This window comes from Sphaeramia orbicularis, chromosome 15, assembly GCF_902148855.1.
Source record: "Sphaeramia orbicularis chromosome 15, fSphaOr1.1, whole genome shotgun sequence".
Classification (NCBI taxonomy): Eukaryota; Metazoa; Chordata; class Actinopteri; order Kurtiformes; family Apogonidae; genus Sphaeramia; species Sphaeramia orbicularis.
Window position 1 is genome coordinate 25357806 of NC_043971.1, and position 72089 is coordinate 25429894.

General features: G+C 37.0%; 2 protein-coding genes across 9 annotated transcripts in view; both read left to right on the plus strand.

The window, feature by feature from the left end:
- The first annotated feature begins 16870 nt into the window (after positions 1-16870).
- On the plus strand, positions 16871-39502 carry b3gnt2b (UDP-GlcNAc:betaGal beta-1,3-N-acetylglucosaminyltransferase 2b). Its single transcript, XM_030156298.1, has 3 exons — positions 16871-17023; positions 29308-29463; positions 35429-39502. Exon 3 carries the CDS (start codon positions 35454-35456, stop codon positions 36645-36647), a length of 1194 nt encoding a protein of 397 aa, XP_030012158.1. The 5' UTR covers positions 16871-17023; positions 29308-29463; positions 35429-35453; the 3' UTR covers positions 36648-39502.
- A 28296-nt stretch (positions 39503-67798) lies between these two features.
- ehbp1 (EH domain binding protein 1) overlaps positions 67799-72089 on the plus strand; it is a 150873-nt gene continuing 146582 nt past the window's right edge. For 4 of the 8 annotated variants that reach the window (XM_030155379.1, XM_030155385.1, XM_030155382.1 and 1 more), the window contains exons 1-2: positions 67799-68203; positions 68799-69268. In XM_030155379.1, the coding sequence (XP_030011239.1) occupies positions 69165-69268 (104 nt within the window). In that variant the 5' untranslated portion in view covers positions 67799-68203; positions 68799-69164. The remainder of the gene's footprint in view (positions 68204-68798; positions 69269-72089) is intronic. The other 4 variants (XM_030155386.1, XM_030155384.1, XM_030155387.1 and 1 more) reach the window with 2 other exon arrangements.

The window sequence follows — 72089 nt, forward strand, 5'->3', positions numbered from 1 at the left end:
GAGTAATCAGTTATGAAAGTACCCTTCAACCTCAGACCGTATAGATATAGATCAGGCTCATGGTCCAAAACCAGCCCTCCAAAGGCTCAAAATCTGGCCCCATGGGATGAATTTGCAATGTGCAAAAATTACGCAGAAGACACTGACAGTCAAGGGCGTCACTGAGTCCTGACAAGTTGTTTTGATCATTAAGTTAAATACTACATTTATCAGTTCCAGATGCCTGTCATTAAATGTTTTATGCCTCTGTAGATGCACTGTAAGTTGGAAATCACTTGTGTAAATGAGAAGCTGAGGCATAATACTGTCAAAAGTGTGCCTATTCTTTTTTTTATTTTTATTTATTTATTTATTTATTTTTAGAAATTTCATGTTGTTCATGGTTATTCAGGTTATTCCCATTTTTTGTGAAAAGATAGTTTAGAAATGTAAACATTTTAATTGTGTAATTTCACTTTTCTGCAGTAAAACAGATATATTTGGAGTTGCCATTTTGCATTGGTTATAATGCTATTATTTTATTGGTCTAGCCCACTTGAGACCAATTGTGAATTAAGTGAAAGTGGTTCTACGCGCCACTTCATGTTTTAAAATTCTCTAGTATCTTTCAACCTAAAAGGTGAAACATTTACTAGGTTCCAACATCATGAAATTTATATAAAAAAAACAAATATATGTAAGTGTTTCAGTTCATTTGTCTATTCAGAACCACTGGACTCACACAGGGGCATCTATTTAACCCCATAAAACCACTGCCTTGGCTGGTCAATCTGTCTGTCCAAAAACATAACATACAACACAGGCTGCAGAATTGTTCTTTTAGTCAGGGGAACTCTAAATATAGTGTATACAGATATTAAAGTTTTAGCTGGGCTTTACTTTGGTGGCATAAAAACTATAAATGATTGATGATGATATATTAATAGGTGCCACATGATTATCTGTTATACAGACATCCATCACTAGTCACACCATTCTCAGCCTCTTTTTGACTTTACAGCAATTGAAAAGGTTATGGTGATGTCAGATAATATATATTGTATCTAATCTATAGCAGATATTCTTTTTCTTTCGAGTCATTTTTAGTGTTTTCTTCACAAAAAAAGAACCTCATATGCATTGTTTTGGGGTAGAGGCAGAAATTTGATACAGTAATCCAATCCAAAACAAATAAAATATTGACTGACAGCGATTTCTATAAAAATTTCTAAAATTAAAGTAAGCTTCCACCTACAGAGAAGAGAAATGTACAGAAAAACTGATGTGAAAGCGTTTTGATATGTGATTCATCTTCTCTAAATCCAACAGAGCATGAAATCCAAATTATGAGTATTTTGAGACTCACTCTTTATTTTCACAAAAACACGGAAAGAAAAGAACAACTGAAGAAAAACTGACGCACAGATGCATGAGTGTGTAATCTATCCATTCAGTTATATTTCCGGGGGTAACACTTTGTGAACTGAACAGGTTGTGTTTAACTGACTCCCTTCCTGTGGTGAGTCCTTTCCATGATGGCGGGGACTGATCACAGAGGCGTCTGCTCCACTTTGCCTGAGAAACAGAGGCCTCATAGTTTCAGTAAACCTTCAGAAGAGCATTGTTCTTCCTCTGTGCACAGAGTGTGAAGAGGAACTGAATTAGTCAAATACACACACCCTGACTTACCAGTAATTATTTTAAATTCCAATAACCAAACCCCCCATATGCAAAAGTTACTTCAACGTTTTGATTTTTTTTTTTTTTTTTTTTTGCTTTGCTGATTTTATAGAATCATTTATAGTCTATATAAAGAAGTTGATGAGATTAGCTGCTTCATTTAGACATTATATACATGTAGTAAATATTAATGTTCCGTCACTTAACCATAATATGACACATGATTAATGTCGTTTACACTCTTCAGAATAACTCTAAGATCAACAAACTGACACTGTTGGAGAGAATGTGGGGGAACCATGGTGGATCACGCCCATGTTTTCTGGTCCTGCCCCTCTATCCAGACTTACTGGAAGGAAGTATATAAAATCATCTCAAAAATTTTGGGTTTCAAAATCAGTACATCATTCACTTCCTTCTTTCTTGGTCATGAACCTGATGGTCTCAGTAAGGATGAAGCTTACCTCCTCAATGTCTTACTGCCAGCGAGTAAAAAGACCATTAATAAATAGTGGTTTAAGAGAGAATGTCCACGGATGACTGTGATAGATAGATAGATAGATAGATAGATAGATAGATAGATAGATAGATAGATAGATAGATAGATAGATAGATAGATAGATAGATAGATAGATAGATAGATAGATAGATAGATAGATAGATAGATAGATAGATAGATAGATAGATAGATAGATAGATAGATAGATAGATTGATTGATTGATTGATTGATTGATTGATTGATTGATTGATTGATTGATTTACTTTATTAATCCCCTAGGGGAAATTCAACAGTCTTTACCAATATTGTAAAGTATCTCCATTTACTAGAACAGATGACTTACACAATACGACTGCAGAAAGAATTGGGTTGAGAACGTTGGGAAAATGACATGTTTACATAACCTGTGAGCTTTGTTTTTTGTTTCTGTATCTCTTTCAAAAAAAACTTTCAAAAATAAAGAGTTTAAAAAAAAAAAAAAGAAAACAATAACTCTAAGATCTGTTTTTATGATGTCAGTCCAAAACCAGAGGAGTTGCAGCAGTCTTGTCTCGGCTTCTGGGACTCCATTTCTGACATACCAGACTAAATGCGGAGATTCAAGGACGAGCATGTCACCAGCAGGATACATGAGCAGCATGCAACTTCTACTGCACAGCATTATGGTAGGCAATGAAGAAGATAGTCTCTTTAGCATTAGTCAACTTCCACAGAGTCAGCATTTTGTTGAAAGGTATGCAGGACCTGTCTGCACTGTTATGCAGGTAGGTTTCACATTTCTGATTTGGTGTTGTGCAGATAAAATTTCAAAAGGTCACTATTAGGGCATGTGGAGCTTTGGGCTTCACCTCCTCCTCTCTTTTAATACAAGGCTGTATTTCTACATGATTGCTATGATTGTTGTCCTGACCTTTTTTTTTTTTTTTTTTTTGAGTAGGATTCCCATTTTAGAATGAAAGTTTCCTCCCTTTTCTGTTGTTCACCCAAGCCATTGTTTCAAGCATTGTTGTCTTTCCTGTGAGTTTTTTTCCTCTTCTGGTTTCTATTGTCAACTTACTTTTAACATTGAATATTTCATGTGTTTATAATACTCCAACCATTGTTTTGTGTTGTTCCTGTTGGGTTTATCCCTTTTTGAACTGACTTTTAATCACAAGTGAAATCATAAACTCTGCTGTCATACAGAACGGTGAACTGGTAAAATGCACCCATTATTCTACTGAGGATGTCAGTATTGTGGATCAATACACTTTGTCTTCTAATATACTATGTAATCCAAGGTTGAACATTTAGTTTTGATTGAAATGAACGGAAAAATATGTTAATAAGGCACATAAGAAAAGTAACAGTTGAATAAATGGCTGTTGTAGAGATTAAATTAGAACAACTCAGTAGTTCAGTCATGTCAGGAAGGCCCTGTGGTGTTAAATACAGGTCGATCTGGTATGTTATATAAGTATCTGAATGGTTTTACAACACTCTAGTGTCAGATGAGTTCATGTCATATTTCACATACGCAATCTGATGCGATACTGCACATTCAGCAAATATAATGAAATCTTTCTTACCCTAAGCATTTTTCATGGGTCATGATTCATCATCACACTACATCCACTGTGTTTCTGAGCTGTCAACGAAGTCATACGCAAATCTAATGAAACGTTGACTGTGTGATAAAGTAAGCCTGCACTTAGCCTTCAACTGTGAGAGCTTGTGTTGTTCTGTGTCTGTGTTAACCCATAAAGGTAGTAGGTAAGTGGCAGTTCCCAAGTGAATTTTTTTCCTATATTTAACCTTTCTTAAGTGATTTATCACTTTTTATTGTAATATTATCTTCTTTATTTTGTGTTTTCTCAGTGAAAAGCATGTATTTTCCTACATTTAATTTACTGATCATGTAGATATTCTAAAAAAGCTCAGAGTAAATTCGATGGTTATTCAATGGTAACAGAGAAAACTGAAAGCTGACTTTTTCTGCTAAAAATACACCATTAATTGAACACAAATCATCCACTGTCATCGATCAAACTCCATTGGTTTTACTGTTGAATCAGCGTTGTAGAAGATGACGGTGTTTCCATGTTCCCTTTAGAGCCTCTGAATGTCCAAATGGGTCATATCTCATGACCATGTCAAGATGACAAACTGTATTTTACATCATTTAATTAAATGTATCAATAGGATTAGTGGATCAACAGGGATGAAACATTTTAGATCAGTAGATGCTTTTGTCCAGCAGTGGATGTTTGAGTCTTTGTGGGTTAAGACAAAATCATAAATTAGATGCTGTGGGGGATATTAAGGGTGTAAACTACACATTTTCTTCACTAAGAAAAATAAAGATAAGATATTTATCATGGTCAGTTTCACAATAGAGATTTTTATAATTTTGCAGCCAAGTCTAGTTGGTTAGCTGTAAATATAATCTACATAACATCAAATCTCATGCCTCTGCATCTCCTTTTAATCAGATGTTATGCTAAGGTTGATATCTCCGTCTACACACACATAAAGCGGTTTGCTGTGTTTTGCAATGGCTGCATCTCTGTGTGTCACTGTTGGCTGCACCTGAGCTCAGGTGTCTCAGGAGCAGAGGGCGGAACCAGTTTGCCTTGTTGTTCTATTCCCATGTGAGTATGTTTCACAGACAACAGCAGGAACAAAGACACACATGAATATGCTCGACACCAACCTGAGTCTCTGTACCCGCTCATTTGCAAATACTAGTTACCTGTTTTTTCTTTAAATATTGACTTTTCAAGTTCTGCGGACTTTTCATTAGATAAACATATTAAGTCCTGTTTGCTAATTGCAGAAATTTCCACTGTCAAGGATTGTAATACAAAATTATACAGTTTAAAACCATTTTTAAAGGAACATTAAGTGGGTAAATGACACATTACATGGATAACACAGCCTGGAAAATGGGTCAGACTGAAATACAACACTCACAACACATTAGATTTTACACCAATTATTTGTGTCTCCATGTCCTCCCGTCTCTGTCTGAAACATACATTCCAAAAACATTTGCGATAACCATGATGGTAGGCCAATCACGCATAATTGTAGAGCTTTCAGGAAGATGGGAGACCACAGATGCAAACAGTGACGTTCATCAAGGCAGTTACAGTAGGAGGTTTTGTAGGTGGTGTCTGAGGAATTTCCTTCATGTGGAGGTTTTCCAATGACAGCAGACACTGAGATTTACGTGTTTGTTGACTTGTTTCCCTAAAAAACAGACATCTTTCAAAAGTATTGATAACATTTATGAGGGTGATGGATCTGGCACTGAAGCACATGGTAGCTGGAGAAAAACTGACTTCAAAACAAGATTTTTCAGCAGTAGTGATAATGGATTAAAAGCTGTGGTTACAGTTATATTTGAGCCATGTTTTTCAATTTGGCCTTATGGTTCCTCTTATGTTCTATGACAAGCGTGGATTGTAAAATGTTACAGTCAAAGGCATGCACGATATGCACCAACCCTAAACCTAACCCTTGCATATACTTTTGACCTTTTATTGTTAATATTATGTAACCGCAAAATTGACGCAGTTACCCTCTGCTAAACTGCAAGGTCTGACTCCACAGAAACAGTTTCCTCCACACAACAGACATATAGGCATATCTTTAGCAGTAGTAGAAAGCACATTTCACACTCATTTGCCTAAACAAATCAAAGGAAGTTGTGAGGTTGAGTAAACTGGTTTAGGGAGAACATTTGCATCACATTTGCCTCTAATACTATGTTTATCTATCATCTGACCTGGTTCAGAAAGCTTTTGCAAAGATTTTCTGGTCTTTGAAGAACATTTTTCAGTTCTGATGTTAAGTTTAATCATTGGTGTTCATCTATTTTTTTTTTTTAAATAAAGCTTGTCATTTTACCTTTTAAATAAAATTCCTTAATAAAATTCATATTTAATCTAACATGCAGGGTTTTCTTTACTTAGTATGCTGTTCTGTTCCTCATTTTTTCTTCATTTGGTTATAGTTCCTGTGTTTGTTTGACATCAGGAGCTAAACAAATTATAAAAGTATGAGTCATTGCTGCCCATCCAGCTGTGACGCATTGTGTTGTCTCCTCTAATCTCTCTGTCTTTGACCACCCGTGTAATAGGAGCATCAGCGTCTCCACCGGCATCAGATTCAATGAAGGATCTCATTTCAGCATTTTTCACATGTGAGCTTGGATTAAACAGGGTCTGCAATTCAGGAATTTTAAATGATGGCACAAGGATAAACTGCTTTGTTTATGGAAACATGCAGACAGAGTTTTAACACCATCATATTTCTCATTTCACCTCATGGTCAGCATGAATAAGAGTATTTCTGGTGCAGCATATGTATTAATTTATTTTCTACTCTCCTTCCTTGGATTTGTCAGCACAATTTTAGTTCATATACATTTGGACCAAAAAAGACTTCAGTTAAGTAATACTTTTTTTTTTTTTTTACTTTTTGATATATATATATATATATATATATATCATATTGATGAAGGTTACTGTGTTAAAAGACAATCTAATTAATTTAACTGAAATTAAGTATGATTAATTACTTTATTTCAACATTCTGAATCCAGTGATTAATATTATACAATATATAATATAATGTACTACTACTACTACCACACAATCCAAATCTGTTGTTTAGTTTTTAGAATACTGAAAAAATCAAAAGTATTCTATTAGCATTTTATAATATATAAATGAAAGTCATTTTTGACTCATATTAATGTGTTAAAATACGTATATATGTTCTGTTTTGGAATAATCATGTTCCAACTGAATGTCGTGAACACCCAGACATGAGGGACTAAACAGAAGTAAATCTTCTGAATTATTGGGTCAAATGCCTTCTGCCACATGACACTGTCCTGCTTCACTCATCGATTTACTTTCACTGTGTTTCATTTCGTCCTCCACGGTGCAGTGCCTGCATGACTAAATCCTGTGGTTTCAGCAACAGCGTAGAAGAAGGTCAGAAGAAGAAACCCACTCACTCACACAGAATTTCCAACCAAAAGCCATGAGATGTTTCATACATGTTACAGCTTCTTGTGTCCCATGACCCCCTTGTGTGAAAAAGTCAAACTTGGAGAAACTGTCACTTAACTTTCACCAAGAAATCAGAATGTTTTTGAAATATGTAATCCATTCGAAGATAAAAACAAAACAAAAACAAAACAAAAAAAACTACTTGTCATGTTTCTTTTTAAATATGATAATCAGCCTCCGTATCCTTTAAAGCAGAACATCCTGTGCAGACCTGCTGTACTGTAACCAGCAGAGCTACTGTCACAGCTAATGATTAACAGTTTAACCTGCAGCTCTGGGAACATGCTTTGTTCACAGGTTGAGTTTCACATATTGACTCTGGATAATCATCTCCTCACAGTGATGTATATCATGTGAACAGTCCACCTGAACAATATGTTGAGTCTCAAACAGTGAGTCCACAGATGGATACTGACTGAATGTCCTAAAATATTACATTGGAACTCTCTGACACACTCACATTCACATCATTGTAGTTACAGTTTATGACTCGAAACATGCATTCAGCCATAATTCTTTCAGGAAACTCTACCTAAAATAGTTCTTCTGATTTCATGTTTTAGACCTCATTACTGTAAGTCTCACCATTAATTCTGCATTGTACAACATAACACAAAACTAGACCCAACCCATCACTAATATATTTTTAACTGACAAGAATAGGCAGGGCTTAAATTTTTATACTTTTTATAATGGGGTGGCCATGGCTCAGATGGTAGAGTGGGTTATCCAATAACCGAAGGGCTGGCGGTTGAAATCCTGCACTGTCCCAGTCATGTGCTGTTGTGTCCTTGGGCAAGACATTTCACCCTCCTTGCTTCCAGTGCTGCTACTCACACTAGTGTATAAATGTGTATGAACGTTCGGTGGTGGTCGGAGGGGCTGTAGGCACGGATTGGCAGTCACGCTTCATCAGTCTGCCCCAGGGCAGCTGTGGCTACAAATGTAGTTTACCACCACCAGAGGGAGAATGTGAGAGTGAATGAATAATGGATCCACTGTGATCCACGTAGAAAAGCGCAATATAAATCTGATCCATTATTATTACTTTCTATATTTGCTTGTGTTTATTACTGGCTGATTGAATGAAATGCAGGCTGCATGTGAAGAGGAAGTTATGACGCTAAACTTGATATTTAGATGATAATCACAAGGTGGAATGTGGTTGACATGAGTGAAGATACTTTCAGTCTTTACTGAACAGTAAAATGCAATGATTTTTCATGTTTTTCAGTAATGCTCAGCAATATATCATAATGTATGTACTGCTTGTACATAAGTGTAAGTGACCAGAGAGAGATACTACGCCATAATTCACCATCATAACTGAACACCCCCATGAGATTTAAAAATATACAGCCTCTATTAGATATCTGAAAATTGCCCCCATAATAGGTCATGTTTCCAGCTTCTTAGAACTATAAACAATATGCTTTAAGGGTCGTCTGTGGTCATATGGCCTTCTGATCCATCCACACCAATCAAAGCCAAAGAGAGGATGGACTGTGTTAGGGGAACAAGCAGATGGACGCTCGGGACCCAAAGTCACAGGACCCAAGGACATCGCTGCCAGGATCTAGGCAAAGAGCTACAAAGCTGCTATTGTTGCTCCACGAGGAACTTTGAACGGGCAAATGACACAGAATTTCTCCCATTCTATATTCAGCTGGAGATACTGTATGAGAGAAAAAGGAGAGATGTTTAATTTTTAGTTTGTGTCAAATAGTTATACATCTACTGTAGGTTATAGAAAGTATGGGGAAAAACATAAAATAGACTAAAAGACCAGTTTGTTGGCTAAATCGAACACACCATTTGAATTAAACTGATTGTATTCCATTTTTATTTACATTGTGTCCATCCCTCTGTTGTCACAGTAGACATAAAGGCCATCAATTTTCCTCATCAGTGTAAAAATGAATAAAAAATTAAACATTTCTGTCTTTTTCTTAGGGTAATTCTGGTTAATATGTCATGGATGGTTAAACCAAGCATGGCTTTAAATATACAGTACAGGAATAGGTGATACTGTCCTGCATTCCTTATCAAATGAACATTTGTCTCATATCATCATGAAGTTATTCAAAGAATTTTCCCAGGACATGGGATACAACTGAAGTCTCCATACTTTAAGACATCTAAAGTAGATGTTTTTTATGAGCATATCCCGTATCATAAACGTCATAGGGTGACTGAAGAACAATGCCCTGCTGCCCGGAGACATCTCGGGAATTTCCTAAACGTGGCAGCCCCTAAACCTGCCATTTTAAAGCAGTTTGTTGTGGCTTCTTTATGACTTTTGTGCCCCTGTGATGTGGGTTGGCCTCATGTGTATCCAGTTCTAGTTCATGTTAAGAATTAAACCAGTCAAGTAGAACTCCAATTTGATAGCCAAATAGAAATCCAATGTGTGAAACGTTTCAGTGTTAGACTCTGTTTGACCTGTTACTTAGAGTTAGGTTACTTGAAAATATCAGGTCTGCATCTGTCTGTGCAGCACAAATATAGCACCGTGTTTCTCAGAGTTTCATTTCAGAGTAAATGCATTTCAGTTTTTCAGGAAGTGAATAGTCTCTGATGTCAGCTTCATGCAGATGACTCACTTACGCCTATGCTTAGTGTTAGTACAGAATCATTTCCATGACATTTAATATTTTACATTGTTATCATATTGCCACAATGATTAAATCATTTTGTAAACAGCAGTTTTATCCTGCATGAATAGCCACTTACACACATGTGGCTGCCAGAACATGTACAACAGCAACATCAGTAATAACTACTAAAACACAGTAAAGGCCAGATTATTATACAAAAAAAGGTCTGACTTTATTTCATAGCACCAAAAGACCTTTGCACTTTTGAGAAGTCAAAATATGCATGCGGATGAATATGTAAATGTTATAGGTTCAAGTTCATGATTTTTAACAAAAGAAAATATGCACATGGTTTGTCTATTTGAACAGATTTAACCTAAGAGAAGCTGAGACAGAAAGAAGTTTTCAGATAAAACAGGAACACGTTGCAAGACAGTTAAAAGTAGGAAGGACCCATTGTGAAATTTAGGGATTTCATCATACCTTAAGGCTAGTTGAGGATTCAGCCTTTATGTTAATAATTAATGTGGGAATGTATTACATCAGTGGATATCCTCACAAAGAAAATTACATGACTGTGATTCTGACATATAACATCTACATACTAACTACTACTTAATAATTTTTTAATAATTGCATTTGTGGTAAATACTTAAAGTGCATATAAATATTATAGTTTATGTTAAAAAAAGGTTGATTGTTCAAATCTGATGTGTGTGATGTGACTAAAAAAGTGTATGTGAATGGTTTGTACGGATGCTTTGTTATTGTAAAAAATATCTGAGAAAAAAAGTGTGTTAATAAAGCAAAGGAAGCGGAATTAATTTAATTATTAGTTTGTAAACAGAGGGTGGGAGTTTACAGGTTATACTTCTTCTCACTCCTTTTTGAGCACAAAAAACTTTTGTTTGACCATGTTGTGTGGTTCTTTGTTATCTGATGATTCTATGTGCTCAAAATAAAACTAAACTAACTAAAAAAACTTCTTTGGTCAGTGGTTTATTTATTATTTCCTGTTTCATTAGATTTTCTGTTGTACTGGAAGCTCTGCGTGTTTGTGTATCACTGAGCGGTGAAAACTATATTGTATTAAGTCTTATCTCTGTTTGCTGGAGGCTGTAATCACCCACACCATCTACAACCAAGAAATTAATTAAATATGCACACAATGCTTGGAAGAAGTAAAGTAAGGCAGACTGAGCTGTAAAAGTCGAATAAAATGCATTCACACTGAAAAGTCTTGTATAAAATGAGACAAACAATGCTGGCCCACTCACTTGTTGGACTAAGGAAAACTCAAGTTCTACTATTAACATCGATAATGTTCTGTTGTGGAAGGATTTCACAAAGACAGAGACAGGAAGTGAGCACAGTTACATTTTTATCAGGTAAAGAGATATACCGATATTTATTCATTAATGAACTCTAACACACTAAATTTGAGTCAAGATTAGCAAGGGTCAAGTAGTTACTGGTACATGGTTGCTTATTTTCCAGTAAGTCACTACTCTAATGTCAGGAAACTCATCCAACCATTGCAGACTCTTTAATTTGTCATATCACAAATTGTTTGAATCATTTGTTTTATCAGAGCTTCTGTAGTGCAGTGATTCTTTAAGTCTTCACTCTCTTTTCCTACACTCCATTAACACAGCCTTGTGTTAGCCCCAATTTAATTAAACCTGATACACAGGCAGCTGGGTGGCAGCAGCAGCTTCAAGTGCCAATGTATGCTCTGCAGATACCCTTGGGTGATTACGTAGATGCCGAACAACGGTTGAATGACCACCTGAGACTCTGTGAGGCCAACAGAAGGACACCTGAGTCCTGGCTGTCCGTTGGCCCTTTCACACCCACGTCTCCGCGGTCATCCTATCCATTCTTGTTAGCATCATGGGCTGGAACAAACACCTTGTGCTCTGCTCCTGTGATATTAATTATGGCAATGTGATTGGCGCTGACTGTAATGTGTATAAACCAATTACCCTTTGCCTGTAGCAGGGCAGTGAGCATATGCAAATGTATTGTATAATTATGTGAATGACAGTAATGGGAGATGTAAAAAATGAGGTTATTATGATGGGCAACCGGAGACTTTTTCATTTTTTCTTTATAGTGCAAAATGTAATTTAAAACTAATCTATCAAATAAATATTACACTACATGTTCATCATTCTTACAGCAATAATGAACCAGAATGACAGCGTTAAAGAAAAATGCTCTTGTGCTTCTGTGGAGTCTGTTTTGTGTCTGGAGGCGGTCAACTCAATTTCTAAGCTAAAACATATCTCCTCAGTTACATCTATGACAACAGCCTTCATTATGTATTTCATTTGTTTGTTTGTTTGTTTGTTTGTTTGTTTGTTTGTTTTTGGGGGGGTTATGTTAGCAAAAATCTTTTTATTCTTGATGCCTTGCTTCTGCTCTTGTAGAGCAGTAACAATAATTAACTTAGAAAAGGAGTGGGCTCACATCAACAGACAACCACCTCCCAGCACAAAACAGGCTGAATACCAACTCCATGAAGCACAAGCAGGAATAGATGTTTTACATTACAATAATTAACAATTAACTCCAGTTTTATGAATGAACTTTAAACTGAAGCAGTTATATCCTGTGTTCTGTTTACAGAATTTTCATGCTGTGCTATAAAATTGTGTTTAACCTCCTGTTGTTTCCCTATCCATTCTGTTAGTGCTCCCATGTCCATTAAACCCCTGTGAAATATGATTTTCATCGAACGACACTTTGTGCCACGACCTGTAAGTGCACACAGTGTTGCTGAGCCTCTTCTATACTCATTACTGCACCAGAAATATAACAAACAAGTGGTGCCAGACATAACAAACCCCACCCCTCTCACACACATATTGTATTTTATTTTGGCATCGATCAAGCTGATGTCATCAAGTCTATGCATGTGGTGATGTCAGCACATCAGTTCCCTCTATATATGTGCCAAGTCTGAAGTAAATTGAAACAAAACTGATGTTTTTATAGACATTTGACATTTTGCCCATTATAAGTAAATGGGAGAAGAATTTATTTTTTGATTCAGAAAAAGACTTTAAGTTTGACCTACTTTTCCCAAAATGTAACCACATCTATTTTGGGTCCCTGGCAATCTATAAACCCAAATTGGAATGAATTCAACCAATGGTTTTGTCACTACAGACATTTGAAATTTCGCCCATTATAAGTAAATGGGGAAAAAAAAAAAGATTTTAAAAATTCATAAAAAATTTTTATATTTGACCTACTGTTCCCAAAATGTAATCAGATCTATTCTGGGTCACTGGTAATCTATAAACCCAATTTGGTATGAATTCAACCAATAGTTTTGCTGCTACAGTGTTAACAATCAAACAAACCGAACCAAAAACAATACCTCTTGCCTCCCCTTCGGGGGGCAGGGTAATGAGTGTGTCATCACAAACTACAACTGTATTATTCAGATGGAATCTAGAACAGTTATGTCAGTTTCATTTGGATTATTTCTCAGGAACACCTTGCAGGTTTAGCTTCAGTCACAGAACGTAAACAGGCTTAAAGAGTAATGGGAAAATTCAATCATTCACTTATGTATGAGCACAGGCTGGGTGTCCATTGTCTCTGTCGGGTGACCAGCTGTAGGTCTGTGTAACAAAAGGCATAAGAGGATCCAGGCGTCCACAAAGCAGACCCTCTTTATCTTGGCTTGGGTCATTAAATGAAGAGGGAATGGCCCCCTGCTGTCGGTACACCCCACACCCAGTGAACACAACACACAAACGCCTCAAACTTGTTCATCAACAAATCTACCGTCAGGATGAATGAGTCTGAACCTATACCTCTAGAAGATCAGTTTTAATGCTGCAATATTAAAAAATGAATATTATCCACCAAAGTCACATTGCAGCATAAAGAACTTAAGTAATTATCATTTTCAGTTTTGGCTTAATGCAGGTTTTGACAACAGTTTTCAGTATCTCACATGGTTGTGTCATTTTGTAGTAGTAGAAAAGTGTTAAAATCCTATAATGAAGTACAAATTTAAGGTTCTCTACTAATTTCAAGCAACTTTCCACTTCTACTAACTACATTTCAGAGGCAAAACCTATGGTTTTCCCTCCACTGTTTGCCTGCCAATTTGAGTTATTTTTCAGTCACAAACCTCACATAAGTATACCAGTATGCACATATCTTACAGTTAACCTTTAACAAAACAAGCCCAGAATATCTGTTACATAACTCAAAGACGGACCATTCACATTTTTTGACCTTTAATGCATGCAGTAATGTATATCACATTAATTAATCATAAAAACACCATGGACCATGTAACTGTAAAACACTGAGAGGGACCCCTTTAATGGACAATACATTTATACTTAAAGTGGTCGTGTAATTTAATTTTCCAAACTATTGACGGCAAGTTGGATTCATGAATAAATACGCAGTTATAGCTATCAAAACACCCAAAACTTAACACATACTTCTCCCCAGACTGTATCATTCATTGCATAAAGTTTTAAGCTCAATGTTTATACTTATCTGTACCATCAAGTTTTCATCTTCAAGTAAAAACTGAGGCAGTCAGTTAAAATAACACAGGGTCTTTGTGTGCTTCATCAGCTGATGGTTTACATTTGCCTTTCCCAAACTAGGGTGACTGTTTGGCTGAGTTGTTTCAATGGAACTGCCAAGAGTTGAGTAAAATACAAGCAGTGGTATGACATATGATATGTGAATTCATCATCATTCAATCAGAAGAGTGTTTCCTGTAGGATTTATTAAAGTTTACTTCAACAAATAGATTTGAAAAGCCTTTTAACAAGAAGAAAGTGGCATGTGTTTTATATCTGTAATGGAAGAGTCCGATAAAATATAAATATTGTGGTTATTTATAACATATTATTGTAAATCTGAGTCCTGAGGATGCAAGAAAATTTTGGAACCACAGTTTTACATTATTCTTCTACTGGCTTAGCTCTATTTTTATACAGAAAACAACCACAGGAAAATCACTCCTGTTTTCCATCCAGTTTGTATTGTCAATAGAGGCAAAGTCCTACCCTTTCCCCTGTGCCCCATGGGACCTAACTTCAGAAGAAATGTGACTGGAGGTTAATGGTAAGAGACAAATAGATTTTTAATCCCAATGGAATTGTGCCACTACTTATATACATGATATTTGTCCATTAAACGGCATCCCTCATCATGCATATCACCAGCACCAAAATGATCGTACCTTACCATGTATCACCTCATTCTTGGAGAGCGAGGTGAAAAAGTATCAAAAAAGGTGAAAATCATTACAAGTCTGGTCATGTTGAAGCTGCAGAGACTTCTTCAGCAACTATGAGAAGACTGATTATATGCTTATGGAATGGGAGTGTGTGAGTAAATAATTTGTACTTCCTCTCACTCGTTTTTGGGCAAATATATGTTGTACAAATGTAAATGAATGTATACCTATAGATGTACAGTCAAGGAAAAAATTTTTAGACTATCAAAAGTCATCAGAAACAATGGTTATGCAATCAAGTACTAACTCCTGTGTGTATCATGTGACTAAAACAGACAGAAAAGAAAACATGGAATGTCTAAAAGCACTGTTTTTGGCAGTACAATGCCATAGCTATTGATGTAAGAACTGTAGAGATTTTGTGATTTGTCAAGAAAACCGTGGAAAATGGCTGGGTATTAGCTCTTAAATTAAACATCTTTTAGCTATTTTTGTTATTATCATTATATTTGTCCAAACAAATGTACCTTTAGTTGTACCAGACATTAAAATGAAAGTGTTTTGTTTTGTTTTTTTTTAACTCCCTCTAGTGGCCACATACATTCACAGTGACATGCTGGCCCATGGCTTCCGTGCATTTCTTTGCAATACAGCACACTATTGGACGGGTTTCAAATACATGGCCTACTGCCTGAAAACCAGTCCACCAAAGGCTGGCCTGTGGGACAAATTTGAAGAAGTTAATGATCAAGGATGGCAAACTAATTTTAGTTCAGGGGCCACATGCAGACCCAGTTTGATCACAAGTGGGTGAAACCAGTGAAATAACTGCATAACAACCTATAAATAATGGCAACTCCAAATTCTAAACTTGAAAATTTTAAAATCTCATCTCTAATGCAGATGTATAAGTGGTAAATTGAGCCATAATTTCAGGCTGTTCATTATTGTCGGGGTTATTGAAATTTTTTGTCAAAGTGATTCAGTTTTACTTTTTTGCACTAAAATAAATACAAGAGACAAGTTTGGAGTTGTCATTATTTATAAGTTATTATGTTATTATTATGTTATATGTATTATATTTTACTGGTCTGTCTCGTTTGTGATGAAATTAATTTATATGTGGCCCCTGAACTAAAATGAGTTTGACACCCCAGCACTCCTGACATTGTTCACATACATTTGAGCTGTCCTTTTTTTCCCCAAGAGGAGCTGTTCATATAATCCAATCTGTTTATTCATCAGGAGAACCGGTTTGGTCAGGTGAAATGTGGTCTGTATGGAAGACCTACAGAAAACACCTATGGTATATTCACAGTAGACTACGGAAGAGGATTAGGGCCACTGGGGGGAATTTTTTTTTTTTTTTTTTTTTCAATAAAATCCAATATATTTTTGTATTATTATTATACTGAGAAAAGACAGAATTCTGAGGGAAAAAGTTAGAATTCGGAGATTAAGTCAGAATTCCGTGAGAAAAAAGGCCCAATTCTAAGATTAAAGTCAGAATTTTGAGATTAAAGTCAGAATTTTGAGATTACAGCCAGAATTCTGAGGAAAAAAGTCAGAATTCAGAGATTAAAATCAAAATCCCGACTTTTTTCTCAGAATAATGGTAAAAAATATATATATATTAGACGTTTTTTTTTTCCAGTGGCCCTAATCCTCTTCCGTAGTAGTTCCGACGTTCGAGACCTAGAACTGGAGTACTTGGTCGTGGTATTAGTTGGCTCGTGGGAGTCTTGGGTTGAGTTGAAACCCACGTTCAGACGGACACCGCCTCGCCCCGCCCTCTCTATAAACCCTGGAGCAGCGTCGTCAGCGCGAGCACTGCGTTTGGTTCACTTTCAGTCTTGAGTTGTCGGTCAAGTAAGTGACAACACGAAAAAAATACTAGATTTAGCAACCTAACACATGGATTTACTAAACTTCGCGCTGTTTCTGGAGTGAGTCTGGACCGAGGAAGGACGACTTAAAGTAAGCGACTTTTCCTGTGTGTACATTTTATCACGGTTGGTCATCTAACCGTCAGAAGTAAGCTAGTTTATTCACGCTGTTAGGTAGTTAACCTCACTGACATTTCGGTCTAAACAGGAATAACACTACGCTACACATAGACGGGGTGTGTACGAAGCAGAAAATGGGTTTGAAAAAAAAGTAGAAACAACGACGTGAAACTTCAGGAAATAAAATAAACAGATGCTGAACCTGTGCGGACCTGAGTTTACTAACTAACTGAATGCTAACTGCCTAAGCATGAACGTGTAAGAAAACAGACTCGAATCTGGTCAATATTTGTAGAACATAGCAAACATTAACTTGTAATTGTAGCTTCTCTGTCAACTGAATAATACCAGACTCTTAATGCTTTATTCTTTCCGCCTTCCTCTGTTTATCCCCTCACTCACAGTTCCCATATGTGAGCTCTCCGTGATAAAAGTCAATGTCTAAATCACGAGTTACATTTTCCAGAGTTGCCTTACAGATGTGTCAGCACTGAAATCCTGCTATGTTTAGACAGAAAAGTCCAAACCACATTTTACACAAGCAGCGTTCCTGGAAAGCCAGGAGAAGACTGTCAGCCAAAGAATATCATGAAACAAATGAAATGACATGAGGAAAATACGCATTGCATGAGCTGTTTGCAGCAGCTTTGGGTGGCTCGTCTGGTTTCCTGTGTATAAGTTGTATTTGATCACTCCTCCTTGTAACCTAGAATATACGTTTTGTTGCATAGTTAGCCTCTTCGTCATTTCATGGATGTTAATTTAATGGATGGCCCTGTGCTACGTACAAGTATAGCATTGCAAAACAATGAATCTTGTGATTAGTTCATCAGCTATAGGAAGTTGAAATAATTTATCTGTTTGTCACAGAACAGGTTTCATAAAATAACTGGATGTTTGGTGTCTTTTTGGAGATTGCATTTCAGTATCTGAAATCAGATATGTTGTGTCATTAATGGGACCAAGGAAAAATGACGACTTTCTCACATAACATGATGTTGTTCTTCTACAATCCTACTTTGCTTTCATCATTGCACACCTTCACATTTGTTGGGTTGTTCCTTTTTATTATTTCAAACATTCTAGAATGTGAGTGACTAATAATTTGTGCAGGAGATGAGGAACAGTGAGTAATAAGCTCCAAAATCTAAGTTATCTAAATATGGTATAAAGGTTTTGCCCCACAACATCACTGTGTTCATACGTAATGAACATGCATGCATGACTGTGCTGAATAGCTGGAAACAGGCTCTATTTGAGTTCGGGTTCTATGTCTCCAGCTACCCAGCTCATCAAATATTAATTTTGCATTTTACAGCATTAAAATAACTTAAATGTATATCAAAAGGTATCAGATCATGCCTGATTAACTTGATATGTTTGGATCTAGCCTAGTGCTGTCCTATTTCCTGGCCATCCAATGACTCACATTTTCTCTGAGTTTCTTAGTTTCCTGTTTTATATTTTATGTCAACTGATGGGATGTTGCATGATACAGACAGTTTGTGTGGCAGTTGCATCCATTGAATAATTTGCCTCATTTTGGCCTCAACAGTGAAGTGATTCCTTCTCTTCACCAGCTCTGGGCTACTTTTTCTCATTTTAAGGTCAGTATGATGTGAAATGACAGTCTAGGAGACCCAGGGGTGCTGCTAATTATGGAGAAATCCCATCAAGTCTGTCACTGAAATAAGTACTCCATTAAACTGTAAGTTGGTCAACATTCATGTTGACCCAGAAATCTACATTGGCTGTTTAAAAAAAAAAAAAAGCCTAACACACAGTCATTAGTGGCACTGGTTGCGCTGATTGAAATGTTCATGATGGTGAAATTTCAGACCAGAGAGTAGATGTCCTGATCTGGATGTTGGCCTGATCTCCTTATCACATAACTGAAAGAAAGCTTTACCTACCTAATCTGCAAACACAGCAGCCTCTGTCTGTACCATGACAAACTACTGAGACATCAAATCACTGAATGTGCCTTTTGTTAACCGTATCTAGATCTATGGTTGTTAGCTGCGGGGGTGTTCCTGTTGGCAAAGGGGGTGTCTTTGGTAAATCTTTTTAATAACTGCATTCAGTTGTCAGTGAGGGTACAGAATATAAATATTATAGCAGTAGAGTATTCAGTGCAGTGTATGGATCAGAGGCCACTAAGTCTAAGGCATAAATCCATACAGTAACCAGGATTCACTGACATATAGGCTACCTGCTGCACAAAGGTTGTAAGTTTTCAACTATTTTCAGTAGGACTCATTAGCCATAAATCTTGGATTAACATTATTCAGCTTACTTCACTTAACAGAAACTTTTAATTTCAGAAAGAATTTTAATACTTACAGTTTAGTGGGAACTTTGGGAAGCAAAATAACATTGTCCATAAAGATTTTATATCCCTACACACCTAACAATAATAACCCATTCTTATCACTTGTGACCCTCTGTCACTGTGTGGTGATGTGTTTACCTGCAGTGACCCTGCCCACTGCTTATATTTTCTACTTCCCTCTTTTTTTGTTATGATTGGTATGTTTCTAGGCATTGACAATCATGCAGTGAGTTTGGACCTTCAGCTTACCCCAGCTCATTGAAGGTACTCTGCCAAAATAAGGGTGTATATTTCTGTTGTGCACTAGCAGGATTGTCATTGCCCTTCCTTCTGCTATCTGTGCAGTATGGCTTTGAAAGTCTTCCTCGAGATGTGAAAAATCCTCAGAGCTTCAGCTGCACTCTAAAAATGGCAAGTTTTGACAAAGACAGGTGTCTTTTTATGCACCCTTTTAGTGGATACTGAACATCATCCCAGTCTAATCAGTCATGTGAAATATCAGACTGTATCAGAATTTATCAGAAAAAACAGTTTCCATTTCTATTATATGCCTTTTCAGAAAAAAGAAAAAACTATCGTAAGAATCTCTAAAAACATTTTTGTTCAATGCTGGCAGCATCTATACATGCGTGTATATTTCACTGTATCTTTAAAATAGTTTTCTATTCTCATTTCACAGGGTTTCTACCTATTTATTCTTCATTTTTGTCACCTATTGCTACTAGTTTATGAAATTGGCTTCTGCTGTTTTAACATATGTTATGTTTCAATGTTAGCATGGGAGAAGGTCACTTTTAAGTCTGTCTTAACAAAAGAAACATTCTAACCTCCATTTGATCACTCCATTACTTTGCCGAACTAAGACTAGTCTAACTCTATAGACTAATGTGAGACATCGCTGATAAACTGTTCGCCAGTGATTAACAGCAGAACCCCCTTACTAGTAAAAATATGCCTATAAAACTAATTTATTTATCTTGTGTTCTACACATTCCGTGACACTTGACATTGTAGTCAGTAGCCTTCCAGCTCTAACAGCACACGCTGAAGTTTCACTACTGTCATACTGTACAGTGGTAAAATGGTGAGCTCAGCTGATCGTTCTTTAGATTAGATCTACTGTGTGTTGTAACTTCTGAGTGAATCACAGGGTCTCCAGATGTGTGAAGTGCTACATGTCCTCAACAATGTTTAACACATCCTTAATAACCACAGTAGACAGAAGTGTAAGTGATGTTTCTAACCAGAAAGGTAGCACACCAGCATACTCCAATGTCCAAAAATAACCTGTATTAGGCCTGAGTGCTCTGGCAAAGATCATATGATGAATCACAATTTTCTCAACGCTTATGAAATGTAGTTGAGTTATAATCAAACTATAACAAAATTTGTCCAGTGTTCTTAGGTTTGTGGAGGCTCAGGCTGTTTCCTATGGCTTTTCGTTGTTATCTGGCTAAAGACTCTGCATTTTTTCATCATTTTGGACTGACATTATCATATTATCACAGCATTTTGACACTGTCCTCATGAAATAAGCAAAAGCTTCAGTATATCCATTATGTACCTAGATTATGGTATAATTTGTCCCACTTGACTATTTTAACGAATCGGGAAAAGGTTTACACTTTAACATAAGTGTCAAGCATCTGTGTAAATCAGACTCGCTGCACATCAGGGTTTGGAAGCCAGATCCACAGATGATGGATTCAGGGTAGTTTTCCTCTGCACCAGTAAAACAGCACATTACACAGCATCTGCAAGTCATCGCAGACTAAATACAATCACTACAGTGCATCCGGATGTTAAAGTATTTCTTTAAATTGACTGAAATACCCAAGCAACCTGTGCGAGCAACATTTAATGTTACACCCCATAGGTTATTGTATTGTCCATGTGCAATGCTCTCTGTAAAATACTATAATTATACTGGTAAATAGTCCATTAGAAATGAATGTTAGCGGAGTAGCCAACAGTACTTTTTATTTTTAAATTAGACATCCTGAATGATCCCTCTGGAGTGTAGATCACATGACAAATTAAGATCAGTCACACTGTAGGTTTGAAGGATTGTCCATCCCTACCCTCTCTGTATCAAGCATATGTGCAGCTTCCTGACATGACATGATAGATATGATACAGTTTTTATTTTCTGCTGTTTATATGCTTATGAAAACATGATAATAAATATCTATATTAATTTGTGCAAATGGATCCCAGTAAAACTCCCAAAGTGTTACACAAGCAACCTAGAAACTGCTAAGAAAACATTTTGTGCAGACTGAGAAAATGCTTGTTCATGCCAGTTGTCTTGGTCTGTTGCAAGTCTGCGGGATGTTCTTTTGCTTCCTACTTCATTTCCTGTGTTTGTCACCATATTGGGAAATGGGCCTGTTCATAATGGACTTGACTCCCCCTCCCATACCTGCTAACTACTGCTGGCTTAGGTTGGAGTTTTTAGCTCAAGGAGAGCACATAATTTACAGTCTGATATCAGAGATTTGACTTTAGAAACAATAATCTATGCAGATTTTCAGGTTTCTGTTTGTTTTTAGAGGGTTTAAGTGCTTGCCTTTTGGTATTTTCACTAAGTTTGTTAAGTAATTAAAGTGCCTAGTTGTGAAGTCTGGAGGTTCTTCTGCAAGAATTTTTTTTACAGCATAAAATGAAATACTAGGCCTAATCTATTATCATTATTTTGGGGAAATGATCCAGTGAGTGGTCTTTTTTGTCATGCACTGTGTGTGCACAAATCTTTGAAAAACTACCCAAAACAAAACATGGAGACACGCACAAGGGACCAACCATTAGATCTAGGGAAAGTTCATTTAATTTCTATGGTTTTCACATGATTTTCCATGAATTTAGCTTAGATGGTCCCTAAAAAGCCTTATAATTTTTGGGAAAACCCTGATGTTGAGATACAGTCATACAATTACATTGTAAAACTTCACCTTTATATCAAACATAGCTTTTTCTTTTGATGCATAGGATGGGTTTATTTGCTGAAGGCAGTAGCCAACATGTCTCATTGACTTTTGTGGAAGTGCTTGGTTGGCTCATGCTGTAAGAGATCCATTAAAAACAGCTTATGGAGATATACTGCTGTGTTTACACACACATGCACACACACACACCTGATCCATTACTGTACAACCATTTCTTCCCCACAGCAGTAGCTCCCCATTGTGGAAAATACAGTGGATTTAGACTCTTTTAAGTCATTAATGGGGATTGGAAAAAAAAACAAACTAAGCTCTGGTGTTGACCTATTATCTGCATGTCACCGTAGGAGCTTTAATGTAAGTGATACCTTGCATGTTGTGGTCACACTGAGCTATTTCAAGCAAGTATAGTTATTTAGAATCAGAGCAAGAATTAATTTTTGTTTTTCAGGTTCTTTAAAGTTTTGTTACATATTGAGCCAAGTCTGCAACCCATACACATGCTGTGTGATATTTTCAATAGTGATATTCTGCCAGATCAGTGCTGTAACCGTCTTGTTCTACACAGTTGGATTTAACGTGTAGAAACAGAGAGTGAGCTGTCAATCCACATGGACATCAAGTCATTTTAATTCCAGTATGCCAAACAACGAGAATATCCTTAGAACGCTTTCTGCTTAATTTTTCTTATTCTCCAAAGTGAAATGAATGCCAATGGTATGCAGCTATTTTGTCCTCTCTTTTTGATAGACACACCCATGTAATACTTTTCTCCCTGTACTGCGTGCATGCCTGTAACCTCCTCACGCAATGATGAACACACTCTTTCACCTTCACTTACACAGTATTGAAACGTCGTCATGTTCAGCTCATTTTGTTATTGTTTAAAAAGGCACATGTCCAGAGAAGCTGCCTCCAACACACTCTGAATATCTAACAACTAAAAATATTTAAGATTGTAGGATTTAGATTAGCAGTCCTCTTTTCTCTCACTGTGTTTGCAACATGTATAACACAAACAGAAACCATCAGCTTGTGTTCCTCTAAAATGACACACACAGATGACCACTTCCTTGCCCATCCCTCAGGCGACGTATCTCTCGTGGTTTGTGAAAGGATGTGTTCTGTAGAGCCCTGAGACTATGATACTTGTGTGAAGTGCTTTTCCCATGCTTCCTTTAATAACTGCCATTATTATGTTCGCAGTGTTACAGTAAAAAGGCAGAGCAACAACTGCAGTCCATTTTGAATGCACATAGTGAGCATCAAGCAGGATAAAAGCCAGGCATCTTAATTTTATTACTCCACTATTACTGTATCCTTGCTTCTTATGGGATCGTATAACTTGTGCTGTTGTTTAGAAAGTTATGAAAATAATGATTCAACGCTATGCACTGCTGATGCTTTTTCAAACACTCTTCACAATGGAAGGGAGTGTGTGTTTGGGACATTCACAGCATTTAAAGGTTAAGCCAAAAAACAGAAACTTTGGAAATAATCTACAGTGGCTAATCTCACTGTGGCTAGCTTTGTTTTTCATTCAGTCTTTCGTAGAAAACAGTTCCTAACTTCAATGGAAGCACAGCAGTAAAAAGCTACAACTATAGCCTGTCTGTCTTTTGTAAGAATCACTAATCCAAAGTCTATGATAGACACTAAAACCATGATTACATATAGTACATGATAAATTGTGCAGCCTGAGATACAGTGTCGCTGCTGATCAGCTCAGCCATTATGTAAGGATTAAGTTTGGTATGTTTGTGTAATGCATTAAGTGAGCATTGACATGTGCAGCCTGTGTGTGTGTGTCAGTCCTGTAAATAACACACACAAACACATCCCTCAGTGTAGATTACACTGAGTGTGAGGGAACAGGTCACGCAGTAGAGAGAGGTAACCTTTAGCATGTGGAGTTGGAGTGACAAGTATTTGTTGATAATGAGAAATTCCAGTCTATTTTAAGTGTGTGGTGGGGGGGTAGAATTGTTCTATGTTGATGCAAGACTCTCTTTATTCCAGCACCACCTTACAAATAAAAATGTATTTGTGTTAGCATTGTGGGCTCTTTGTTTTAATATTTGGCTAGGCAGTATGACCAAAAATATTCTTCAGGTTTATGTTATATCTAGATATTTTCTTTTTATTTATAGGTAATAAGGCTAAATAGAATATACAAATATTTTAATTTCATCATGCATAACTAATGATAACCTTGTACAAACAGAACTTCAACATAAATGGAAACTTTAACATTGCTTCCTATTCAGAAATAATACTAAGACAATAATAATACAAATAATAATTGACTGAGTAGGGTGTGAGTAATTAATTGTTGGTCAGAACAGTGAAAAAAGCTTGTGTTTCATTGCACTGCACAGCACTCCATAGTACTTTCATCGGCAAATAATATTACTGCCTATCGAGGTCCTTCAGCTGTATGAGCTGTGCCATTCTATTACATGAGATGAAAAATTCGTACAGCACAAGAAATTAAAAGCAGTAGGGCTGCTGGATTATAGAAAAAAAAACAATAGTCATGATTATTTTAGCAATAATTGAAATCACAATTATTAAAAATGATTATTTGTCAACCTTGAAATTATTATTTTTTTCTGTGCAAAACAATGTAAAATATACTCTTTAAACATAACTAAAGCTCTTAAACACTAAAACAAAGTATGTTCACTTTTGTATGAAACAAAAAAATCTTTGAATGCAAATAAGTACACTGTAAATTCAAGTATGCTTCCTTTTGTAAACAAATAGTGCACTGTAATTAAACTGCTATGGACTTGCCATAGAACTGTAGCAATATAAAAAAAAAAAAAACACGTAAAGTGCAAATTATAAATTCAAGTATGTTCAATGTAGTATGAAACATGGTAAACTAGAAAAGCACTCGGAGAGCCCAGACCTCCACCAAGGGAGATCAGTGCCCCCAATCACCACCAAAATTTAATCATTTGTTCCTTGTGCCAATATCAACATTTCCTGAAATTTTCGTCCAAATCCGTCCCTAACTTTTTGAGTTATCTTGCACACGGACAGATAGACAGACAGACAAACCAACGCCGGCAAAAACATTACCTCCTTGGTGGAGGTAATTATATATATATTCAGTGGCATTCTGTGAGGTTTCAGTTAAAACCTTCTGCATACATCAGCCATCTATAGAATATGCACGTTAGGGTTAGGGTTATACAGGTTAGGGTTAGGTTAATACAGGAGTTGCAGCATAAAGAGATTCAGAGATTGAAGATTGCATTGTGGACGAAGTTGTAGACAGAGTTGGGGTTTTTTGTGTTTTGGTTTTTCATAAGATTATCATAAAAGTAACAATGACGATGATGATTAAACTTTAGATGGTTAAAAAGGTTTGTTGTGTTACCGGTCGATGCGGACACAACTACAAAACACTTTTTGCACGTGATGTGTTTTTGCTCTTCGTCGTCTTCATCAAACCCAAAATGATTCCATACAATTGAATTTGACTTGCCTTTTTTGTTTACCAAGTGCTTCTGCTGTGATTCTCCTGCCATTTTTCAAGACCGCTAGGTACAACTTTCCTCGTGGGATGGACCTGCTGGCTAGCTGGCAGCTGTAGCTTAGAGGGGGGTGGGGCGGAGTAGCTCATGGTACGTTGCGTGTGCTTGAATTAAAACAACTCAAAATTAATAATGATTTTTTTTCTCGATTACATAATTTTTGTAATTGTTGAGTGTAATAATCAAAATCGTAATTGAATTTCGATTAATTGCACAGCCTTAAAAAGCAGTGTACTCGATGATCTCTCTTTGGCCTAGCACTGCAAATATATGAAAAGAAAAAGAAACCCGGGGGATTGCTGTTTGGATGAACCTGTTTGGCCTCTTTTTCTTCTGGTTCTGAAATGTGGCTGTTACAACTTGGAAATATTCATCCAGTGTTTTTCTAGTTTGCTTTTTGATTCAGGTCTATTTTTATCGGATACACTCGTTTTCTATTTGGCAAATTCACTCTTTTCATGTACCATCTAGTGCAGTAGCATTCATGGTCAACTAGATATTCTTCCTAAGTTCTACCTTAAATATCAACACTTGTCTAGCGATTACTTCGCCAAAGTATATTGTTTCAGGCAAAAGATGGCCCTGTTGGCCATAAGATACCATTTCCCTTCAGTATCACTAAGCTGTTGTACAGATTGTTTCCATCAAACCCTGTTATAGGCTATATGGCAGTTGGAATGCTAAATTCAATATTTAGTTTTGAGGGGAGCATGTTGACTATCAAGTTGAACCAGAAACACTAGTAAACAATAGCTTAATCCTGCCCACATGATTGTTATGACTAAGTTGAAGTGGGACCTTTAGCCCCGTGTGAATACTGTTGTTGACTGCAGATATTTGGTGGGCAGACACCAGCTCAGCCGGCACCTCTCTGGATCTCAACCCGGAGGCTATTTATGGTGCTCTCTCTTTGCACTATGTCGCTATTATGCCCACGTTCCCCCAAGCTGCAACATCTTATATTCATCTGACTTTGCTGAAGCAATGCTCAAAAATATCTTTTTGGTAATAACTGACACAGTTGTAGAGTAGAGTGACCATACAACAAATTACAGCACAGTGACCAGTTGAAAGTTTGTTTAGTAATACAACTCCATTCCCAAAAAGTGTAAATCATACGAACATAAATTTTATCCACAATAAAATGTAGAAAATTTCAAATGTTTAAACTGAGAAAACGTACCATCTTAAGACAAAAAATGGGTAATTAGGAATTTGATGGCAGCATATTACAACTTCTTTAGATTTAGGGTTGTACAGCATACTGTTTACAGCTACAGGGTTTTAAAAGTACTTTTGGCAGTAAGTGCTGCCATCCACATCATTTTCACTTGTCTATCAGCCTTTTATCCATTTCAGCTATCCCATCTCTGTCAGCTTCTGGGGTTGAGCTTTGTCCAGAGACATGTTGTGTCCATGTCTGGCGGATACTTGTCTGAGCTTCTGCTTTATCTGCTATCACACAGACACACACATGCAGTCAGCAATACGAGCCAATGTTGACAGCACACTGTCCTGCTGGACTCCTCCCCTAGGATTGGGCAGTTCAACAAATTATTCTGCAAGCAAACTCAATTAGTACGTCCTTCTGTCTTGCGTGTCAAGGTTCAAAATTGTTTTAATTTTTTAAAGAGTACATGGACATCCTTGTAAATGACACAGTGTTATTGCTATTATTTGTTTATATTGCACATATGTGGTACATAGTTTTAATTGTATTGAGCTGGTGATTTTTGATAGAGTTTTAATTATTTAGTTGTATCACCCAGCCCTATCTATCCCTGTACACCATCTCCTTTTGCTCTGTACTTAAACAAAAGACCTTTGCCATACAGAATTTGGGACTCAAATATCAGCCTTGTGGCAGAAATCTCTGACACTGGAGTAAAACTAACATAGCTAAAAGCAGAGTTTGCCCATCAGTGCAGCTTCATTAACTGGGATCTCAACTGAGAAGAGAAAGGACACTGAAAATGACCTCAAACTTTATTATTTAATGTTGTGTTATGCTGTTAAGCCTAGAAGTGAGCAGTAGGTTAAAGTGTGTGATAAAAGGACCATACTCCTGCATGTTCTTCTCATTTTTGGGTGTTGGGGTATCTTCAGATGAATTTTTCAGGCCCTTTTACTACATATCTACATTAACTGCACAAAGTGAAAGGTGATACATCACTGTTATCTGGTGACCTCTCATATCAACTCAGCACAGCCCATGGATTAATGATTAACCAAACCCAACCATGTGTAAAATAACTCTCCACCCCAGCATCAACTGACAAACTTACAGGCTTTCCCCCTTCTTACCTCACAAACTGTTTATTAACCTCTACTGCTTTACTCTCTGAACAATAAAAAAGACTATCAGAAAAAAAAAAAACAGTAAGTTTAGGAGTTTTAGTACAAATAGGCTAGAAGTTTATGCTTTGTTTACAGTTGGGTCAAAAGACTGAAACAGTACTTTAAAATATGTACTGGGTCACAGTCTTCTCATGTAGCATCTATCTTAATAATGTGTATTCCCTCTTGGCTTCACCTCTGTATTTGGGTATGCAGAGCACTGAAATGCATTTTTGTTTGATTTGTAAACAGACACCTCATTGAGGATCACTATATTCAAATTTGCTGTGTATAAACATAACACATCTTGGGAAAAATCAGTAGGTTTACAAAACACCACACTTAAATGCCAGTGCTTGACTTGGCCTCTACTTAGCATGTTAATACTATCCTGTCTTAAAGTCCTCTGGCTGTGAGGACTATATTCTCAGAAATTAATCATGATGGTGTCATTAAAAACATGGCATTTTAAAATCATGAGTGTTTACCAGGCAGAGAACTTCTTAAAAAGGCCCTATTGACTTGTATTTTGGAGAGTGTGGGACAGTGTAGCTTAGCCCAAATTAGGAGCAAAAACATGTCCACCATTTCAGAGGACATAGGCTTTCTGTAGAGAGATGTGCATCCTGGTTACAAGAGGTGATCAGGATCTTTGAGTCTTTAAATTTACTTCACAGGAACATTAGGTTTACCAGATGTAATGAGGGTGCTGGACATACTTCACAGAAAAAGCAGAGACCAGGGTGCATGCAGTAGCATGTTCACATTAGTAAGAGAAGCTCAAACATAAAAATGCAAAGCTTGTGGAGGCAAAATGACACAGGAGAGCACCAATAAGTATAAGGATTATCCTGGAAAATAACTGTTGGAGATGCCTCTTCTGCACTAGGACAGTCAATATCTGGGTCTATACTCAAATTACAGATTTTCAGAATTTTTGTTTATTTTTAGAGAATATTATGTGAAGAAATTCAACAGGACAAGCTGTTCCATAAAGCTTTCCTTAATTCTTAGTAGTTGTATTTAAGGTTATGAAGTACACTAGTCATAGACTCTTCACACCTGTTGACACAGTTGCTGTTGTTGTATCTGTTTTCAGGTGGGACTCACCTCCTCCTCCTCCTCTTCCTCCTATGCTGATCTCTGATCCCTATTGGCTTCTGTTCCACAAGAGGCAGAGCTAAGTATGGGGTAAGAGAGCTGAGAGCAGACCGCCAAAACAGCACAAGCTTAGGAGGCCTTCTCACCTGCACAGGTAAGATGTGCACAGATAACCTTTAGAAAAATGCCTGTAATTCATAAAACAAAGTAATTTTGCAATTAGTGGTATGAAGTTCTTCCCCCACATGGAGGACTCATAAGACTTAGAAATGTAATGTATAAAAGCTTGTGTTGAGCGAATATGCCCTTGAAAGCATTTTTTTGTCATTATTAATGCTACACTGGAGATTTACTTGAACACACTTCGTTCTTCTAAATATTCTCAGTGTATTGTTCACTAAATTTAATGTTTTACTTGTACAACAGCACTGTGAACATTACAGTTTATTTTGCACCTTACAGTTTTATTTTTGCACTTTACAATTTAATCATCCAGGTTTTTTTATCCAGGTCTATTTTTATACTTCTAATTTATCATGTACAGTGTGTTTGCTCTTCTGTTTTTCTATATTTCTACTGTGTGTCATGCTGAGGCTGCACTTTAATTTCCCAGTTTGGGATCACTAAAGTACATCTATCTATCTATCTATCTATCTATCTATCTATCTATCTATCTATGTATCCATCCATCCATCCATCCATCCATCCATCCATCCATCCATCCATCCATCTAAACTAAAAACGGGTTAACCTCAAGGCCTTTAACCACAAACTGCTATTGTTTCCTGTTAGCACACCCATCCCCCACAAGGTGAGGTATTTACCTCACAGCACCTTCTATCAAGTGGAAACCACAGTGTTTAAACACAGCCCACCATTGTCAAGAAGATTACTGGCAGATCTAATCAGTGTGGCACAGACCTGTTTTCTATGTTGATCAATGAAACTGCAAACAGCATCATTATCCATCTGGCCTGCTGTTGCTAGGATCTTGCCTATCTGCTATGTTTCATACGATGAGTAGGATGCACCAGAAACATCACCTAGTTTAACAGCCCAGTAATTTATTTATGCAATGTAGTCAATAGCCCCCTTTACACAGCACTTCTGTTACGGTTATATTTCACCTGTATTCCGAAACGACATCTAAGTAAACTAAATGGTGGGATCATTTGGTCCCACCTCTTGTCATGGCTCTGTAACGCCTCTGGAGGTAGTAACAGAGCCGTGATCAAGGTGGAATTATGATTCTTGAATGCTAAGTAAAAATGAGCATGGGCTGTGTACAGTAAACAAGCATATCAATGCAACCAGAAAGATGTCTAACTGGGGAGACGCCGAGATCCGTAAGCTGTTGTCACTTTGGGCAGAGGACTCCATTGTTGTTTTTAGAGCCAACACCGCTATGCTCAGGGTATTTCCGACGCGCAAGTTATACGTCACCCTATATGCTGCATTTCGTCACTACCCCTTTGATTTCAGAACATAGGTCTGCTGTGTAAGTGTAAGTCCAGCCTGTCTCACCTCTGTTACTTCTTTGGCTTGGCTGTGTAAATCAGTCAATGGCGGCAAAAAGGTGGGATCACCATCTCACCTTTTTTCTGGGATCTCTGTGTAAAAGTGATAAATATTTATTTAGTTGGTGGCAGAGATGCTTGCTTTGTTATTTTAACCAACTCCAGGTACAACATGTTATAATATTACAACATGTAACAAAAGACCTGTAGCACAGATGGTTCATCCTGTGAAGGCAGGTAGGTGTGTGTCTGGCATCACTGTTAATGGTTAATTAGAGGCCTAAAAGCTGTGGTCTTGTCAACATGTTGTTCAGCTTTCTTCTTTAGAATACCCCCTACCCCACCCACTCTTTTCCCAGAAGTCCCCTTGTTTGTATGGCGGGCAGGAAGCCGTAATTATCCATGAGAAGAAAGGGGAGACAGAGGATGTTTGTGAGAAAGGCGGAGTCAGACAGGGAAGACATGCTTGCTCTTCTCCTTTTTAGTAATCACTTCAGTCTTTCTGCTGTGTATTTCCTCGCTTGTATTTCAAGGTGTTTTTACATAATCTTAATAAAAGCTATGTTCAAAACAAAATCTGAAGAGGAGAGTGAAAAGAAAAAAGGGATAGACAAGGGAGAAACCAGGAGGGAGCAGCACGGAGTTGTTGCTAGGAGGCTGAGAGAGTAACACAATACAGAGGCAGGAAGGATACAGGCAGTGGTGCAGAGGAGGGAGAACCCACTGAAGTCGAGGTCGCCACTTGTTTTAACTTGTCAGGTACACTTAACTAACCTTGTAAACAGATACAAGCGTTTCTATCACAAAAACAGTTTTATCAGTATAGTGGGTAGCAGAGCAAAGTAAAATGTTATTTAAGCCTCTTGTGTGGACTTTTACCCATCTTGCTGATATCCTTTACCTCTACACATCCTTTTTATTCATCTAAAAATACAATAATGTCTCCTACACACTGCCTTCACTGTACACTTGCCCACCTACATTAGCCATCACTAAACATTTGTTTAATTTTCTATACATATGACAAGTATTATAGGAGTCATTTTAAAAGATACTCACACTAAAAGTTTAAATTTAAAAAAGCTTTCAAATGGTAAATATTGATCACCATCTCATTGTCTTCGCCAGGTCGATATGATTTCTCACATTTATTTGTCTTTGTCAATGAAAGTACACTGCTGCCAATTTTCATACAACCTTGTTGAATGGAATGCATTAACCCAAGTCAAACCTTTTTAAATTTTGGATGCAGAAAAAGTAGCAGATGTCGGTCTTATTAACCACTTTCTTTAACACTGGACAGCCTAAGTCAGAAATTAATACTTTCAGTTATCTGTGTAAGTTCTCATTTGTCCAGGTCACTGTTCTTCTGAAGAGCTGAAGAAGTCACTTTGGCTACATTCATACAGCAGGTCTTAATGCACAATTCGGATTTTTTGATAAATTTGAGTTTTTTGTGTGCTTATTCATATTACGCATTAAGTGCAACTTCTGTCAGTTTTGAGTATGAACTGAATGTGACCCTGAAGTGACCCACATGCGCAAAAGAGGTCCTGACATAATATGTGACCATGCAGGCATGCACTGTGTTTACAGAAGTGACACTCCTGGGACGGAGAATTGTGACATTTGTTGCATTTCAGTGACGTTAAGGTCAGATAAATGCAACGTGGCCTTTCAGACTGAAGTCTTATTGTAAAATATCAGATACATATCAGCTATAGGACCACATATGAAAGTGGCCTGGGTCAGGTTTGAAAAAATTGGATTTGTGCTGTTCAAACTGTCTTTAACAGATCAGATACAGGTCACATATGAGCAAAAAAATCAGATATGGGATACATTTGCCTGCAGTCTGAATGTAGCCTTGGATGAGAGATGAAACATTTCCAAAGAGAAAAACTAGTCCAGTTGAACCTAGAAAAACTACCAAGAAAAATACTATCAATTAGTTAAAATAACCAGTGACACTAACTTATAAAATGGGGGTAAAAACATAGGTCATTATTAGTGGTTTAGTGGACTTGGTGGACATTGGCGTTCTCTGAGTGGACCTCTTGTGTCTATATGGCCACAAGAGAGATTCATCAATACTTGCTGCCATTACAAAAAGCACAAAAAAATTTAAATAAAAAGGGAAACATGGGCAAGTACAAAAAGGGAGTCATGACTGAAGACAGCCATTTTACTGTGTGCTGGGAAAACAAAATGAGACATGGTATAAAGAATGTTATCAGTGAGGATGTGCGAGTCTGCTAAAGCAGAAACCTGAGGCAAAGCTAACTTGAAAGGCCGTATTGTTTGTCCAAACCCACTCCTCACATGTTGTCCTCATTTTTTTAGTGACGCTGGCCAGACACCTAGAGCCAAATCCAGGGTGACAATACATCCTGAAATGTTCTTCTGTCATTGTAATGCTTCGGTTGAATAAATGACACATCACTAGGAGCAAAAAGCAGATATGTAGTGTGTCACTCGTGGTGGGTAGATGACCTGGTCATTCATCACAATTCATCACAGGACAGCATGACCTCTGGTGAGCTCTTAAATGGTGGTTCATTGATTGTATTAATGTGTTTGATTGAAAAATAACTTGTGTTGAGCGTGATGGTTGTCTGTACTGTTTGCTAACTTACTACACACACATATTTTTAGTTTCTCTTTCATTGTAAGGTAGAGGGTGAGAACAGACACTGTGCCATAGCTGTTATACGATTTCTCGAACAAAAGGGTATGTCATCGTGAGATTTCAAGACTTAACCAGTGGTTAGACACCATGGCTGAAGCAGCTGAGCTCAATTCGTAACACCCTCAGACTTTTCTCAGAGGGAGACAGTGTTTATCTGTACAGTACTGGACTGCAATCCACAGATACAAATACAGATAAAGGAACATATAAAAGTGGAACAGATAAGGTTAGACTTCGATGAATTGCTGTCAAGTCCCAGACCCTGTCACTTGATAGGGGCAGAGGAAAGTATGACAGTCCCAAAGGGATTGATAAAATAATAGTGAAACCAAGAATATCACCATGCAAGTGTTTCTCATTGGCTTTCATTCCACTTGTGACTAGTGGCATACATCCTGTACCACTTGACTATGTACCACTTTGTACTGTGGGGCCTTAGATTTTGTAATTTCAGATTTCTGTCTGTGATGAACATACATCTAACAATAAAGCTGACTTTGATGATACGATAAGCTAATTCCCTCACTTATGGTTTCATTTCATATAGTTTTGTATTACTGTACTAATCTGTACTACTGAAAAATATCCAAATCATATGCATTTTTTAATGTTCAATATTATAAATATTGTAAGTGGAAATCATTTCTACTCATGACATAAATCCACCATTAAAATGTAATGACATAGCAGCTACTTGTGAGCTACTGTTATATGGATCTATATCTGTGGTAGTGACTTTAATTTTTGTAAAGTCATTTCAGAAGTATATTTCTTCTTGCTAAATTTACTTTAAAACACCTGATGTAAGTGTCATGTGAGTTAATGTCACAAGTTTTGTGTGCAAAACGTCATCCCTTCCCCTTTTTCCTATTTTTTTTTAAGAAAGGGAAGTGCTCAAACTACACTTCTCGTCAGTGAAAGTCATTAGTATGTTGCTTTGTCTCAAGTGGAAACCAGATGATTATTACTCAGAAAAATCAATACCATTTTCCATTTATATTTCCTATCAGGCTTTTAAAGCTCTTTAAAGGGTAGTTGGAAAAACATTTCTTATGGACACATTTTAGTCCATTTGTTCAAGCAGGTTATTAATGCTGGAAACCCATAAATGTTACACCATCATTATGTGGGCCTCTTTAAATGACAACAAAAAAAAAGCTTTTTGCAGCACAACTTACAATGTGACCTTTGTTTAGCAAAGAACATTATTTCTGCTGGCTGACTTAACACGATGGCTGTACAAAATGATCCTGGCTTCTGTTCAGTACAGTCAACTGATTCCTTGCACAGAGCTCTTAACGTGTTACCTGAGTGCTTGTTTATTTAGACATCTGTCCTCATTCCTATCTTTAGTGCCTGACATTACATCAATACATGTTCATAAACATTCATACTCACAATAAGACCTGCATAACACAATGACAAAAATAGTTTTATTTAAATATTCAATTCTGCCTTAATTGAGTTTAAAAAAATCATTTGGCAATTCACACACTATACACATACAGGGTCAGAAAAAACAGTGACAGATGACATCTAGAGTTGTTTATTGAACATATTAAAACTATTATTTAGTTTGTTAAAATAACAGTTTGAAGGCATTATGTTTTCAGATTATTTGTTCATAAATGCATTCATCAGGTTTATGATCACAACGTCTAAGGATAACCTTGACATACACAAACATGTACCAGGATTAAATGAAGAAGAAAAAATGGTAACATTTTAGATCCAAGAGGTGAACTTGATTGTAACATTATAATATTCCATAAAGATACTTTTTTGTCACATCTCTCCTCTGGAAAAGTCTGTGAGCCAACACTGTTTTTCCTCACAGGAATGTGAAGTAAATGTGAGTAAATGTGAATTTTTTCTCACATCTTTTTCTTCTGTGTGGTCATGTCTATGTGCAGGTGGTGAGAAGTGCAGTTCACTGTCATGGCGCTGCTACGGAGGAGGCTTAAGCTTGTGGTGACAGTGATGATGGTTAATCTCTTCATCTTCATCCTCATGTCCCGAAACAGCAGTCCGGACAAAAATGGACGCAACAAAGTTCGCATCCCCTCCAAACCATTCTGGACCAAAATGGTTCCCAGCTCAGCCTACTGGAACCGTCAGCAGCAGATTCTGGACCTCCACAACAATCCAATCTTGGTCTCTAACTTGAGCAGCACCGAGCTGCCGGACTGGCTTAATGGCACAAGTCTGACCTCTGACCCCTGCCAGCCTGACATCAGGGTTACCACTAAAGTGAAAGACTACAACTCCCTTCCACAGCGCTTTAAGGACTTCTTACTGTACATGCGCTGTCGCTCCTACCCTCTCACTGTGGACCAGCCTGATATCTGTCAGGAGCCTCCATTCCTGCTGCTAGCTGTCAAATCGCTGGCACCTCATTTCGACCGCCGCCAGGCCATCCGGGAGTCCTGGGGACGAGCAGGCACTATAGCCAACCATACAGTTGTTACCATCTTCCTGCTGGGTAATGCCACAGCAGTGGACCACCACCCAGATTTGTCAGAAATGCTACGATATGAAAGCACACGACACAAGGACATCATCCAGTGGGACTACAGAGACTCATTTTTCAATTTGACTGTCAAAGAAGTTTTGTTTCTTGAATGGATACATACTCGCTGCCCTGGGGCTCGTTTCATCTTCAAAGGTGATGATGACGTCTTTGTCAACACCTACCGCATCCTGAATTTCCTCAACGGCCTCTCAGAGTCTAAGGCCAGGGACCTGTTTGTCGGTGATGTCATCACAAACGCAGGGCCACACAGAGACAAAAAGGTGAAATATTTCATCCCAGAAAGCATGTATGTGGGTACGTACCCTCCATACGCAGGCGGTGGTGGGTACCTTTACTCTGGTCATGTAGCCGCTCGTCTGCACAATGTGTCACAACACGTGGCGCTCTACCCCATAGATGATGTCTACACAGGCATGTGTCTGAGGAAGCTAGGGCTGGCCCCAGAGAAAAACAAAGGCTTCAGGACTTTCAACATTGAGGAGAAGTACAGGTCAAACCCTTGCGCCTATAAGAGCTTAATGTTAGTTCACCCAAGGACTCCGCAGGAGATGATCCAGATCTGGGCCTGGCTCAGCAGCCCTGACCTGATCTGTCAGTGACAGTCTTTCTCTGTGTGGGTAGCCCCACTTTAGCTGATTAAAATTATAACACTCCTGGAGGAGAAGACATTTTGGAATTGTTTCCAGGAGGTGACACATTTTACTTCAAACAGGGTCAGAACTTTAAAGTTGGCAGCTTTTAGGTAAGATATTATTGTAATGGTGACTTTGATCCTCACAGCCTTGATCTGGTGCTGCTGATGCATCTAACCCTTCAGACTAAGGTTTCAAAATGGCCAACATAGTATTTTCACTTGATGTCAGACTTCATTGTCGAGTTAACCCTGCTTTGCTGTAGAAAGAGCTTTACCAAGATTGACTGATAGGTCTTTTCGTGCACATATTTGTACAACTATTTATATGGCCTTTGTAATGCTTTAACACTGTGCCAGCTCCATGATGGGGCTCCTCAATGCTGTGTTATATAAATAACAAGACTAAGATGTGTTCTCCTAATTATGTTGAAAAGAAATGGTCTAGACATCAGCAGGGCTTTAAGACTAGTATTTTTTTTAGCACTTAGAGTGTCTGAAAATTTTCAACTTTACATAAAAGAATTAACCTCATTCCAAAGTACAACAACCTAGTGGTGCTTTGATGAAGTGGTTTATTGCAAAAAGTCTAGAGAGAACTTATAGGTGAACACATCGTCATTGATCGATTCATTCATTCATTGTTGCTGGAGGTTAAATTTGTGCTGCTATTCCTGCACACACTCCTCAGAGTATTTACTTGTGTTTGCTGCATCTGAAACAAAGCAACTTGTACTTATTTAACTTTTTTCTAGTGTGCTTTATCAGAGTTCATTTACAAAACATTTATTCACTGAAGCAAGGTGTATTTAGTTCTTCCAAAATTGTTAAAATCTTTTCAGATTTACCATGAAAATGTGTGTGTGTTTGGTGGAATAAACACACACTCTTCAGTAAACAGAAAGAAAAGGAGCTGTGCTCAGACAGCTCAGCAGGTCTGGGCTTGGTTTGACATAGATAGAGAAATCCAAATGCTGTCTGATTCTGCTTCGTGTCCTCTGTGATAATACCCCATAGAAACTGCTCATATGAAACCTTCGTGCATTGTTCAGAGACACATTTGTTTTGCTTCTGTCTGAAAATGCTTCTGCCTCAGGAGTATCTACTAATACTTTACTGAAATGTATTGATTCACCATGATGTGAATGAATGATGCTTTAAAATGTAGGCTGTCATGTCAAAGTGTTGGATTTAGGCAGTGGACGTCTTCATTACAAAATGTAACATATTCCTTACCAAAAGTGCAGATAAATACTTGCTTAAAAAGAATTGCTTTATTCATTGAAAATTATCACTTTACTTTACTGATTTGTTACTTTAATGTTATGTTAATGTCACACTTGTCTCATTTTGTAAGGAACATCTTCATTTTATTTAATGCTCAGCTCACTGCTGTATGGCTAAAGCACAGCAATGTTATAGAGGAAGTGCAGCACGTATTTACCTTTCATCCAGGATAGATAAAGTTTATTAGCTGTGAGTAGCACACAGGAATATACTTGACACATATCAAATATCATTTTTCCCTTTTGTCTTCTATATATATTTTCTGTTCAGAGTTAAAATGACAACTACATTGAGGAGTTGCCTCTTTTTGCATGTTTAGAACCCCGGTAGGGAAGGTCACAGGTGAAAGTGTGTGTTTAACACTGAATGTATGTCTTTACCCAGGTTTTGGGTCCATCCAGTTCACTGATGTAATTGAGGTGGGTTTCCCTCAGTATTCATACTTCAGAATGTCATTGGACCCACTCTGTATGAAGTGGAGTGAATGTTCCGTTCAGTCATGTACCTGGTTGTTAGGACCTCTGTTAGCGCCGCCCCCTGCTGGTCAGGGCAACAAACTGCAGGTTAACTTTCAAAACACAGACGCTGGTATCTCAGTGACCTAAAACTGCGGTCCAGTTCTTTGTAAAGACCTAGTTTATTTATTCATCTGTTAATTGTCATGTTATTTGATTCTTGTTGCTCCAGTTACGGCAACTTCTGTCTCTGTTTCACTTTTTGTGTCGGAAACAAACTTCCAACTGACATATTTGCTATTTGCTGTTAAATGTAAGTTTTATTCTCATCAAATATCTGACATTTTTCACCCAACCAAAATATATAGTCGACAATCACATGCATTCAAGGATGAATGTTGTGTATTTTTGTCAGAAATACCACCATATTGGACGCTATACTTTAGTGTGGTAAAACCATCTGTTTGCCAGTCGGGATAAAAACCGAGGATAAAAAAAAAAGAAGCCGAGCACTAAGTGGAGTTTGTTCTGAAATATTTAAGTCGTGGCCTCAGCTTCTCTATTGCTGTTGTTGTGGGTCATGTATCCTCAACCTGTTCACTACTCACATACCAAAAACCAGGTCACGTTCTTTTCCTTGTTATTGCACACAGTTTGTGGCTACTTAAAGTGTTTACATGGTCACCTTTAGTTTTTAACCAGCAGCTGTTGAGCTGTGTCCTAAGACCAGACTGATCTGAAACGTTGTCCCATTAAATACTTTTGCTTCTGTTTTGTCTCATATGCTGGAATTTAATATTTCTGTGACTGTGCTTTCTGTATTAATTAGGCTTCAAAGGTCTTTTGATGTTGATTGCACCACGTAGCTGCATGTTTGGACAGTGTTAGCCATGCCATTTCTCCTGTACAGTCTGCTGTCTTTCTGGCACAAAATAAAACATCAGATAGAGAAACCTAAAACTACCATGTATTAGAATCTCAACATAACAGGGCAGCACATCCAGAAAAATGAAACAACCATCATCAGATTATCCTACAAAAATTTAAGAGTTGGCCTATGATTCATGAAGGGGCATTTAGGGGAAAAAACAAGAAATAGGCAATGCAATCAATCTCAGGATTTGGGTCAAATATTATTTATTTTTCACCAAGCAAGAAATTTTCTGGATATATTTTTGTTTTATAAACCGTTAACCCATAATTCTAAAGCTCTGTTTGCTGTGTTTCATTACTGTTGTAATTACACTGCACTAGTTGAGATGATTACCTAAATTGTGCCTAATGTTTCTATGTACTGTATGCTTTAGAATATCTACAAACCACCTTAAGTGTAATCGCTTTTTTATTACCTAGAATGACTTGATTATTTCAATAAAGTTATATTTTGCTGTTTTTGTATATTACGTTCTATCCATTTTTACAAATACAAATAAATTTTGTGAAGTGAGATGCTGTTGTCGGTTTGTTTATTTATTTATTTAAGTATCTGTATTAAAAATCAGTATAAAGTGTGTCACATGATTGCACAGTTTAATAACGCTGACCTCTGACCTACACCATTAACCTTTGTGATCTGAAGACTCAGGGCTTCACATGGTATGGACGCATTATATAAGAAGTCCGCATTACAGGATTAATTGTCAGTTGCTGGAATGTGATTTACTGCCCACAGTTCTGAGCTGCAGAAAACAGACGGAGTTTTGAGTGCTCAGATCTGTCAGTGAAGTGAACATGAATACACATGACACCCTCCACTGCAAGTATAAGTTGCTCATTCAAAAACATGCTTTTAAGCTAAAATATATACAGTGGTGTGAAAAAGTCTGAGGCAGCCTTTCTCTTTGTTTTTGCAGGGTTGTATTGAACATGTGGCTTTATTTCTAACAAAAAATGTGTGCACAGTATTGAAACACACACACACACACAAAGCTGAAGTAAATGGCATCTGCATCTGAAGTCAGTGTGACCTTTGTTTGGATTCAGTGAATCTTCAACTCTTAGGTCGACTGTCTGGATGTTTTCTCCATTATACTGTATATAACATTCATATTTGTTTCTGAGATGCATTTTTGTTTTTAATACTGTTTACATATTTGCTGTTTATTCCAGCTGTTCATATATTACCACAAAGACAGAAATGCATGTGTGGTCATGCATTACAGAAAATACAAAATAAATTTGTAGAAGCTATATGTGATCATCTGGACAGACAAAAGGATAGAAAGCCTCTGGGATAATCTGTGTGTGTAATCTGACACAAGAATAATAAGAAAACTTTTTTTTTTTTCTCATTGGGGATATTTTGTACCTATGTTTAAGTGTAAGTCTGCATTTCACAAACTTCATTTATCCATGGGGATAGGTGGCTTGTTGTTGTTTTGGGTTTTGTTTTGGGTTTTTTTTTGTTTTTTTTGTATGTTCTGTTCTATATAAAAACAACAATTCCTATTATTTACACATTTTTTTTGCACTGTCGCTGTAAAAAAAAAAATCAATAAAAAAATAACCTTGGAAAAAAAAAAAAAGAACTAGAAGCACTCAGAGAGCGCAGACCTCCGCCAAGGCTGATCAGTGCCCCCCCCCCCCCCCCCCCGATCACCACCAAAATTTAATCATTTCTTCCTTATCCCATTTCCAACAAACCCTGAAAATTTCATCAAAATCTGTCCATAACTTTTTGAGTTATGTTGCACACTAACAGACAGACAAACAAACAAACAGACAGACAAACAAACCCTGGCAAAAACATAACCTCCTTGGCAGAGGTAATAATAAGAAAACATCCGGATAATAATTGAATTAATTTGACTGGTGTTGCAGTTGACTATTTCTAAGCTCATTCAAAGTAAAAGACTATAAAATGTTGCTATAACCAATAAAATATGTGATAAATTACTGCAAAATAAGAAAGAAATATATTCCATGTTTTCACTGTGGCTGTCCATTCTAATAAAATGTGGATAGTGTTACATAATCAGATTAAATGTACTGTGGAGTGACCTTAGGGTTGGTCTGAATGTATATAGTATTTAAGTTCTGTATAAATAAACGTTTATTAATTGTTCACGCAGAAACAATAACCATATAGTTTAATTAAATGTGAGGTGGATATTCCTGAAGCAGTGTTTTCTTAATTTGATCATTGTCATGCAGTTAAAGACCTTCACCAGCAGAGGGTGTCAGTGTATTAACAGGATAGTTTGAAATCCTACACAACAGACACTGGAAAGTCTGTGTTTCTGTGTAGTTTCACAGATTTTAGGATGTACATAGTTCTGTCTTTCCTGGAATATGTCAACTGTAAAAACTGACAGTAAATTAACACTTAAAAACTAAATAGACGTAACGTTTACTTAATAATGGGTTAAAGTTTAAAGGATGAAGATAATTTTAACACATATTAAGTTAAATTAAACACATTTTATTAAATTTTAACTAATTTTCAGTGGTAATGATGAAATATTGAATAGATGATAGTGTTGATAATGAAAAGTGAATCAAACTGATTTATTTTAGTCATTTTAAAGTGACTGATTTCATTGAATTTCCACCTTTTGCATGTTTTTACTAAATATCTTCACTTTTGACTGATACGTTAATGACTAAAAAGAACAAAGCACACTTGACAATCCTTGATAATTGTTTTTTTGTGTGAAATATTTAGTCAATTTTACTTCATCTAACCACATTTTGTTTTCAATTTTTTACTAATTAAGTAATGATCACATTTTTACAGTGATGCCTTTAAGATGTTGTGCAAATCTATTAATTTTAACCTCATCCTTGTCTTGTATTTAATGTGATTAGATTCATCAGTCACTGTTAGTCGATAATCGAACCTCCTGACCCTTTGTGCAGGTGATTACACGTCATCGATTCTGGGTTGTAAGGGTTAAGGATTTCTTGTTCACAATCTATAAAAAGACAAAAAAAATAAAACACAGAAAACTTTTTTAAGCAAATAGAATAAGAGGGTTCAAGTCAAGCTTTTTTTCCTCAAGAGGCAGAGATGAACCCATTGCCCTTCCACTCACGAGTGTTTACCTTCAACCTCTTCACTTGAGGATAAGGTACAGAGGGGATATGGTTGCCATGACGACTGTATTCCCAAGGTGGCAGCTGCTATCACGTGTTGCAGGCGTGGGACTGCGGAAAGGTTGACAGGAGGGGCATCCAGTGTGTGTGTGTGTGTGTGTGTGTGTGTGTGTGTGTGTGTGTGTGTGTGTTCTCCATAATGATCCACAACCTTTTAAGGGAAAAACATTAAAAAGATAAATGATTTGTGTTTCTGCTTTGTTTTTACAGATCTTGAACTTTGCCAAAACAGTTACAGGGAAGATTTTGTCAAACAGTTTCAGCCAGAAAAATCTCTTAACTTTGTTGATTTTGCACTGAACAGATGGAAGGCAGAACCGATCCTCTATTTGATATATTTATTCAACAAAACAAAAACCCTCTGAAGGAAAATCAGCTTCTTTATATTAAAATTAGTGCTGTCAAACGATTAAAATTTTTAATCACAGGGTTGCTATGGATTAATTTTGATTAATCACAATTAAATATTATTCATTTCTGGTCTATATTAATCATGTTTCATTTTGCACAAGCAAACAGAAAGAAGAGAATATATATACACTTAATGTGTTTATTAAACACCTTCAACAGTTTCAACAAAACAACTTGAAACAAAACAGCTTGAAACAACTGCTCCATCTTGTTTTGTTTTGTTTTTTTCATATTTCCCATCTCTTTTTTCTGTCTGCCTAGTTTACTCAGTTCTTGTTGTAGTTATTGTTGCCATTCTATTTATCCCCATGGTTGTTTTTGTTAGTATTGTTGATACTTTCTTGTGAGGATCTTCACCACCTTCTTCTTCCTTTTTCTCCCCCATTCACCCTTTCCTTCTCTTCTCCCCCTTTTTTCTCCTCCTCCCTGTTCCTTCATGTCAGGTCTGGCATCAAAATGTGGTTCAACGAAACTCTAAATAAAGACAGTAGAACATCAAGGGCAGCCTTATATACTTTATGAAGTTTCCCTTAGCAAAGCATGTTGGTTCAGCACAAAAAGGCAGCCAGACTACCATTCTGCTGTTATGATGCTGGACAAGACAAGTTAAAAAAAAAAGAAAGAAAAGAAATTTCCCATCCTGAGGGCCAATGTGCTGTTTAGTGCCTTCCATCTTTATGGGTTGGTTCTGCTGCCTGCCACTACCAGAAAAATGGCCCCTTTGTACATGTGTGATGGTAACTCTACTTGGACAAACTGCCCCAAATGCGTTGGCAAAGTCATGGGTTAATTGCATTAAAATCTTTAATCAGATTAATTATGATGATGGCTTAATCTGCATTAATGCATTCATTTTTGACAGTGTGAAGAGTTTGAAGAGTGTGTGATTTGCTGAATGCACTCGTCACACCAAAGGAATATTTCAAAAATAGTTGGAGTGTCCATAAAGACTGTTTATAATGTAAAGAAGAGAATGACTATAAGCAAAACTATTATGGGAAAGTCTGGAAGATACTATTAAAGAAGAATGGGAGAAGTTGTCACCCGAATATTTGAGGAACACTTGTGCAAGTTTCAGGAAGCGTGTGAAGGCAGTTATTGAGAAAGAAGGAGGACACATAGAATAAAAACATTTTCTATTATGTCAATTTTCTTGTGGCAAATAAATTCTCATGACTTTCAATAAACTAATTGGTCATACACTGTCTTTCAATCCCTGCCTCAAAATATTGTAAATTTTGCTTCCCCACCCTGTAAGATGAATGGAAGGTTATGTTTCGCTTAAAACAAGTAAAAAAATCAATTACAAGAATTTCAAGTTATAAAGGTAGCAAAGACTAAACTCACACCCTTTGTCTGCATCTCTTTAAGCCCACATGATATTTTTGTGTATTTTTAGGTCTTGAAAACACATTTCCTTTTCCTTTTAGGCTCCATGGTTGCATCCTGCACGGAGAGATTATTTTTAAGACAATTTTGCCTCCTGTGGCATCTGGTAATTTATTATCTTTCAACTTGAGAACAGTGGTTTCATAGTTTTTGTGTCATGTCCTGCAGTGAAATCCTGTTAGTTATTTATTATGGCCCCAGATGCAATAAAAAACTGAAAATAATTGTGTTAATCCCACAATGAGTGTCTACAAACCCTTGTTTAAACAAGTGAACAAAATAAATATGACATCAGAGTGGTGGTTGCTCCATTGTTGACAGTGAAGATTTACTTTCCATATATTGTGTCTTGTAACTCAACTTCCATTGCCTCTGTTTCTTTAAATGTCCCATCTGTGTGCTCCTCTGTCAAACATATTAAGGTCACTTTCATTAAGTCATGGATCTGTTGGGGTAAAGGCGAAGTCAGTGGTTTATTATAACCAAATAAATGTAACTGGTTGTGGAGACTGTCCTTTAATAAAGAGACTGTATCTGATGTGGATATGTCAAGTCTTTGGAACCTTTGGAGTCAGTTTTACTGAGGTGGATGCATCAGTTAAACTTCATCAGTGCAGGATTTCCATCTGAATATGTTGATCTGGTTTAGGTCAGAAACAAAAAAAGTCTTCTCTTCCAGATACTGCACTGCAAAAATCCAAATCTTACCAGGTGTATTTTTCTCATTTCTAGTCCAAATATCTCATCACACTTAAAATAAGACACAATCACCTAAAGAGTAACTTTTCAGTGAGATATAAGAACTCATTTTTAGACAATAGATCTTGAAAATCTTGTTTCAAACAGTCTTATCAAGATAATTTTCACTTGTTTATTGGCAGATTTCTTTTTTTTTTTTTTTTTGCTTAATTCAAGATGTTTTTGCTTAATTCAAGCTAGTTCAAGATAGAGATATTTTGTCTAGAAATGAGAAAAATACACTTGGTAAGATTTTGATTTTTGCACTCTATAGGTTAAAACAAAGATGAATTCAACAATTAACAGCGATAAAAGCTTTGATATTGACCAAAAGTGAAAGAAAAATGATTGATTATTGATCTTTGTTATTAACAACAGCTGATGGCGTTTCATGCAGAAGCACCTCACCCACAGCTGGAACCGTTTGGGTTTCGATCCAGGTCTGAATGAGACTGAGTCAGAGAACGACAGCTGAGTCATTTCGTCCACTGAGCTGTTTTCCACTCTCTCTTCCAGCAGAATTTAACATGGTACCTTTGGTTGAAAGCTTCTTTGAAGGCGTCTGTTATTAATCTGACACTTTTGGTTTTTATTTGCACTTCTCCTCTTCTGCCTCCTATTATGTTTTCTCTGTGTAATCGTATGTGACAAAAGAAAACATCAAGGCAAGCCATTATGTTCACTGTCATGTGCCAAAGTCATGACAAATTGTAAATGTCCTCACCATGTTTTTTTATCTGCACTCTGCAAATGTTGGTGTGAAAAACTAAATGTAAAACTCTGAGATTGATTTTGAACAGTGTGTGAGTGTGTATGAGCTGGTGTTGTTATTAATGAAGAGCTCAGATGACTCAGAATGAACACTGATGGGTATTTTCTGTTCACTTAATCAATTTTCAGATAGGACTTGATTGGGTCATTGATTTACTGTCACAGTCTTTGACCACGCTTAAAAACAGAGAAAAAGATGACTGCATCCTGAGAGATGACTCATGATGTATTCATTAGGACGCTGCCAGGAAGATATGATGATAGACTCAATGTCCACTTCCTGGAATTCAATAAAAGCAGAACTCCATGTCCTCTCTCTCATTACAATTTACATTAAAAAGTCTTTATTTATTAATTCAGTTTGCAAATTACATTACTTTGAATTCATGCCAGTGAACAAATGACAAAAAAGTCAAGCAATAGTGAAACAACAAACATTCAGATCCAAATAATTATCTCTGACTGAGCACATCCTCCACAGCCCAGCATGTCCACTAACCCTCTTCTTCAGACTGTTCTTACCAGTTTTGCAAACAGCTAATTTGTCCAGTCCTGAAATAAAATAAATTATCACGAGACAAAATGAAAGACTTGAAGCATGACTGAAGTCAGCTGAGAAATCTAATCGACTAGAGCAATGGATAAATTGTTTCAGTCTGTGAATAATTCAACTCAATTATAAACTATACTTCATCTCTCTCCCACAAAAAGTTAAAGCAGATGAGTCCATGCAGATGACTATAAAAGAAGAAATATACAGGGTTGGGGAGAAATAGCAGTGCAGACCAGCAACTACTTTATACTAGATATAAGTGAAATATCGAAAATAAGTTAATAGAAAGAGAAATGTAGTTGGGTTAATGACAGCTACTTAAAACAAGTTCAAACTGCTTCGTAAAGAATAAATAAATATAAAACAAGTGGTGCCAGGTACAACAAACCCTGCCTCTCGCACGTATTGTAGCTTATTTTGGCATCAATCCACTCTTTTATCCATAGTCAGTATTTGTTAAATATAAAAATTATATATGTGCCAAGTTTGAGGTAAACTGAAACAAAATTGAGGTTTTTATGGACATTTGAAATTTCATCCATTATAAGTAAATGGGAAAAGAAAAAGATTTCAAAATTTAACAAAAAAAAAAACAAAACAAAAAAAAACAAGCTATCTCTTAGATATTTTGCAGAGTGATGTCTGCACTTAATCTCTATATCTCTGCAATGTTTTAAGTAAACTGAGTTAAGATGCAAAAAAAAAATTCATTTAAAAAAAAATTTGAACTTTGACCTACTTTTCCCAAAATGTGATGATATCTATTCTGGGTCACTAGCAATATATAAACCCAGTTTGGTATGAATTCAACCAATAGTTTTGCTGCTAAAGTGTTAACAAACAAACAAAGAAACAAGCTGAACCAAAAACAATATGCTTTGCCTCCCCTTCAAAGGGCGGGGTAATTATAAAATAAAATAAAATAAAATAAAATAAAATAAAATAAAAAACATGTGACAGATATGTATATTAGGGTTTGGGTGCTGAAGTTGTACCAAAAATACCAATGTATTGAATAAATATGCACAAAATCTATCCATCCCAATGGTCTAGTGGACTTATGTGACCACTAGAGGGAGTAGTGAGTCACTTTACTGGTCTCCAATGGTGACAAAAACACCTTAAAGGCTTTGACCAAAGTGTCAGAAAGTAACGAGATGGGATGAAAACTTTTAGAGTCAATGAAAGTGGCAAAGTAATAAAAGATAGAAGCATTGTTGTTCTTTTCACCACTGGGCACAACTCTAAATGAAAAAAATACAGTTTGATGCTCAAATTACAGTGTTCCAGTGCTTCAGTGCATGCAGGATTGACGCAAATAAAGATATAAAGTTATTACATGATGTTATTATCTTGGCTAAATTCACCTTTTGTTGATCCATGGTTCAGACAAACAGTTCTGACCTTGTTTGGCTGATTCCAAACAGATCTTTGGTACTTCTCACAACACAAACTGTACAGAAAACAGAGGTGATTTGTTATTTTTTGTGGCAGTTTCCTGTCTAAAAACAGAGCTATAATGTAAACTATCAGCAGCATGTGAAGATTGTAAGACCAAGTGTTATTTTGTCTGAAAGTCAAAGAACTGACTGTGAGGTTTTTATTTCAAGAAGACAATGTGATGATACCATAATACAAATGTGTGTAAAAAATGAGCTTTATATTTTATTCAGTGAGTGGTGCAGTATGTACTGTTGTTTTGTTGGTTTTTGTAGCCGTAGGTGCATTCTGGTACGTGACTCCCCCCTGCTGCATAGAAACCTTTTTAATCCACGAGTTTTCTACTGTGCATGTACTTCACTTCTTCTCAACATTGAATATACATGGCCACACATACACCCACACTGATGATGTGTCCCAGGCTCCCAGGATATATCACTTCCTCATCAGTCATTAAAATGAGCCTAATCTCTGTGGGACTGAAGCTGCACTACCCACTGCTTATCATCCATCACAGACACACAGACACCTTTTCTCCTTCTCTTACTGTATGCAAAATGCAAACACAGCACACATTGTTAAACTTGCAGAGCCCATAGCGTTCCTGCAACATCATCTGACACCGCTGGACAAAAAGAAACAAGAAATGTTTCCAGATACCTCTGTGAATGCTTTGGACGGAGTGTTTCTGTCTGCTGCAGCTCTTTGTTGGAGGAGGAACAGCGAACATTAATCATGCAAAGTGTTCCCAGAAGCTCTTTCATCATGCAAGATTTCCAGTCCTGACTTTTATGAATGTCAAAATAAGAGCATGACGTGACATTTAAAGCCCACTTTTTAAATACATTTTTCATTCTATTGATATTTTAGCGTTTATTTCTCCCTATTGAAGCTGCAACATCCTGATTTGTTTAGCAATGAAACCAGTACAAGTGTCTTCGTAAGGTGCTGGTACATCAAAAACAGTCGCAGAAAAAAATATTAGACCACCGTTGTTTTCTTCAATTTCTGGTTCATTTTAATGCCTGGTACAACAAAAGGTGCATCTGTTTAAACAAATATAATGATAACAACAAAAATAACTTAAGAGTCTAATTTCAGAGCTGATATCTAGCCATTTTCCATGGTTTTCTTGATAATAACCAAAATCACTTCAGTTCTTATATCAATATCTATGGCATTGTACTGACAAAAACAGTGCTTTTAGGCATTCCTTGTTTTCTTTTCGGTCTGTTTTACTCACATGATACACACAGGAGTTATTACTTGATTGCATAACCATTGTTTGTGATGGCTTTTGATGGTCTAATAATTTTTCCTGCAACTGTATCTCCAAAATAGCTTGGCATTGTTGTTATATATACATCTATGACACTGTTCTTCAAAAAAAAAAAAAAAAAAAAAAAAAAAACCCTCATTTGTCATTTTATCAAGTTGCAGTTGAGAACATTAGTCCAAAATCTTTCATAGTGTTTATTTTTTATAGAAGAGCCTTTATGCCCACTGCCATCAGAGTCTGGTAAATCAATCTTTCTTTCTATTGTTTCATTGAGCTGGTTAAAAAAGTGAATTTCCCACTGTGGATCAATAAAGTTAACCTGTATCTGTATCCGGAGCTCTGGTGATTGTTTCACATCATTTTCACTCTCTTCAGATTCAGCTGTGAGCCCTGTGGAGTGGACGGTCTTCATGGAAGAGACCACACCCATCAGATTTTTCCTTTAACCCATAAAGACCCAGCACTACACTTGTGGTACTTCCTAAATGATTGTTTCCTCTTTATTTAACCTTTCGAAAGTGATTTATCAGCATTTATTGCAGCCTTATCTTCTTTATTTTGCATTTTTTCAGTGTAAATCCTGTATTTTCTTATATTTAATTCACTGATCATACAGATGTTCAGTAAAGGTCAGATTAAAGCTGAGGGTTATTACATCAGAAACAGAGAACTGAAGGAAAGTGTCTTTCTCAGTCCAATCTGTCATTAAGTGTTCATAAACCAAGTGTGTCTATCCACTGTCATTGATCCACCTCCATGGGTTTTACTGGTGAATCAATGTTGTAGAAGATGACAGTGTTTCCACGGTAACTATGTAGCCTCTGAACGTCCAAATGGGTCATATCTGATGACCATGAAAAGATGACAAACTGCATTTTACACCAATTATTGACATGGATTGATAGGATTAGTGGATCAACAGGGATCAAACAGATTAGATCAGTGGATGGTTTTAGTGGATGTTTGGGTCTTTATGGGTTAATTTTTCACTCGTGTGGAAAATGACTAGTCATCCTGTGCCATACTCTATCAGTTTGATCTCACACTGTCACAGATTTCCTTCCACATATTTAACTTGCGAGAAACTCAGAAATGCAAATGTGTAAATGAGATTGTCACCGTGAAGATTAAGTAAAGTGCCTGAATGCTTTTAGTGTCTAGTGGTGGGTTCTGTTTTAAATTAGGCTCTGTGTCAAAACAAACTTTACTATTAATTTGTGGCTGGATATGTTTTACAGTTTGTTCAACACTTATACATATTAATGCTGTGATGTTCTGTGGCTGTGCTCGGTGCATCTGCAGTGGGACTGCAGAGGACTTTATGGTGTTTTTAATGAGCTGAGAGGAAGAAACAGAGACAACGACCTCTCTGCTGCTCTTCATTTTGTCATTTCTCTGGGGCTCTCATTCTGCATATGCTATACTCTATCTAATCACCCATTTCAATTTCCTTTACTCACATTGTTCCAAAGTCATCTGTGTTGCATTATATAATTGATCAGAAACAAGAATGGTTAATGGACTTTTTGCACTTTTATAACATATTTCTACCTCGATGATACTTACAATGTGGCACATGCACCCACTGCTATCATTCTTTTATTGAATGAGAAGCTCTACCTCCTGCTAGTATCAGTATGAACAGCAATATTCAATCAGATGTAAACAGTTGAACTCCATGCTTTATTTACTTCAGAAAGACTCTGGTAAAAGTGAAAGCATTGATTCAACTTCTTTCTTAAATAAAGATGAAAAATGGAGAGAATTTTTCATACTGATATACAGAAATGGACCCCATGTTCCTGATCCTGGGTCTTCCAAGTAAATATGTGAAAACAGCCGCCGGCAGAAGACTGTATACACTGCAAAAGTCAAAATCTTGCCAAGTGTATTTTTCTCATTTCTAGTCAAAATATCTCATCACACTTAAAATAAGACATAATCACCTAAATAGTAACTTGTAAGTGAGATATGAGAACTTACTTTTAGACAATAGATCTTGGAAATCTAACCAGGGTAATTTTCACTTGTTCCATTTGCAGATTTATTTATTTATTTTATTTATTTTATTTTATTTATTTGTTTATTTATTTGCTTGAATTCAGCAAAAATAAATAAATAAATAAATAAAATCTTGAATTAAGCAAAAAAAAATGAAGAAAGAAAGAATGAAGAAAAGAAATGAAAAAAATTACACTTGGTAAGATTTAGATTTTTGCAGTGTAATATTCTAACATTTGCAGCAAGGAAAAATATTATTTTACTGTGGGTCACTTCTGGGTTTGTTCTGTCGAATGAAAAACAAAAAATTGCAATAAAAACAATGAAAAAAATAAAGATGAAAAGTACAGCCTCTGAAATGTATAAATCCTCTGTTTCTGTGTAAAGCTGAATAAACCTTAAATCATATTTACCTCCGCCAAGGAGGTTATGTTTTTGCCAGGGTTTGTTTGTTTGTCTGTCCGTTAGTATGCAACATAACTCAAAGAGTTATGGACAGATTTTGATGAAATTTTCAGGGTTTGTTGGAAATGGGATAAGGAAGAAATGATTAAATTTTGGTGGTGATCGGGGGTGGGGGGGCCCACGGGGGGGCCCATTTCCAACAAACCCTGAAAATTTCATCAAAATCTGTCCATAACTTTTTGAGTTATGTTGCACACTAACGGACAGACAAACAGACAGACAAACAAACAAACCCTGGCAAAAACATAACCTCCTTGGCATGGGGGGGCCCACAGGGGGGGGGGGGGGGGCACTGATCAGCCTTGGCGGAGGTCTGCGCTCTCCGAGTGCTTCTAGTTATATAATGTAATGATTCAAGACACTAAAGTCAAACTGAAATATGCAGAATAGTTTTCAGAATCAGTGACATCACTGCACCTTTTCTCTACTATTTTGTTTTCTTTTATTGCATTTTTGTCTTGTTATATTTGTCACAGATGATATGTGATATTTATACACTAAAGGATTGTGTTTATATGTGATAATTTACATCTTCCAAACCACTTTATCCTTCAGAGGGTCACAGGGTGCTGGAGCCTATCAGTTACCTATGGGTGAAGGCAGGTACACCCGGATGTGTCGCCAGTTCATTCACAGGGCTGACATAGAGACAAACACCCAATCACTCTCACATTCACACTTATGGGCAATTAGAGTAACCATTGAACCTATTAGTGCATGTCTTTGGAGTGGTCGGAGGAAGCCGGAGTACCCGGAGAGTGTTAATATGTCATTCATTTAGGCTGAAATCAGTGTTGATGTTGCAAATGCTGCATGATGCAAAACAGTTATTCAGTAATCTCTCACAAATTGTATTAAAAGTAAAGTAATGAGTTTGTTTTGAAAATGTAGAGAACACAAAGTGCAGATAATTGTGTTAAAATGCAGGAAGTAAACTCAAAAAGTTATCAGAAAATTAAATAATTTAGTGTAGATGCAGGTATAGAGTCGTGGAAAAAACTATTAGACCATCAAAAGTCATCAAAAACAGTGGTTATGCAGTCAAGTACTAACTCCTGTGTGTATCATGTGACTAAAACAGACAGAAAAGAAAACATGGAATGCCTAAAAGCACTGTTTTTTGTCAGTACAATGCCATAAATATTTATGTAAGAACTGAAGTGATTTTGGTTATTATCAAGAAAACATGGAAAATGGTTAGATATCAGCTTCTAAATTAAACTCTTATGAGCTATTTTTGTTGTTACCATTGTATTTGTCCAAACAAATGTACCTTCAGTTTTACCAGGCATTAAAATGAACAAGAAATTGAAGAAAGCAAGGGGTGGTCTGATAATTTTTTCCGTGACTGTAGGTATATGTTACTTTCCACTTTTGAAAAACCTATAAGACAGGTTCTGGCTCTGTTCCGATACATTTCTATAGTGTCTTATAAGAGTCCAACTGGGTCTAGCTACATTTTTGATTCCTACCAGACTATGGAAAGTTTTTTTTCCCCAACCTGGAACCCACTCAGTAGAGGAAATACTTTGTCACAGCGAATGTGACGGTTGCGTGGTGACATGGCTGGAGTGAGTCACCACGTTGATCCAAATCTCCACTTTCCAGGATTTGTGCACCAAAATGCAGGAAAAGTCTGTTTATTGTTCAAATTCCTCTAAAAATATACGTCATTCCGCATACTTTTTTTTCTTCACATCCTAAATATGGACGTTACTGCTCTGCCTTTTCAGCTTTTAGAGGAATCAAACCATCAGCTCAGGCAGAACTGTTCACCCACTGAAGCAAAAGAGTTACACAGACACTTAGGTGCACAACCACTGATTACAGCAATAGAACTAATTATGCTGCTTATTATCCTTATCATCACACACCCTGGAGACGTTGTATGTGGATAATAACATTAGCACAAAGCGCTCTCTGCAGACAGAAATAAAGAGGGGGTTGTCACAGCGTTGATTAGCTGGATTTGGTGTGGAAACGTTGTCCTGAGGTCAGGGGACTTATATGGAGGACCCACTCCTGTTTTAATGAACGTTCAGCCTACAGCACTCCAGCCTCTGTTTTCGGGGGAGGAAGGAACTCTCATTCTCTGCATCCTTTGGGGAGAGCAGAAAAGAGGGGCAAAAAAGGGCTGAGTGGTGAACGAGAAGAAACGATAAAACCGTAGAAATGGTGGCATGAGGATGGAGATCAGACGTTCAGGAGGCAGGATGTGGAACGGGTGAAATTGAGAAAAAGGAAATGGAAGTGTTGAGAGGAAAATGAGGGTACAGTAACAGGGCTCCTAGAGGAGCTGTAGCTCAGGAAATCATCATTGTGAGCTGAGGAGAAGAATATAAAAATGAGTTTCAGGGTGTCACTGAGCGCAGCATGGTGATGAAGAGCATGCAGCTCCACCCTGCTGCAGGTGCTTTTTGTGTATCTGAATATATCATTTTGAACTTATAAGCTTAGATCTGAAATATTTGCTTATCACCGCAGGATTTCCTTTTAACCTGCCATTAATATTAATCAATACACTCAGTTCAGTCAGCAAAAAACCCAAGAAATAAGTACCCTCTTTCAGTTTTTCATCATCTTCTCCTGTAAAGTTTTCTTCTCTGGCCTCTTTTAGCCCTCAAAGACCTGAACGGCAGCAAAACCATCAACTCATCTAAAATGATTAATACAGTGTTTTTCAACCTTGGGGTCGGGACCCCACATGGGGTCGCCTGAAATTCAAATGGGGTCCCCTGAAATTTGTCTTAATCGATGAAAAAAAAAAATTACTGATAAAATATAATTTTTTAATGATTTGAAATATATTTCATTATAATTAAAACACCACACACTTTTCCTGATAAAGATCAAGTTCAAATAAAATGCAGGTTATCATATCTGAGAGGGCATATGTTGATTGATCCAATCATGACCACGTGCTCATAATTTGAGTTATTGTTTTTTCAGTATTAATGTACAACCTTGTAAATCCAAACTGGGCTGACTGTACATATCCTGACCAAGGAAAATAAAATTCTCCCTTTGTGCAGTAAACTCAACCTGACTTATCTGCCTCCATCCATAATAATATACATTATATAGACTAAATGTCGTCTAAAATTCACATTTATTTGCAACATAGTATAGCAAACTACTACATGTTCAAAAACAAATTTATTTAGCAAAAAAAAAAAAAGTCTCTGTTTTGAATGTCTGGGGTCACCAGAAATTTGTGATGTTAAAATGGGGTCAGGAGTAAAAAAAGGTTGGGAACCACTGGATTAATAACTTTTAAAGCATTATTGCTATCAATACATGGAAATGTTACAGGTAAAATATAGCTTGTCAGTGGCATCATATGTGTTTTATTTGGACGTTCGGAGGCTTCGCAGTGAACATGTAAACACTGTCATCCTCTGCAACGTTGAATCACCAATAAAAACCATGTAGACTGACAAATGACAGTCATTATGAATAATTTTATGTTAGTTAATGATGTTTTCAGCTATAAAACTGCATTTTTTTTTTCAGTTTTCTCAAGTTTGATTTTATCATTTTTGAATTTACACTGAGGTTTGATGAACACCTTCACGATCAGCAAATTAAATATAAACAAATACATGATTTTCACTGAGATGTAAAATAAAAAGGACAATATGGTCGTTAAATGTAGAAGAAAAATTCAGTTAGAAGTCACTACATGCGTAGTTCTAGGTGTTATATTATAGTGAGTATCACTGTGTAACTACTTTTTCGATCTTCTGGTCCTTTCCCTAACTTTTCTCTTTCCCTTCAATGATCCAAGTTCCAGGACCATAAATCATTCGTTACACCATCTCCACCTGCACAAATCAGACTTCTCACTGTGTCAAACCAAGCATTGAAGCATTGAAGTACACTGTATCTTCAGCAAACTTTCACAGCCTCAATAGAAATATATTTGTGCTCTGATAATGCATATTCACCGCAGTTGGCAGATCCTGCTCATCATGAGTCCTAGATGGATCACGTCCAACCTACCTGTGGTGTGTTGAATTCACTTTAACAGATCTGAGGCTCAGGGCTTTGAGTGCCTGTAAATCTTCTCCTAACAGAAGAAAAATATGCTGAATCTCACAGTGAGCAGAGATCAGTATCAGGCATGAAACGGCTGCTGCTGACTGAGTGATCTGAGCTGCAGCTGCTGTGATTTGTTTAAATAAAACCATTCTCTCCTGGGTTTTACCTCAACTCTCTGTTCTCTTTTTTTCAGTCAACAGTGTGGAGGAGGAGTATTGCCTTTCATTGCCTTTTGACAAATAAGATAAAAACTATGTTCACAAAATAACAATAAAACCAATTAGTAAAAGCATGAAAGCAAATGTGAAAACTGAAAAACCAGCTCTGATCTTTGAAAAACGAGTTCTGATCTTTGTTTTATTTAAAATTTTGCAAGTGATCAATTCCATTTTATCACTAAAGAACTTGATTTGAGAGCCACCATGTTGCAATGTTTTAAAGTATTCCTCAGGATTAGGGTTAGGGTTGTCACTTGTGGCACAGTTAAACTGAAAGCACAATATCAACTCTAAATGACTGTACAGCCCTGACCACATCCTGTTGATGGGAAACCATTAGTGGTGGAAATAACTAAGTACTTTTACACATAGTTTCAGATTACATTTTTCACCATGTATCTGATTCTTTTATTGGTGGAGAATATTTTCCTTTTTTCGTAAGTTGAATAAACTTTGAAAAACTCACTTGAATTAACTGGAAAATGTACAGTCATGCAATAAAAAACAGGTCTGTTTTCTGATGTTACAAAGAGTTATGTTGAAGAGTTTTAGTTTAACCCATAAAGACCCAAACATCCACCACCTACTGATGTATATGTCTAATACCTGTTGATCCACTAATCCTATCAATACATGTAAAGAATTGGTGTAAAATGCAGTTTGTCATCTGTTCATGGTCATCAGATATGACCTATTTGGATGTTCAGAGGCTCTGTAGTGACCGTGGACACACTGCCATCTTCTACAACATTGATTCATTGGTAAAATCCATGGAGTTTGATAAGTAACAGCAGATGGAGACACTTGTTTTATGTCCAGTTGATGATATATTTTGCAGAAAAAACAATATTTTTCTTCAGTTTTCTCTGTTTTGGATGTAATAACCCTCAACTTTAATCTGAGTTTTAATCAATCAATCAATCAATCAATCAAATTGTATTAATATAGTGCCAAATCATAACAAAAGATATCTCATAAGTGATCTCTGTCTCTCAGTTATCTCATCTAAGCTTTAATGAACATCTACATAATCAGTACATTAAATATAGGAAAATACCTAATTTTCACTTAAAAATGCCAAATTCAGAGGATAATATTAGAGTAAATGGTAATAAATCACTCAAAAAAGGTTAAAAATAGAGAAAACTTAATTTGTGAACTGCCACAAAACACCACTGGGTCTTTATGGGTTAATACTACTAAAACTACACAACAGCGCATAAGTAGGTAACCAGAGCTCAACACACACATTCAAGCAGTCATAATACAAAAACATCATATATAATAGTGAAGACTACTTTTCATGCTATAAATATATTCTACTGATAATACTTTCATACTTTTACTGAAAACTGCAGCGCTTGATGGTGTTTTTGGCATCATCAAGAGAAATATCCATAGCTAAGTAAAGTAAAGTAAAATAAAGTAAATTAAACTTTATTGTCCCCTGGGGGAAATTCATCTTGGGCACAGTGCTACATATCATTGCTTCATAGACAAGATAAAAAACAAGATTTAAAAAAAAAAAAAAAGAAAAAAAAAAAAGATACTTTTCAGTATATTGTAATTCAAGTGGTATGAGAGGAAATAAGAGTCCACCACCTTCTCTGGGCTTTGTTTTCAGGCTATAGATATTCTAAGATTTGATAATAGATGTTAAGGAGGTAAAATTCTGTCACTCTCTTGCTCTACTCCATGTCTTGAAAAAGCGGCTTCACTTTTCATTGCATTGTATTTTTAGCAGAATGTGTGTCCAATTTCAGCTCCTGTAGCTTTAAGGTTAAGGATGAAGTATTTCCACAGTGATATCAGTACTTGTATTGAAGTAAAGGATGTTCTTCCATCATTCGACAATTCAATTCCAGGCTCTTCAAAAAAAATGTCTAAACAAGATATTAACCCTATTAAATGCTGGTTATTAAATGTACAACACATGGCTAATTTAGAGTACTCAACAGCCAGTCTTAACTGAGCAAAGCCCCAAACTGTAGTTAAATGGTCAAATTTTGTGGTAGATATTAGTGAAATGTTGAAAAAACAATACTGTATTTTTCATTTCCTTTTTTTAAATTTGTGTATGTATATGTATTGTAACCTTCACTTTTTCCTCTCATCTGTCAAACATGGTATATGCCTCTTTTCCTTGGTTTTGACTTTAGTTGTTAATGAGATGACAGTCTGTGTTCTTTGCGTTTTTGTAATGTTAGTGTTGTTAAAACTTTTCAATAAAAAGTAAATCACACAAAAAAAAGTGTCTAAACAAATAGGCCTAATACAGGGGTTGGACAAAATAATGGAAACACCTAACATTGTGGCATCATAGAAGGTTTTTCCATTATTTTGTCCAACCCCTGTAATTCACTTTGTCTTGTTTCACAGCCTTGCAGTGACGTTGAGGCAGCTTACTAGAATTCCCTACCTAAATGTTGTGCAAATGACTGTTAGTTACATTAAACCAACTCTTTGAAATTCACTTAGTGCAAAACGGTGTGTTTAGACAAGTAATAAATTGAATTATTCTCATTGAGTTACCCAGGATTCTTGCATGAGGTCATTTAGTGAAGTCAGCAGCTTTACGTGGTGTTTTAAAGGATGTCTTTGTTTAGGGTAAATCTTGTTAACAATGCTGCCTATAAACATATATGTAACACTATTGAAACACTCAGGAAAGAAGGAGGAAACTTTGTCATGGGTCTTTAGGGTTCATTTCACGCTCTGACTGAAGCCTGGAGACATTCATTCAACCCAAACTAATCATCCATGTCCATAACAGAGCAATCATTGGAGCCAAACAGATATTTATATCATTTTTGAGGTTTTCCTGGTTTCATATCTGTGGAAAGTGTGTTTAGTCATGGGGAATGTGTTTTCTGCTTCCAGTCATTATGCAGCAATAATCCTACAGAGGATTATTTTTTACTTCAGGTTTCAAGCATAATATGTTAAACAGAAACTACAAGCACATTTTAATTATCTAAAAACTCATAACTCTATCATGCAAGGAACTAATTTGACACAAGCGCTGATCTTCATAACTCGTAACATCTGGTTCTGTTTGGCCTATGACTGCAGATGTAAGTGGGGGTTCATGCCATTGTGACCCAAAGTCAACTACCATCTGGTTTAAGTTTCCCTCAGTTAATTGTTCCCCGGTTAAGTAGTTATCTCCTCATCTGATTTGTGTCGCCCTCAGATTCCTTCTGCCTGAATGGCTTTGACAGTAACTTTCCTGTAGAGTCCTCTGTCGCTAGATGCAAAACAGTAAATGCAACTCTGCAGCTTCAAGTACATTGAACAGGATTTAATAAAGCAGAAAAAAAACTCATAAAAGTATCAATAAAACAGGCCCGGGATGGAGCTTTTAATGGATGATGCCTGTGTCTTTATGGTGGTAAAAAGAGACAGCGATATGAGAAGTTTTATTACATGAGCTGCCTGAAAGGTTTTACTGTTAAAGTAGACCACAGCTGGGTTGGTGTTTTCCAGAGGGAGGAGATGAGAGGGATGTAGAAATATCTTCTCTGTGAGCTTCTGAACCCCCAACCCCTACACTGGATCAGTTCATGTTATTACACCTGCAAGCAATGACCCGGCCAGCAACAGCCTCTGCAAACTGGAGATCAGCTGAGGAGGACATTTAGCTCCCCCAGCGCTACACGTCCCCTTGACTTTACTCCCCTTGCTTGTTTCATTTCTCTAACTTTGTTTTAAAGCTTATCAAGAAGTTTTGATGACCAAGAGGTTTTCTTTTCTGGGTTATCTCGCTTGAGGGGGCTTTGACAGTAGACTGGTGATCAGCACTCTCAAATCCATTTTTCAACTTGCGCTTTTGTGCGTAATTTGATTTTACACTCTAATTAAATCTTCTCAAAATAGATGAAAAATCAATTCGTCTTCCTTCATTCTTCTTCACTGAATTCTTTGCTTAACCTTTATATGGATCTGCTGCCAAGTCCATTAAGTCTTTCAGTCTGTCTCTTTCCTTCAATATGTTTAGACAGCCAAGGAGGAAAACTCCTGATAATAAACTCCAGCACAGATCATTTATCACTGTGCCAATCTCCGTGTGAGAGACAGGACCAAAAAAAAAGGGTTTTGCAGAAGATCAGCAACTGTTGTGCAGTACTGTTTAATGAATTGTATTAATATTCCAGTCACATAACTTAAAGATGAAAAGGTATCTTCTAACCATTTGTTTATAATCTGCATGGATACTGGACTTTTATTTTCTTAAAAGTACTCACGAAGCAGAAAGATTACTAAAATACCTTCTGGAAACTATTAGGGTTTCTATAGCAACCAAAATGAGAGTTATTAGCGCAGATGGAGCGGCCATCAACACAGCTTGTCGGTGATCCTCTGTGATTCCAGATTTATTATCTCTGAAACAATAATAAGAAACAAAACAAATTATGGCTTGCTAGAAAAAGCTTCTGTCTGTCTTAAATGACATATATTCATATATCATCTTCTCCGGATGCATTCAGCCATTAATATATCCATCCAATCCATATAATCAGTGTTTATAATGCCCAAGCACAGGACATGAAATATAACCCAGAATAAATCCATGCTCTGAACTTGTGACCTTACACTGCAGAAGCTTTTCCTCAAAACACAAGTGGGCTCATTTTACTCTGCACTTAATATCTTTTAGCTTTCATTTGAGATGTATTTGTTGTTTAAACACACAATCCCTCAGAGTCACTGCTGAACCAAATAAATCAGCATCTACTTTCTGTCTCCTGGAATTGAGCTTACTGCTTTACAGCTAATACTGTACAGACGGGAGCCACTCTTATCTCCTTAAAAACAATGGGGAGAGAATTTAAGCTCTTCCTTTCTAACAGCCAGGGAGAAATAGTGATAAAACAAAACTCTAATATTGACTTTGAATCAGCATGAGAGTTGGGAGTTCATAGGCGTCCAACACAACCTGTGTGATTTTGCTGTTTGTTGAGGATCTCTCTTGAACGACAGTGTTTCTTACATGTTGCTTCTCTGTGAATCTGTGTTCCCCCCTTCAGCAGCACTTGACTTTATGGTACATGTCAACAAGCTGCTGCTGAAATTTCACCCTCTGCAGCATCAGAGTTGCAGGATAAATGCAGAAAAAAGGATTATGAACACTGCTAACTAAAAGTGCTAATGGTTTGTACACTTAATGCTCTGGGAGGAAAACAGGTGAAATGAACTGTGGTTGTAACACTTCATCTTACCATGGATTAACATATACAACACACTTTCCCTCTGAAAAAACTGGTATCAAAAGGACTCCTGAGTGGCAGTATGTGAATGCAGCAACTCCTTCTTCTGTGTTCCTTCAGGGCACTGTTAAAACGTGTGCTCTCACTCACCTTTCTGATTTTAAGAGGAGGGGGAAGCCATTTACAAGCACTGAATGCCTTGTAGTGTCAGCTCAGGTCTTTACATCTGGATGCATTTTCAGACTAGCCCTTAATAGCAAATGTTAATGTGAGATATTTGTCAAAATGTCAGGAATTCACACACAAAAAAAACCCCAACAGGCTCATTCAAGTGCAGTGGATTCTAAACAAACTCTTCCCCTGAGTTGTCAGTATATGTGGAGTCCTACAAATGGGTGACACAAGTGCTTCTCCTAGGATAGGGTAGGTTTATGTCTTACGGTGCAGTAATAAAGTCTTGCAAAACTATGATTTAACAGTCCAAATGTATTGCATTAAACAGCGCCCTGGAAACATGCCTCGTAAAACAATTCACCTCTTGTATGTTCTACAAGTAGAAGCCAATAAGGAGCAGCAAAGAGAAGGAAAGCTATATTGATTTCAGCATATCAAACAAGCCCTGTGGTGTTGATTAATTACTTCCAGCAGCGAAGCCCTTAATGATTTCATCCAGCCACCCTGCTGCTAATTAACAAGCTCTTTAAAAGGCAGATGGAAGTGTCTAATCTATGCTGTGGAGATGGAACACAACAAAGAAGTCATTCTGGTCTCTCTCAGTCTCCCCTCTCAACCTGCCTGAGTGGATCTCCAAATAGCCCCCAGAATGCTATCTAGGGACTAATTTAGCCTTTGTTCAGCTTGTGTGAGTGGAAGTGCTCAGCTCTCTCTTGGGGGAGAGTAACTGGAGAGTGACTTGTCGGCTTGGACTGTCACTGTTCAGCCACTGAGCTGATACTGGCTGACACTTGTTTCGCTAATGATCTCACAGCATTGCGCTGATCTAGTGACGACTCTCTAGATTGTCCCCTTTCTGTCTCCTTCTTCTGTTCTAAAACTGACAAGGTTAAGTAAACATGCACTCTTCTTTTCAACATACTGATTTACATTCATGTTTTATGCATTGCCTGCTTTAGTTCCCAATTCCATGATTTACAGAAAAACTGAATAACAGGCTCAATTCTTTATCTATCTGCCTTCTTTCAGATAATTAGTTTTCAGCATTTGCTGCAACTTAATAGATTTTTCCCATCCTGGAATTGAACAAAATAAGCACATTGAATTCCACTCTAAATGCTTTACAAATCACTCAAACCACTGCACTCAGCAGATGCTGGGATTTCTTACCATGGCAGCTTAAGTAACACTTCTTTTGTAACCATTTTATGAAGCAATACTGTCCCCTGCATATGTGTCGCTCCCCTCTGTTCCATCTTTACAGTCAGCATAAAATGGGAAAATGATGTATTGACTCTCCCTATCAGCAGCAAACAGGCCGTATGTAATCAGCACTGTGTTTCTGCAGAGGAAAGTGATTCTTCTCTGCAGAGTGCAGGTGCCCACTGGCTGATTGTGGGTTAAATTTCACACAGACACAGATGGATCTGATAACCACCCATATGGGTGTAAACAGGTAATTTGCTTCCATGAAAACCTATTACTCAGCAGACACAAAATGACTTCATTCAACTCCAATTTCAGTGGAGTATTTGAGAAAAAGATACCACAGAAACCTTTATGATACCATTTGTGTTGAGTACATTGTACTTCAGCACAATCAAGTGTAATTTGTCCATATAAGAGGCATTATAAACATAAATGTACAACAGCATTATTGTAATGTTTTTATAAAGAAATACATTCTACATGAGTTATTCCAAGAGGCCTGGTATCTGTCATTTCCTTATTTAAGCTGCAAAAGCTTATAATATAAACAGGAAAGAGGATGAGGAAGAAAATGCTAGCCCTGCGGGCAGCTGATGAAGTGGGAGGAAATAGTTGTTCTGTTGTGATTTAATTGTAGTTACAACCTAGAACCAATAAAATGGAATCCAATCCATTTTAGTCCAGATTTAATGGCTTCAATCCAAGAGGAAATCACCACACCCTTTTTCCACGTAGAAATCCAGTCATCCATCCGTAAACAGCTACACTTCCTGTAACTGAGTAGATACCATCAGACACTCTGGTCTGACTCAGGATGGTACAGTTCAAAGCAGAAGATGCTTATCTGGCAATGGAAGCATGGTACTTACATTTCCACAGTCAGAACACACACCAGAAGCGGAAAATATGATCACCCCAACTTAGCTGCCTTGACAAAGATTCAATCAGGTTTAAGTTGTTTTCCCAAATTGAATTTTTTTAGACTATTCCTGAATCATCATAAATCCACAAAACAGATCCTCAGTCTCTAAATGTACAATATTATCGTGTTAGATTCAGGTGTTGCTGAAAAACATGCTGTTTTACCAATTTAACAATTAACAGATAAAACTTTTTAATGTTTGTTGCTTTCAGAAGGTATTTGTACCACTTCATAAGTCAAAAAGGACATCCAAAGTACTGAACCACAGCCAAAAGAGCACACAACAGTGCATTATCTCATGTTTGATTCCATTACCTGTGATGTATGAAATTCCTCGTCAGACTTTGAATGCGTTCTAAAACACCGTCACAACGTGTTCCCAGTTCACTAAAAGGAAAGAGTTTGTTTTCCAGGCACTGATACTTTTGGCTATCTGTGCTCTAGTGAAGTGGCTCCGACTCACATGGCTTATATCTAAAGGACTCTGCTTTGTTAACAGGTCTTTTCAAGTGGTCTAACACCAAACACCAGAATCTCTGCGCTTGAAGAGCTGGCTTAGATCCTGGAGGACGTGTTTTTGTTGGCTCTCTTGAGAAGGAACAAGAGAAAGATGGAGAGAGAGGGGTGGGTAGACGGGTGATGGAGAAACTGAGGGAGTGTGAAACTTCCTCTTTTTGTTCACAGTTGGTTGGAGACCGTATCACTGCTATCACAATCAATATAAATCCCACAACAAGAACCTCTCTGATATATTCCATCTGTACAGTGCAAAGGCAAAGCTGCAATGTGCTTTGTAGGATTTTGGAAATAAATAGTGTTGCTTTGAAAGTGTAGCAGCAGCAGTGGCTGTTTTATTGGACTTCTTTTTGTTTAGTATAAAGCATTAATCAGATCTTTACCAAAAAACCTGACACAGTGATCAGTAATATAACCCTGTTTTTTTTTATAGTTAGTTTTTTATTAGTTGTTCATAATTTTTTCATACACAACATAACAAACAACAATCGGCAACAGATAATTGTCACAATCTAATAGTAATGATAATTTAGTTTATAGTTACGAAATAGCAATCAAGTTACCTAATCAATTTAATTTTTAGAGCAGCAGTTTATATAGCATTTCACAGGACTATGAGACGAACCACCCATTAATTGTATTTAAAGAAACTAATCCATTTGCCCCCATCTTATTATGTAAAGTTCAGCTTGCAGCCTCGGCATAAATGTATGAGAGTTTTATGTGGTGGATCAAGTTGAAGCTATTTACGAGTTTTTTTTTTTGTTTTGTTTTTTTTGCTGCAGCACCAAAGATTTTTAGAAGGTATTTATCATTTATTGTCAAATCAACAGGAAGATCTCCCAACAAAAGTGACAAAGTGGGTTGCTGTAATTTAAAACCCAAAATCTGTTCTATTTGTATTGCAACATCTTTCCAAAAAGCTGTAATTTTCATACAGGACCAACAAATGTGGGTGTGGTTTAACATAACTTTGTTTTATACCCGTAAATAAACCTGGTGCTCTTAAAACAGAGCATTCACTCACTGCTGACAGCCTCTATGATTCACTTTAGCTACACTATCTGAGAGTAGAATATGTTGAGTACAAATAGGCCAAATCTCAGCTGGGGGGATGACACTCTTTTGTACTGCTGGCTCACTTTGCATTTAACTGCACACTCATATTCAAAGAGCTCCCCAGTGTAGCATTAGTATTACAGCAGTGATTATAGGATTTTGTTTTTGTTCATGATTAAGCAGTTTAAGCATTTTGGAATGGGGGGATGTTAAACACAATTGGACTGCTTTTATGGATTGAGTATGAATAAAGAAGAAGGTGTTTGAGACGGGAGAGTGGACGTAGAAGTTACATACAGGAGGACTTCACTTGACCTTTACCGCTTTCCCTCTCACCGTCCTCCTGCAACACACACACAGACATGGCCTCGTCGTTTCCCATTCACCTCCTGTGTTATGTATGAAATGAGGCCTACGCTGACATGTGGGCAGACACACAAAGCATCATTTAGCACCGGGTCATTTGTCACATCAAAGCATTCCTTGATGCACGAGGGGAAGCTCCCTGTAATCTGTCAGAGTAAAATGTAAACAGGCGACACAGAGCAGCAGGATCAGCAGGCCCCCTGCTGTCAAATCGGCTCTGACCCTAAACCCTGAATTGTTCTCAGTTGACAAGAACATATCTGAAAGTAAGCTGATCTGACATACTGCCCTGTGTTACAGCAGTAAGAGAGACATTTGAGTTGAATAACACAGTGTGAGAAATCTAAGTATTTTTTCAATCTATAATTTCATAAAGGTGAGGGTTTTTTTTGTGAGTGTCAAAAAGCTTTTTTCTGACTAATAAATGGGGCGGATGTGTATTTGCTGTCCACAGTGGTTTTTACTTGGATTGATGTCTCTAGTGATTTGATTTGGTATGTCTGGCATGTCTGCTGTTATTTATTATCTAAACCATCGCAATAAAAAGACAAGAATAATAAATCAACCATCTCTCTTGCAGAAACATACAAATGGATATGAAGTTTGTGCATTTACATCAGCATGCTTTTTTGTGTATATTAAATGACTCTGCTTCATGTTGTCTTTCCCTTTGCCGTGCTTTTCCTTTTCTTCCTTTTGTCACTAACCCTTCCCTTTTACAAAGCCATCAGTGTGAGGTGGAATGTCTGTGTGTAGAGGAAGGTGGTATTGATTTCTGATAGATGGTTGGGGTTTGATTTCCACTCAACATGTGAAAAAGACCCCTGGCATACAGCAGATGAAGGTTAACATTCACTTCTTAATGTGGCAGGATCAGGAAATGACACTGTCGTCCTCATTAGCACAAACCTGAAGGGATGAGCCATGATACTGTAGTGTCCTGGATGAATTACATACCTTGCCTTTGATTGGTACCATCTTTCTTTTGCTGTGTACAGAAAGGGATGGGACAGTTTAATGGAAAAAAACAAACAAAAAAAAAACAACGTTGTTTTGTCAAAATAATATGCTTCATGGACTTTAGAGGGCCATACTGGTTTATGTAATGACAGAACCTTTAGGGAAACACCAAACCGAGTGGCAAAGAAAACAATCATTTAAGGAAGAAATACTATTAAAAGTAATAATTATAGTCTTTAATTTCACTAGTTAATTTGGATTATGTCATTACAATGGGACCTGTCAGTGGTTGGAGTATATTAGGCAGCAAGTGGACATTTTGTCCTTGTTGATGTGTTGGAAACAGCAAAATGGGCAAGAGTATGGATCTGAGCAACTTTGTCAACAGGGAGAAATTGTGGGTCAGAGCTTCTCCAGATCTTACTGGATATTCCCAATGTAAAGTGGTGAGTACCTGCCAAGTGGTCTAAAGAACAACAAGCAGTTCTCAACCAATCAAACATCTATGGGAGTAGAACATTATTAGCACCTGTTCAATATTGTATAGTCAGGTCTGACCTAGACTCCACCAGACCTCTGAAGGTGTGCTGTGGTATCTAGACCAAGACTTTACAGATCCCTGAAGTCCTGTAAGTAGAGCGGTGGACCTCCATATTTACATTTACAAAACTATTCTTTCACAATAAAATGCAAATAAATACATAAATAAAAACAAAGATGAACAACCAGAAATGTGCAGTTTTAACAGTATTCTGCCTGTTACTAAATGTTTTGTGCAGTTATGGATCCACTGTGATCTGTAGTTGTGTTAATAACAAGAGGCGTAATATTGTAGAAATTGTTCAAATTTTAGTTCCAGATTCAAAAATTTTAACAATATTCTGCCTGTTACCAAATGTTTATGTAACATTGTGTGTAAATGTACATGTATAATAATAAGTTGAGGCATAATATAGTTAAAATTGCACTAATTTTCTAAAGAAATGTCTGTTTTTCAGGTTATTCACATCTTTTTTGTAAGAGTTAAATATTTTCGTAATTTAATTTATTATTATTATTATTATTATTATTATTATTTTTTTTTTTTTTTTTTTTTTTTTTTTTGTACTAAAACAAAAAGAAAAACTTGGATTTGACATTATTTATAGGTTATTAAGTCATTATTTTACTGGTCTGGCCCACTTGAGATCAAATTGGGCTAAATATGGCCCCTGAAACAAAATGAGTTTGACACCCCTGATCTAGGCTGTGGGTGAAATGATTAAGAAAAGGAGCTGCATCAATTCACCCACAATCACACCGGAAGTATATATGTCTGCCTTCAAAATAAAAACCTATATTTTGCAGATGAAAAAGAAAACGTTTAGGATAGAGCACATCACGTATAATTACATGGAATCTATCATTAGGGACTATAGAAACAATTATTCCAATAAGAATGTATCCTAACATAGCGGTTCCTTGTCTGATTGCTATTTTATAGTGACATCTGTATTAATTTTCTTTTAACTTTACGACAGGGTAAGTTTAAGATGTTGGCTACGTGTGACTTTATATTCTCATTAGAAGCAGATCATCAAACTATTTAAAACTAGAACATTAAGTTTGATATTTAGATTTTTGCTTAAGGCTGGATTACTTTTGTTTGACTTGGTTTCGGGGAAAGCTTACTTAAATGCCATCTCTTGCTTTGTGCTGTGTGTTCTTACAGTTACCTGTGGAGTAAATGTGTCCGCTGTAAACCAACGGTTTCCGCTCTTGCCGTGTTATTATGATGGCTAGCTGTTGCTAGCAGGCTAGCTAGCTGTATGGCTGGTGTTGGTACTGCTGCAAAGAGGGCGATAATTAGCTAGCAAGCGGGCGACGCTCGCTCGGCAGATACTTCGTGGTAGACAGTCAGACAGTTCGCCTCTGTTCACACGGCTGATAAGACCATTTAACCGACGATGCACTGGAAATAGCGGTAAGGTGAGTGTCATACTGACCGTTAATCTAGTTTCACATGTTAAATCGTTAGCTTAGCAGCTGAATCATTCCGGTTAGCGGAGCGTAACGGCTCAGGCTATTCCCTGGTTTCAGACACATTCCAACAAATATTCCATGTTTACAAAAATGTTCATTTGAGTCTCAACCTCGGTTGGTGTTTATAGGTGCTTTTGTGGTTGACATGATGAATTACAGGGCTTGCTGGATGTAATGACACTGACTTTGTGGCACTGTTCACAGAAGATAAATTCATATTTTATTATTAAACATCCCAACTTAGCTCACCACCCCAGTAAATAGACACCGGGACGCTGTGTTGGCAGCAGAAGTAGTGCTGAAGTCCTTCACACATTCTTGTACATTAACAAACTATTACGTTGCTGATGTAGATAAACTAGGTTGTCTTGACATGTGCACTGGGTATTACTACCGAGCTGATCGGAAAAACAGCTTAATGGACAAAGCACCACTGGATCAGGACGGTGTTTAACGTTCGAAATCAGCAAAGATACTCCGCTGTACACCGGGACTTCAGTGTGTTTGGTGCTCTACTGAATGTTTCTTTTCTTTTTTTCAGGCTGATCATCACATGGGATTATGATACATATACTGAGTGGATTATTCATCATGGCTTTTGAAATTATGGAGTGATTTTTCCGATTAACATCATGCGCGCCGTCAAATCAGACCTCGTCCACCGCTGCCAGGATTCCCTGTCCTCACGTTTGGATTTATCAGGCGGTTTTTAAAGACCAGCTGCCGCAGCTGGATGTGCAGTCTTCTTTTTTTCATTGTGCTTCCAGCTAAACATTAACTATGTGTCTAAGCGGGTGGAATATGCCCAAATACATATAAATATCAGTGGGAATTTGTGCGTAGGAAGCCCAAAGAAGGAAGTCCAGGACGGGATAGGTACACAGAAACTAACCGTTCCCAAAGAAACATGGCCTCGGTTTGGAAGAGACTGCAACGTGTAGGCAAGCATGCCTCCAAATTCCAGTTTGTGGCATCCTATCAGGAACTGATGGTGGAATGCACAAAGAAATGGTAAGTTTGGGGATCACAGGAAACCACAGTGCTGTCATTTAACCCCCATGAAAACTGTGTGTCTCTGTCTGTGCTGGAATGCTGAGCTCATTCCTGGTGGCCATAATTCACACACATACACACACACATAGTCTCCTTGGTGTGCAGGCATGTCTGCATGCTGGGAGGGGCCGGCTGCCTTGTAAAATTGCTATGTTTTTTTTTCTTGTGCACCAATGCTGAATTTGTTTGGTTTGAGTCTTAGTCTACGCTAAAAAGAAAGGCAGTGAGGGGCTGGCTGCTTCATGTTCTGCTGGAAATATGATTCTGACCTCTGACCTCCCTGAAAGGAGGATAACTATCAGAGAATGTCAGAATTATTACAATCATCTCATGCTGTATCAGCTTCAAGTTATCTGGAGTGAATTGTGTTAATAATTCCCAATTTTCTATTAAATTGTTTCCAGTACTAAGCAGGGGCATTTGCAGTTATCTGTTTTAGTAATACTCCTATTCTAATGACCAATCCCAGGAAACTTTTAAAGCTGCCAAAGGCATTGACCTTTTGATCCTTTTACTTCTTTAGAAATGAAATGACCTTTTTACCACTGGCAGTGTCACCAGTAATGTCAGCAAAGTTTACATGCAGGCACAAGCTACAATGAAAACTAATACCCAAAGGTTTTAATTATGTGTTTGATAATTTTGACATTATGTCTCTGTGTTGCCAGAAATTTTTGAGAGAGAGTCTGTTTACGGTATTTATCTTTTGAAATATAGCCTAGGTGAGTGTGTTGGTATTGTTGGAAATTAATGAGCAGAATGACTTTATGATCTTATTGGATCTTTATGTTTTCTCCACTGATGTGATTGTGTACTTTTTAAATTTATATATTCAGTTCAGTGTGTTAACCAGAACAGATGCTCCAGGTAGATGGTTTTCTTTATCAAATACATGTTTTTAGTGGATTTTCCAAATATGTTATTTCACAGTAGTACTAAAATGTGGATATTGCAATATAAACACAGATATACCCTCTCAGAAGGCTTTACCTTCATTGTCCAGTATTTTTACCATCCATGTGTATTTCAGCATACGTAAAAGATGCATCTGGAGTGAACAAAGAGTGAGAGGTACTCTACGTTAAGGGGATGGGGTAGGTATCAACTATGTTTTCAAAGGCGAAGATGGAGTATGCAGATAGGTGTATACATACTTGGATTCCTCCTACAGGTATGAATCCTGTAGAGTGAAAAGTGAAGACTTGTGGAGCTAAGATGTAGCCTGCAGACATGGTCTTTCAAGTGGCTTACCGTAGGCGTGACTTGCACAGCCCCACTGAGCTTCGACCTGGGACAGATGTTAACGTGTTGGAGAATGGAATGAGAAAAATGTACATCTCTTCCCAGAGCAAAGGGTGGGTGGGCTCAGCACACAGTCACTAGTATGCTTTGTTTTGCAATTTGAGCCTTTTATGTTATTTAGTGGTAGAAATATACAAAATGCACTATGCAATTCTATAATTCCCTTTTTGTCTCTACTGCAAAATATGAGGTATCAATTTTTCCAGTTAATTTAGTAAAAAACAGGCATCAGCCAGTGAAGCTACACCTCAGCTTAAATGTCCTCTTTATGCTGTCAGAAAGGAACTGATGTACGGTACCTTAAACATCCTGAGAGTCTCTGTGAGTGTTTCCTCAGTCTCTGCTTGTCATTGAGGTGTGTGTGTGTGTATATGTTGTTGTACAGTACATGCCTGTCTCAAAGAGTGTGAGACAGCCTTGGCGCATGATTTTTGCCTTCCTTGGACTTCATCAGTACGGTATGTTATTGTTGCAGTGGAAACTTTTCCATCTTCACAGACTGGAAAGAGTCCTCAGAGCTGTGATGGATCTGAAATCCTGAAGTTATTTTTGAGTACTCTCTGGCTTTTGTTATTTTGCAAATCAATGATGGGAATAGGGTTTAATTAGGGGATGCCACTGTTAATGTACATGTGTTCCTTTATATGTAAGTGAGTGTATTTTACTTCAGGGGTTAAAAAAGTGTAGAGACCTTGCATGTAACTCCCCTTACTCCTGTGCAATCAGTCCTTCATCATCTCTTATCAGGTTGATGTTATATGTACGTATACCACTTTAGATCATTTTATCCCCTGTAAAAAAAAAAAAAAATAAAAAAAAATGTTCCAGTGCTTAAATCCTTTGTGAGGGTCTCAGATAATACAGTGTTTCCAATTAATGACACAGATTGTGGCAGCCTGCCATAGCCTATTTTACTCCTCCATGGTGTTATAGCAAATCAAAAATATTATAACATGCAGAGTCTTACTTTAACATGATTCTGATTTGAATTGATAAAGCACTTTGTGACTCTGTCTGTGAAAAGTGCTCTATAAATAAAATTTACTTACTTAACATGTCGTTAATGATGTATGTTAATCTTGGGATGAATTTGGAGCGAGCTATTATCACTACAGTGTTGTTAGCCATTTGTTATTTTTGTTAACTCATTATCATTACTTAGTATACAGTCCTCTTCTTTTTTGTCTTGCACTGGGGATGATAGAAGTGAAACTTAATCATCATAGTAACAAGGATGCTGTGTGTGTCTGTTACTGTGACTGCAAAATTATGAATATATCACTTGTGAAATGTAATAATTTAGCATTTTTTTTGGTTAATATCAGACCAGCAATAAACAGACTGTAAACATGCTCTGGTGTCTCATCTTATCAGTTAATTTTAATTCAAATAAATAAGAAAAAAAAGTAATGAGAACCTGTAGAGCAGTAAGAAAGTGAACATATCTGACAATTTTAGCTTCATATGTAAATTTTTT

Bases quoted from the DNA above. Each gene is read 5' to 3' on its own strand.
- b3gnt2b (XM_030156298.1), top strand. From the start codon at position 35,454: ATGGCGCTGCTACGGAGGAGGCTTAAGCTTGTGGTGACAGTGATGATG.